Below are 72,089 nucleotides of genomic sequence, written 5' to 3' on the forward strand. Positions count from 1 at the left end.
AACAACCTTCCTTAAATCTAGGGAATCAGTTAGCCACTGCTTCTAGAAGTTGTTGAGCTGGTCATTGTGTGCACAAGGTTGTTGCTGCTTGTTTTGCTTTGCTGAATACCAACAAATTTTCTATATATTTCGTACATGTAGTTATACCATGATATGTTCCTGAATCTTATGAGCATAACATAAAAATTAAAAAAAATTAACGGTAGTTTATTGGGTGAAGTTTATCATAATATTGACTAGTTTAGCAAAATGTCTGCTAATTCTACGAAATGAAAAGATGGATTGATGGTGACGAGATCTTTTTAGCAAATGAGAGATCGTAAAAGATCTTGTCTTTCAAATGCATTAATAAGACACTTTTAGAACAGATCCCTATAGCTAGTTTAATAGCTGATCCGTGATCCAATCTCATTTATTTGCTTATCACTTCCTAGATTGAATGGATCTATGAGTAGGATTTAGGAAGCGTAGGTTATTACTCTCTCCGTTTCAAAATTATAGTCATGTTTAATTAAAAACACGGTTTTTAAGAAAAATGGAATAGTGTATGGAAAGTATAGGGGAAAACGGAAAAGTGTATAGGAAAGCGGAAAAATATATGGGAAAGTGAAAAAGTGTAAAAAGTGAAATATAACAATCCGTGGACTATAGACCGTGGTGCACATAGAGCATGGTGCACCAAAAGAACATATGTGCATAAGCAAAAGAACATGACACTACGGCAAAAGAACATGCGATATAATATTTCACTTTTTTGTTATAAAAATAATATTATTATTTTACTATTTATTAAAAACCTAAATAAAAAAAATATACTCATATTCTTTTCTCGTAACCAGATGTTCTTTCAATTACATACTAGTGTTCTTAAGGTGCACCATGCTCAATGTGCACCATGACCCACCTTCTAAATTGCGGAAATATAGTATAGGTGAAAGTAGGAAAGTAGGATATAATGTAAGGAAAAGTGAGAAGAGTAATGTCCAAATAAAAAAATAATGCTATAAATTTCGACGCCCGAAATAAAAAACAAAACTATAATTTTAGGACGGAGAAAATACTTATTAACTATAGTATGTGCCGCAGTGCGCCGGCTATGATGTCTTCTTGCTAACAACATTGTAAAATAAATCTCCTTATACTCTTTGCCTCCCTCATTCAACAAACAAATGTTTAACCGTATGGAGTATGAAGTACGGAGTAACTTGGCAAAGTATTACTATGTTGGGATCTTGTTATATAGCGATTAGCGCAAATTGGATGGTACAGGCGTGTGCACGTAGCTCTAGGTGCACCGGGATCAAAACGACCAACATTAAATATAAAACGCGCGTTTTTATTAAATTCCCAGAAAAAAGAACAATGCCCTTGAACAAAAGAACAATTCCCCTAAACAAAAGAACATTAAAGGCTCTGTTCTTTTCAGCTATGTTTATCGCGTTTTTATTTGATTCGTTGTTATTTTTGCGATGTATATTCTTCTGGGTTTTATATTTTGAATTCAAACTATGAAGAGGGGAGAGAAAGTGTGAACTAGATTTTCTTAAATGGGTTTTAGAGAGAGAAAGTAATGAAAATCCCCAAAAATTCATTGATTTTTCTGCTTCAACATCAAATTAAATTGATTTTTCTTCTTCAAACCTGAATTCTGCAGCTGGTAATCTGATTTTGGGAGGTAATTTTTCAATTTTGTAATAATAAATGGTATGTTTTGATGATTTTGATTTTGTAATAATTGTGTTTTTGATGATTTTGACTATGTTGATGATTTTGATTGTGTAATAATCGTGTTTTGATGAATTTGATGATTTTAATGAATCAAATTATGTAATAACACGCTGATTTTGTTGAAATCGTTGATTTTGAAGATTTTGATTACGTAATTACGATTTTTTTCCCAGAAAAGAACATTTTAACCTATTAAAGGAACATATGTTCGTATTAAAAGAACAGTTTCATTATGCTCGTATTAAAAGAACAGTTTCATTATAGTAGAAAAATAGACCATTTGCGTTTCATAATTTGTTCTTTTATTTTACTGTGTTCTTCTTTTTTATTATTTTCAATTTTATTTGCGTTTCATAACTTGTTCTTTTTATTTTATTGTGTTATTTTTCTTGTTACTTTTTATTTATCCTTTGTTTCTTTGATTGCGTTATTTTTCTTGTTTTTATACATGTTAACCTATTATTTTTTTCAGATATTAAGAATAATGTGCTTGATAATTCATAACAGAATGATGAAAATGATGATTCCGAATCATATGTTATTGTGGGACAAAGTACTTGACTTGTTCCTTTTAGTCTCTATATTTGTTCTTTTAGTCTTTTCATTTGTTCTTTTTATAATACTCTGTTAAAATAACAAAATAAAAACACGTGCACAGTTCTCATTATGCACTCTTTAACAATTTTTCCTTTCTCCTTCTTTGTTCTTCAATTATTTGATTCTACTTCCTATTTGTTCATTTTCTATTTTTCAGCAACTATATATATAATAATTGTACTTATGAGTCATAACCATTAGTCATTTTATAAATACATTTTAGAGAGAGAAAGAGAAGATGATTTATATTCTCTCAACATAAGAGAGATTTTTTGAAAGAGAAAGAGTTAGATGGTGAGTGATAGAGTAAAAAAAACATTTTCTCCTTATTCTCTCTCTAAAATTCCTTCTGAATGTTTCTTCTTTGTTGAAAATGAGTGAATTAAGAAAAAATACTAGTTCAATTTGGTTAGTTTTCGAAGCAAGAGAATCTCTGGAGAGCGTGATATTTTCCGAGGATTGAGATCAGTTTTTTAAGATTTATTAAAAGATATTGATGTTCCTGATACATGTTGATCAAATGATTAAGGTACGTTTCCTTGTTCTTTCCTCTAATGTTCTTTTTCAAGTTGTTATGTTCTTTTCACAACTTTACTTTTACTGTGTCATCAACATAGTTTGTTCTTTTAAATCAACATAGTTTGTTCTTTTATATCAACGTACATAGATTGTTAAAAAAGAACATATAATGGTTTGAAAAGAACAAATAACACTTAAAAAAGAACATAGTCCGATTTGTGGTAAAAGAACAAAAAATACTTTAAAAAAAAATATAGATTTAGTTTTAAGTGCATCAAAAAATCTTCGTTTCGTCTTTTTAATTAGAACATAAAATCGTTTGAATAGAACAAATAACACTTAATAAAAGAACATAGTTCTGATGCGTGGGATAAGAACAAAAATACATTTAAATAAAAATATAGATCTAGTTTTAAGTGCATCAAAATATCGTCGTTTTCGTCTTTTTAATTAGAACACTAAGTGGTTTGAAAAGAACAAATACAACTAATAAAAGAACATAGATTTGTTGTTCTTTTCGTCCCTTTCATTCTGTTCTTTTGTTTGATAAGGAAAAAGAAAATGTTGTTCTTTTCCATGTGTTTTGTTCTTTTTTCTTCTGTTTTGTAAAAAAGTTGTTGTTCTTTTTTTAATTATTTTGTGTTCTTTTTAACTTATTTATGTTTTTTAATATTTAATAACATTATCGATAATTTTTTTTTTTTCTGTTGTATTTTTCACACGATGTTCTTTTTGAAAAATAATTGTTCTTTTTATAGTTTATCAGGAGAGAGAATATGTTATTTTCATTTTTGTATATTTTCTTTAGTTTTTTAGCATTAGTGTTCTTTTCAGGTTTTAGTTAATGTTCTTTTCGTTTACTTTATTATGTTCTTTCTGTTTAGTTTGTTATGCTCTTTTTCGTTTTCTTTTAATGTTTTTGCGTTTTGGTGCAGGTGCACGTAGATCTACGTGCAGGCCCCTGCACCATCCGCGCGTTGAGCAATTAGATGTTACATTTAGTTGTTTAATGCGTAAGGTGACTATTAATGACATTGATATAAAAATGATGTACTAGTAGATTAATAAAGATTGTAATTTTAGACAATACCATGACAAAGTTGTCATTTTACACTCATTTCTTCAATTATCTAATGCAAAAACTTCATGTATTGAGTTTTTTTTTTTTTTATTTTAAATTAGCTATTTCATCTCAAAACTCTCTGATAAACCTCTCATAACCAAACACTCTCATTAGCTTTTAAAAAAAGGCAAACCACTAATTTACTTCAAAGAAGCTTTTTTTCCCACTACAAACCTCTCATAATCAAACATAACTCAATGTGTCAATACAAATTGAATTATTTAATAAAAAATGCTATTTTCGTATCACTTTGATTTTTATTCGGATGGTGAGTCGTTATTTAAATTTCAATTGCATGTTGGCATTGGGTGAGCCCACTGCATTAGTTAGTTTGATTTAAGCCCGACCACAGCAGTTTGGGTCTGCCATATCTTAATTGCCCGTTTAACTAAGGAGAAACAGCAAAAGGAGAAATGTCAAAACATATGTTTGTTACCAGGAATATGAGGTCATTTTTAATGCAGTTTCAGAGGTTCGCGCCCCACACGTTTATTTATAAGTACGGCCCCACTAGGCCCAAACTATAGGCCTTTTAAAGATCAACGTTGGAATGGTGGTAAAAGAAGTGATTTCCTTCTAAAGCTCTTTCAACATTTTTAAAAAAAAAATTATAATTAAATATAGGTAAGTTATCCTCCAACAACCTCCGTTCTCTTTTAGTTGCAATATTTTTATTCCGAGACGTTTCTTTTTAGTTATAACCTTTCTATTTTTGACAACTTTACCCACTTGACTTTACTAAACTACCATTATCCATATTAACTCACATTTCCTCTTAATTATATACTACCTCTGTTCCTAAATGATCTTTACGGTTACTATTTGCACGGTAATTAAGGAATTTTGGTGAACATGTGATGGTGGGGTAACAAATGGAAAATGAGTGGCTATAAATTGTCCAACAATGTGAGTGGGTGGAAACTAATATTAAAGTATTGTGAGTGGGTAAGTTATGGTGGGCCAATTAAGAGTAAAAATGGAATAAAGTAGGAGTGTAAAGAACTTTCAGGAACGGACTAAAACGGAAAGCGTAAAGAACTTTTAGGAACGGAGGTAGTATGTAATTTACTACCTATTAACTTGCATTGCAAAAATTGGATTGAACACTAAAAGTTGTATCAAAATCAAACAAAGAAGTATTATCAATTACTCCGTAGAAACCAAAATAAGACAGTTATACTTCAACAACCAATTATGAATTTCAATAGTTGAAAAAGGTTTTCGATAGAATTTTGAAAATTTTGTGAACCACATCCTTTAATTTACCTGTTATTCGAGCCAAGTATCTACTATTCGAGCTAGACTTGATAAGAAATTACCGAGCTCGAGCTCGAGCCGAGCTTTCATTTCCCCTATTCGAGCTTGGCTCGTTTAAGTTTTTTATTGTTCGAGTTTAGATCACGAGTACCTCGTCTAAAGTCAAGCTTAACTATATCAATATAAATGAGCTTTTCGCAAATGAGCTTTGATAAACGAACAAGATCTAATTTAAATGAACATATTAATAACGCAGTGTACAGTTTATAATATTCTACGTAGAAGGAAATTAAAGGGAAAAAAATAGAAAATATACAGTTTATTTAATTAGACAAAATTTTTAATTTTTTTTAAAAAAAGCAAAGGACGCATCAGGAGATGACAAGTGTCATTTCTGGATCGTCTTTTAGTACATGGTTATAGAGTAACATCCGTACTCACAATGTATTATTATTTATTAACGGTAGACTAACATTAGAAGTCTATTCGATCATCAATATTGTTTAAATTAATTAAAAATTTATATTAATACTAGAATAAAATAAAATTGTAAACGAAACAATAATATTGATTCATCTTTCTTCAAACAATATATTATGCATGTAGTTACATTAATTACAATTGAATTGTTCATTTTTATCTTAGTTTTCTAAAGAAAGTAATATAATTTTTTTAAAAGTAGAAATATAAAAAATCTTACGGCATGAAAAAATTGCACCAAGAAGTAATACTTGTCATTCTTAGTATATGTTTTAGTATCATATAATAGAATAGATAATTAAGCATACAAAGCATGTTTATAGAGCTAGTATTTATTAATTGGACATAATAATTATTGAGGTCCATTAATGACGTGAGAAGCTAGTTTGCTTTTGCGATCATGCATCCTTTAAAGTCTCTTTCTAGTTCATTTTTTTGTTATATAAAAATCGAAAAAGAAAATTGTCTCTTTCTAGTTTGTGCTTTTCCTTTCATGTAACAACAAAAATTAATGCTCTATTTAGTCGTTATACTTAAAACGAAGTCTTGTATTGCTTCATTTTGGCCCAATGATATTTGAACTCAGAGTTTGAATTTCAAATGTATCATAAAAACAAAACCATTAACATTATACCATTACCGTTATTCAATTTGAACTTTAAAATCGTAATAAAATCTAGCTTAAATGAAATCTCCGCCTTAGAAAGAATTGGAAAAATAACCATCGCAAAGTTGAAATTGGACCATGCGTTATATTGTTCAACAAATACGTAGTAACGTACTAGCCAAGAAATTATGTGAAACACGAATCGATGTTATTCTTCTGCTAAATTGTCCAAATTTCCAAAATTATATGATCCTTTAAAAATAAGTATTGTACATGTATATGAAAAAGTCTTTTATATTCCGTTTCTTATGAGCTTAATTGAGGGCTTTTTTTAGAATCATAAGTTCATAACCTGACAAATTGACAATTGAGAATTTCAAAATATATCTCATACGAAGTTGTACATTGTTGAGGATGCTATAAGTGATAACATGCCAGATGATGCAATGATTGCAATAATGCAAATTATCATTACAAATGATACAAAAACACTATATACTTGTATATAACTGAATAGCTGGCAAACATTTGATCAAGTCCAACTTGATAAAGTTCAGCATTGGATGCTTTCAATTTCTTCCCCAAAGGAAGATAGAGGGCACTCAAATAATTTAAAATTGACCTTTGACACCAAATTTAAATTCATTAAAAAAAAGTAGAGATTTTTCTAAGGGAGGTAACTGTATTTTCTTTAGTTGCGACAATATTTAGTTGTGTCAATCTTACGTGTCGGAGTTTAATTGGTACACATGTGAGCCACGTATGCTATTCGTCATCATAATATTTTTACTATCAATGCAATGTTTTTACTATGAAAATATGTAAATAAGGTAGTCGATATAAAAAAGGAAACAAATTAGAATATTAAGATTTTTCTATTTTTTTGTAACATATTTAATAGGTTATATAAGTTAAATATTTTAGTTTCCAATTTAAATTATGACACATAAACATGACATGTCCTCATTGTGACACTGCTTAAAGGTCGCATGTTGCGACCAATATCATTTTCTTTCATTAGAATCGGTTGGTTTAAAACTTTTCAATCATATACCTAAATGGTTAAGCTACGTCAAAAGTTCAACTAAAAACATTTAAAAAACAGTGGTGTGACTCATGTATATTAGTTACACAACACTAGTATTATTTAAAAGTAGTACGTGTTGATTTTTGACCACTTCAACTCATGTTAAATAATAAATACAGTTAAATAAACATATGTAGTTATGTGGTGTGTCCCAGACTTCCGGTCCATCAAAAAATGCATGAAATTGAAATTGCTAGGGTTAATGAGAGTGATACACGGTGGTAGATTGTTGATTTCCATAAATTAACCACTACATTGAATTAAAATTAAGAGTTTGTATTGTAGTCAACGTAGCCCAACCCACATGCTGACTTCCAAACTTGCACAAAATTTGTTAGGTCTCCAATTACCTACGACTTCCTACTTCCTACTTCCTACTTCCCAAGTACAAGTACTAATTAATATTCTATTAAATTAAGTGCTAATAACAATGTCCGTGTTTTGAAAGACACCGAAAATCCACCCCACTTGCTAATATCACGCGATTATAATATGTCATTTATATTCAATTAGGGATTTAATATGAAATTTACATAATAGTACTGAAATTTTAGAAGAGGTTAGAATTAAAAATACACTATTAACATTTTACGCTCAGGAGTGTCGAGCCCCCTCAGGCCATTACTAAAAGATACCCAACTCACAGTAACACTACAACCTAGCTAAATAAAGATATACAACCAAAATCATAGATAAATAAATAAAAGGTGAAAGTTAATTTGCGTTCAAATTAACTACAAAGTTTTTTTTGAAGTAGCCACAAAAGCGTGCAATGATCTAAATAAATTCTCTCATAATTCAAGAAAATTTATGCAACTATAGTAATTATTTAAATATGATCAATGTAATATTTTCCTAGCTCATCAAAAAGAGCAAAAAAAATTCTTGAAAAGGACTCGTCTGTCCATGCACGAGCAACAGTACGTAGGGTAATTGTATTTGTAGGTTCCATTTGTATTCTTCATTTTTTCTGGTATTATCTTCCCATCAATATATTCGTAACGAAAAAGGTATCGTCCTTTTATATTAGAAGTCTCTTGAAAAAGGTTCAAAATTTTGAAATAACGTGTACGTTCACTACTGTTCTTTTTTCTGGACTTTCAATAATTCAATTAAATTGAATAACAAATCTCGAATGGACCATTTTGTAGTAGTGTAGTAGACAACAATATTTAAGGAAGGGTCCATACAAAAAGCGAATTATTATTGAAATATAATTCACAATTTGTCATTTCAGGAGTCGCATGTTTGAAATTAAATTTTGAATTGAAAAATTTTAGCAAATTATTATGGATCAATGCATGGACATGTTTGAAATTAAATTTAGAATACAACAAAATTAAGTTAGATAACTACTTTTCACTTTTAAGTAAAAAAAAAAATCTATACCATATTATCTCCGGTTTAAAATGATCTTTACACTTTCCATTTTAGTTTCTTTCATGATATTTTTTACACTTTTCTTTTTTCTATTTTTTGACATGAAAATTTACTACATTACCTTACTTACCCAACAATATTTACGGAGTATAATTTTTCACTCACTCTTTCTTACTTTATTCATTTTTTTACACCAACCCACTTTTTAACACATTTCTCTTACGTTATCCAAATTTTATTATATTCAACCAACCTTTTCATTTTCATCTTAATACTTTGTGCAAATAGTAACCGTACGTAAAGATCTTCATGAAACACATGTAGTATATTAAAAGGCGTCTTTAAACTAGTTTTACGATCCACGTGGTGTTATCCTTTCTTCAAGGAATCAAGGGTCTCGTCCCATGTCATTCACACACATTGCAAAAAATGACGCATATAAATTTTTAGCTCCTGTTAACCATTAAATTATGTCACATTAATTAGGGGTAAGCACAACCGGGTACCCTGTCAAATTTTCAGGAATCGGAACCGGAACCTGTTGCAACAGGTTCCTGAAAATGGGAATCGGAACCGAAACCTGTTGTAATAGGTTCCTGAAAATGGGAACCGGAACCGAAACCTGTTGTAATAGGTTCCTGAAAATGAGAACCGGAACAGGAACCTGTTCCAACAATTTTCGATTCAGGGTACCCTGTCATAGTAAAAATTTAAATAAATTATTGTCAATTTATTTAGAAAAAATCTACTTTATGGTTTGGGCTTTAATCGTTTTATAGCTTGGGCTTAAATTGTAATTTTATATTTATATTTTTCAAAAATTAGCTTGGATTGTTTTATATTTTAGGCATAGGAAGCATTTTTATAAGGCTCGAACCCTTATTTTGGGAAATTCATATTAGAATTATATTGTATACAGGGTACCCAACAGGGTACCCGTTCCGAAAAAGTGAGAAACGGAACCGGAACCTGTTGCAACAGGTTCCCAATTTTGTTACCCGAAACCGGAACCTACACCGCTGCACGACATGTTCCGGTTCTGGAAACACAGGTTCCTAACAGGTTCCGATTCCGATTTAGGGTACCTGACTTTTTGCTCACCCCTAATATTAATTACACGTTATCCTTTACAAAACAAAATTAAAAGGAAAATATAAAATCTATACCACATGGTAAAACTACACTTAATAAAAATCTGAACTACGTATCAGTAATGACACATATCATTTTCTGGTGCAAAAATTGTCATCCAATTTTTTTCCCTAAAAAATTTTACTTATCTTTTTTATTTGCGGTTTATATATGGAAAAGTTATTTGTTTAAATATTTAATAAATAATATATGTCACGGTCCATAATAATTTGCTAAAAATAATTTTTGGTAATATTTTAATCAAATCATTATATTAATAAGTGTAAATATATTTAATCAATATTTTGGTCAAATCATCCTATTAATGTATCAAATATTCAACGCGTCTCATGTGTGACCAGCCACACCGTCAACTTGATGGTGTGACGTGCGCGTAACTTCCTCACACACAGCTACTATGTATAAGGTTATTGACGGGTGTTACTTGACTTTCTATGCCGGTGTTATTTATACATTGTATTTGTTGTTATTTTTCTTGTTTTATTGTAGTTTATTCAATTTCATGTTAAAGCACTACAAGAATTTGTATCTTTAACGACAACCTAATTACGACGGGTCAAAAATCGCATCGCAAAAGCCTTTTGCGACGGGGCTAACAACCAAACAAAGACGGGAACAACCGTCGCAAATGTCTTTTACGACGGGTTTTTCCATTAACGACAGCCCCCTTTTATGCCGGTGTTATTTATACATTGTATATGCTGTTACTCCCTCCGTCCTATAATTATAGTCTCGTTTGACTAAAAGCACGGACTTTAAGAAAAATGGAATATAGTACATGAAAAAGTGGAATAAAGTACAAATGATGATTGAGTTGTATGGAAAAGTGGAATAAAGTACATGTTAAAGAGAATATAGTACATAGGAAAGTGGAATATAGTACATGGGTGAGGTTTTCAATACATTTTTAATTAATATAGTACATGAGAAAGTGAGGACCTTATTAGCCAAAATTAGAAACATGACTATAATTTTGAGACACCTGATTTAGAAAACAGGACAATAATTTTGGGACGGAGGGAGTACTTTTCTTGTTTTATTGTAGTTTATTCAATTTCATGTGAAAGATCACTACAAGAATTTGTATCTTTAACGACAACCTAATTACGACGGGTCAAAAATCCCGTCGCAAAAGGCTTTTGCGACGAGGCTAACAACAAAACAAAGACGGGAATAATCGTCACAAATGTCTTTTACGACGGGTTAACGAAGGGATTTTCTATTAACGACGACCCCCTTTTATGACGGGTTCGCGACAGGAAATCCCGTCATTAATCGACGATTATTGGCCTTTCGCGACGGAATTTCCCGTCGTTAATAGTACAATTTCCTGTAATGTATATATATATATATATATATATATATATATATATATATATATATATATATATATATATATATATATATATATAGGGTGAGGTTCCTGTGAGAACTGTCTTAGGGTGAGAAATACTCTTATGGTGAGAACCTTTGTGCATATTATTCGAACAATATGTGCGTAGTTTTCGAACTATGTGTGCATATTTTGTAAGATAAATTTTCATAAAAAAAAATATGTGAATATAAATTTTAATTTCCTGGAACACTTAAAAATGTTACGCACATTATATTTGAGACAAATAATATGCACATATAGCTCAAAAAATATACAAATATAGTTCAAAAAATATGCATATTTAGTTCTAAAAATATGCATATATAGTTCAAAACATATGCATATTCAGTTTAAACTCTTAATCCAATCAGCATTATGATCAACAACCGAGCCTCAAGCTTCAAACAAAGTTCTCTACTGTAAACAATTTGCATTTACTAATAAACTAAACCGATCACTAATATGCACATAAAAACCCATCATCTTCTTTTATCTCTCTTCCCTCTCTTATCTCTCATAACGAATTTTTTATTTTTTTTGCTAAGCTCATAACGAATTTGTAGTTGCCTAAATTGATTCAACTCCCAGTATTGATTTAATTATTATATTAGTCGCTAATCGATACCGGCGAAGAAACTAAGAATCGCATACCCCGGGCAATTATGAGGTTTGATCGCTTGGAGAATTAATTAGCAGGTAATTACGAGTTTTAATTGTTTGGTGTTCTGATTGCAAACATACCCCAAGCAATCACATGTGATTTTGGATTCGGTGAGTTCAAGATTTTCAGGAAATACGATCGAGACTGCAACCTCGATTCAGAGGGTCGGATAAAGAGGATAAAAAGGAATTTTTTTTAATTCTATAAACACTCGTGAAGTGGATAAAAATATTAACGATCTAAGATATAAATAATAAACGGTCAAGATTATAGTTCTCACCATAAGAGAGGTTCTCACCTTAAGATGGTATATATATATATATATATATATATATATATATATATATATATATATATATATATATATATATATATATGCGCGCAACGAGGAATCTTATGTACGTTGTTAGGGAGAATATAAACACATAAATATGGTCTTAGTTACTTAGATATTTTTAAAGTTGTCTAACTTATAGATAAAAACAAAACGAAGCACATGGAATATTTACTCACTATGCGAAAAGGATATATAAATTCACTTTCATATAAAAACATCCAAAAATGACTTTGATCTCTTAGCGTAAAATCAAACCTCCATGAAAATTCATTTGGCATAGAAATTGGGCGATCCACCAATTTTAATTAATTATATTAGGTTAAATATTATTTTACTTTTAACTTTATTATGCTTTTACAATCACTACCCACCAATTGACCATGCCCCTATACTTGCTCTCGAAAATGACATTTCATGCTTCCTAATTTAAACTTTTAGGTTATGGCCAATTTACCAAATTCCAATCTAATTTTGTTATTATCTTTTCAAAGTAATTAAGTGAATATTACAAATTGAATGGACCACATTGATATAAATAGTTTGATGTATAAGTTGTTCTTCCATTTTTAGGTCTGACAAATGTCAGGGATAATTCATTTTTAATGGCACTCACTATTATTTGACCTAATCGATTTATTCCAAAATATTCCAACTTGAAGTTACTCCTCATTGTAAGAGCTATAACCACCCAAACACTACAATGTAGGTTGGACTTTCATCCAATTTAACCAAACTTGTATAGCTGTACAACGGAAGAATGTGCAACGAGTAACTGTTAGATAAATAGTCTTCATTTAGTTGTTGTGGGAGTTTTCTCCCTCATGGAAAAAATATGATCTTTTTAGTGTCTTTAAATATACCCATGTAGCTAGATTTGAATCTCATCAGCAATATAGCAGGAGCTAATATTATCGTAAGGACAAAGATTAACTCGTCCGATCCTAATCTAGTTTATGTATTTTCGTTTTCATAATTAAAAGTATAGTTTTTAACAGTAACGTATACAAGTACATACTCACTAAACTTATATCACACCAATCATCATTCTTTCTAGCTCTTTAGTTATTTATGTGTGTGTCAATACCTAATATGGTGTTGTGTCAATTCATAGAACTAGATTGTTCATAGTGGTTCAAGAAATATTGTGAAAAAGTATATCAATCATATCTATTTGTACGTATACAAAAAGATGCGATAATTGTGTAATAATACTCGTAGTTTTGTTTGACACCATCTCATTAGTTAGCAAAGAATGTCAATGTCACACGAAGTACATTAAAAATTATGCAGAGTGATGGAGTTTCTTCAACTACTTATAATACGTGATGGAATTTATAATATAGGACTAGGGAGTACTTTGTATAATGTATGACCAAATTTAGGACTGAACAAGATAATTATATTTTCTATTATTTATCGGCAACTTTTGTGTAAGACCGCCTTACCGGAAAGACCACTTTGGTTGCTTAACTAATTGGTTCAATTTCTTAACTAAGTGGTTACATTGCTTAACTAATTAATTCATTTGCTTAACTAATTGATTTCAATGCTTAACTAATTAGTTCAAGTGCTTAACTAATTGGTTCCATTGCTTAACTTATATGATACCAAAGTGGTTTTTTGTTTAAGACCGCCTTATAGAAAAGTTTGTAATTATTTATATATCTAGTTTGATTTTACCCATTTCTTATTTCTTACATCAACCATACCCTGTGTCACTTTTTTTTTTTTTTTGGGTTCTACTACGAGGAGTTCCCACCGCCTTCGGCGAGTGGACTAATCTCCCGCGGGAGTTTGCATGGGTACCTCGATGGGCAACATCCCTCCCAGTTGAGATTTTTTCCATTCCCAAGGCTCGAACCCGAAACCTTGGTTAAGGAGCAAGAGACCCTTAACCACTCATGTCAACCTCAATTGGTATACCCTATGTCACTTTGTGGTAGTATAGTTAATGATGATGGTTGAAAATAGTAAAAAGCCACCAAAGAAAAAAGGTGGGAGGTAATTACCCACTAATCAAGCTTAGTCTTCCCATCAAAATTGTCGCTTTTTTGCCCTTATAATCAAACTGTGCTACAATACTACGGAGTAAATTATTAATGGCCCACGTACTACAAGTAACAAGTCCCACAAATTCAATGACATAAAACAAATCAAATCAAAATTGAATTCAAAATCTCCCTTCTCAACTCCAAACTGAGAAATCCCTAAGAAACGTTCTATTCTTTTCATTTTATCTTACTTCTTCTGAATTTATCTTGTTTAAATTTAACTGGACTTATTAAAAATTATTTTAGTTGTAAATTGTAATTAGGTACTCCATTTGTTTCTTTTTGTTTGTTATGTATTCCTCTTTTAGGGTGTTTCACAATGTTTGTTACATGAGAGAATATTTCCTTTTATATTTATTATACTATCATTTTTTGTGCCAACTTTTAATTTTAATTGGTCCAATTTTTTCAACTCATTAAATTTCTTTACAATTTCCCAAGTATGTTAAGTTAGCAATCTTTGTGATTTTCCATTATTGGTTCATTTTGATAAATAAAACAATCTTATTGGTTGTTGAATTGATTAGTAGATTGAGGTTTTACTTAAGTTTATTTTTTTAATAAAAAAATAAGAGAATCTTTATTATACGTTAATAAACGTGCAAAAGTCCAAGTAACAAACAAAAAGAAACGGAGGGAGTAACTATCATTTTTCCTAAACTTATCTTATCTGAATTTCTCAACTTAACTGAACTTGTCTAAATTTATTTTTTCCGAAGTGAATGAAAATAAGGCAAGCAGAACAGACCTTAAGTACATAATACTCCTTACAAGTCATTGATATCGAGTACACAAGTTATTAATGCAAAAACCATAACGTTTAGATATATATGCTACCCTTAAGATCACGCCAAACCAGTATTCCGTAGTAAATATAATTCTCAAATTTTCATTTCATTCATTTCACAATACTTGGACAATTTTAACTTAAATTAAATGACCCAAACAAATCAATCAAATTGAATTCAAAAGCTCACTTCAAGTCCAAAGTGATACTCTTTAAGTACATATTAATTCAAATCACAAAACTATGACGTTTAAATATATGCTGTCCTTAAGATCGCAAATAACTGGCATGTTAAATATATTTCGTAATTCTCAAAATTTATACTATGTAGTTCGTATTCCTCCGTATCAACACAATTATGCATCATTTTAATTTTATGTTTGCCAATACATGACAATATTACGTTAACTATCGGTATAATTATTGTATGATTATCTTTCACAAGGGCAATTTAAATAATAATTGGGGAAGAAGAATTCGAACCTAAAACTTACTATTAGGGATGGAATGGGTGGGATTTAGTTCGGGTGGAGCATCACCCGCATCCATCACCCGCATTACTCATCACCCACATTCCGTCCATTCATCACCCGCGGGTGAACCAGGTGGATCGGGTGATATTCGGGTGAAAATGGTAAACCATTAAAAAATCACCACCTAATAATATGCATAATAATTAACCAAAAGAGAAAAAATTATATACCTACATTCATCTCCGAAACATATAATTATTTCTTATTACGCATAACTTATAACTATAAAAAAACAAGCATTAACTTTAATAAGTAATAGATTTATGAACACATTTTATGTTTAAATATAAATATAAATAATATATTTAAAATAAACGGATGACGGATTGGGTGGTAAACGGGTGATGGATAAAAAAACATCAACCGGATCCGACCCGCATCCATCACCCGCTTCACCCATCAACCGCTTTTCATCCATTTAATTCGAATTTTCATCCGTTTAATTGTAACGGGTGACCAGGTTCATGGATCATCCCCTGGATATTTTCATCCTTACTTATTATACACAGACCCTCGGTCTAAACGAGTAGACTAAGACTTCATGTATATATTATCCCACATAAATAAAAGCACTAAAAAAAGGGCAGCTATCACCTTTTACACAACACCCATGTTTGAAAATACGTTACACACTTCCCCTCTTCAATTTTTTCTCCCTATCATTCCATATGTTCCCACTACATCTTCTTCCTCCAAACTCCACCCCTAAAAAAACCAACAGAAAAATAACCAAGCCGAACCCACTGAACCCATACTAGATCCGCCACCGGCCTTCGAAAACCCAGAAATGGTTAAAACTTTCAAACAAAACATTCCCCTTCTCCTCACTTTCTTCTTCTTGTTAAACTCATTTCAACCCATTTTAGGAGATACAGAGTTAAGAGCTTTAATGGACATAAAAGCATCTTTAGACCCAGATAACAAAATCTTAAAAACATGGCAAAATGATGGTGACCCTTGTAGTGGTTCATTCGTCGGAGTTGCTTGTAATGAACACCGGAAAGTTGCTAATATTTCATTGCAAGGAAGAGGACTCACCGGAAAAATGTCTCCGGCGATCGGAGATTTGAAGTGTTTATCAGGTCTTTACTTACATTTTAATTCTATCTCTGGTGAGATTCCGAGGGAAGTTGGTAAACTTACTGAGCTCACTGATCTTTACCTTAATGTCAATAATTTTACTGGGATTGTTCCTCCTCAAATCAGTCACATGACTAATCTTCAAGGTTAGTGATTTTTTAATTATTTTAATTTTTTGTCTTAAAATTAATTAGTGGGTAATGTTAAATTGTTGCTGACCATGTCAAAGTTAAACAATTTCGTTTTTTAATTTTATTTTTACTAGTTTTCATTTCATGCTATGCAGGGATTTTTTTTAAATTAATTTTTTGTTACATTGTCTCTGTAACACATACTTCTTATAAAATTTCAAAAAACAGAAGATCATGCATTTACTATGTGTCAAAATTGATTTTGAATGTGAAACAAATAAAACTAGTTGGATGAGAAAAGGCATGGAATTATAGCATTTGAGTAGAAAAGGAAATGACAGGTAAAGAGAGAACTAAACATTTGTTTTACAGTATTACTCCCTTCCTCTCTTTTTGTTCTTTACGTTTTTCTTTTTGGGTGTTTTAAAATGTTATTTACATTTCCTTTTATATTATTACATAAATGCTTTAATATTCTATCAAAATTTATGTCCAATGATTATTTTAACCAATTAAATTCATTGGGTTATTTAATCTCTCAGGCTTTTCGATTGAGACATTAAATTTTTCTCATTTTCCCAATATCAAAATTTTGATAAGAGTGAAAACATTATAAATAAACATAATTTGTCTTGTTTAAATAAAATAAAAAAAATAGAGGAATCTCAATGCACATTAATTAGTCGTTAAAACACGTACAAAATACCAAATGTAAAGAATAAAAAGAGACGGAGGGAGTAGTATAGATGTATAAATTCAGGCGGGTAATTGAAATATTTTTACGGACGAAATACACTGACTTTGAGATGACAGAGGTGAAATTAATGGTTTTAATTTGAAATGTTAGGGAATTTTTGCAACTTGGCATTGATAATGAATGTTTTGTCTGTAATACTACTGTTATCTAGAAGTGGAGTTATTTTAAAAGTTGAATATTTAGTTGTTGGTGGGTTTCAATAATTGAAGGCCACCGAGATCTTGCTTATGTGGTCAAGAGAAAATAGAGGTCACCTCTAGCTACGTGCTACATCACTAAGATATTGTACGTCTTAGGTGCACCTAGATATTTTATCGTGTGCTAATTAAGATTAATGCCGTATTATTATCTTTGTCAGGCTGAATATGTATTATTGAATTGTTAAAATCGACATGAGACTTTATGTGTAAATTCATTAACTATTACCTCAAGTTATGTATTTGTGTTAAACAAGCCTTAATAATCAATTAAGAACTAGGTTTATCTTCAAACAAACGCGGTAAAATGATGGAAATTTGATCAAGTTATGACGCAGTCGGAAAAGCAAGCGCTAATCTTTAGAACGAACGAACAGATTTACGAGCGATAAATCTGTAAAAACTCCGGAATCCACCTGAAAAGAGTTAAACTCTCAAAATTTTATTATCAAAAGAATAGTTGATTTCTAATGACGAAAATAAAGCGTTTAAATTGTTAACACAAAACCCTAATACGAAACGGAATTAAAAACAAAAGTCGGAAATAATTAAAAAGCAGTTTTCGAGCCCCAAAACGAACTCGTGGGCCCGTTTCCTTTCCAAAAACATATTCTATTAAGCAATTGGACACCGGAGGTCCGACTAGTAGAAATCATTTCAGCAATTTTCGACGATTTGCTTATTTATCGAATCGTGCAGCCATCCTTCCTACGTCAAGTTACATTCAAACATTAGTCTCAAATGTAGGTTGTTTCTGGTACATTATGCAAGAGGTTCAGTGTTTTAGTCGAATATAGTTGGTTTCGTGTACATATCTGCAATTAGTGTTGGGTGTTTAAGACTAATTATGTATGGTGTGTTTTAAAGAACGATTAGTAAGCTTATCCTGATATATACTTGACCAAATTGCAGTGCTAGACCTATGCTGTAACCGGTTGACAGGCAACATTCCTACACAACTAGACTCCTTGAGCAAGCTTGGTTCTCTGTCTTTGCAGCATAATCAATTAAACGGTTCTATTCCTCCAAGTTTGGGCAGTTTGGATATGTTAAAGAGACTTGACTTAAGCTATAATTATCTTTCTGGACCGATTCCTGTAACCATAGCCAACATCCAAACGCTTCAAATTCTGGATGTTCGGAACAATTCTTTCTCAGGAGCTATTCCCACCTGTAAGTCTCTCATCTATCATCTTATTATAGACCCTGATAGAGTATAAAACTAATCTTGTGGCTTCAACCATCAGCTTAACCTTTTGGTTGAGTTGGTCCTCTGACAGACCCTAACTGATATATTACATGGCGAAGTAGATTTAACTTCTTTCTTTTTGAACAAAAATTGTAGCATTGAAGAGATTGGACAAGGGGTTACTATATGGAAACAATACAAAGTTATGTGGATCAGGATTCCTTGCATTGAGAGCTTGCACTACCTTTGACAACACGAATGTAGATTTCGACACACCTCGTCCATTTGGTTCATTCTTCAAAAACCACACGGAAACAAACCATGATGAACCCAGGAACGCGAGTCTCCAAACTAACAATAGTAGCTCTACTACTGCATACTCCAAATCCACGAAATTCCCTCAAATAGTCGTTGTTGTTGGGGTGATCACAGCTTCAGTAATACTAGCAGCTGTAGCATTTCTGACGTTTTTCAGATACAGACGGCATAAACAGAAGATTGGCACGATGATTGAACCCTGTGAGAGTCGGTTCAGCACTGACCATGCAGTTGATCTGCACAGCAAGAACGCCTCACCGCTAGTCAGCCTAGCGTACTCCACAGGGTGGGACCCACTAGCGGATGGTTTAAACAGCGGAGACCTCTCCCAAGAGGCTCTTCAGAACTTCAGGTATAACTTGGAGGAAGTTGAATCTGCAACACAGTACTTTTCAGAAGCGAATTTGTTAGGAAGAGGGAACTTCTCAACTGTTTACAAAGGGGTTTTGAGAGACGGGTCTGTTGTAGCCATTAAAAGTATTAGTGTAAATAGCTGCCAATCTGAAGAAGCAGAGTTTGTGAAGGGGTTGAACTTGCTTGTTTCACTCAGACATGAAAATCTTGTCAGTTTGAGAGGATACTGTTGTTCAAGAGGTCGAGGAGAGTGTTTTTTCATCTATGATTTCGCGCCTAAAGGAAACCTCTTAAAGTATCTTGATGTCAGTGAGGGAAGTGATCATGTTCTTGAATGGTCTGTTAGAGTTAGCATCATCAAAGGCATCGCTAAAGGTAAATATCACGTCATAAAATTAGTTTCATACACGGATATTTACCACCTTTTAAGTTTCATGTTTTTGTATTTACCACCTTTTAAGTTTCATGTTTTTGTATTTACCACCTTATAAAATGCAATTTCACCGTATTTACCACCTTAATTTTATGAAATGTTTTAAATTCACCACCTTTTAACGGTTTTCATCCCACTTTCAGTCCATGTGAATGTTATTTAACTAACTTCTTTAATTAAAAACCTAATGAAAGAGAAGAAAAATTTAAAAGTTGGTTAAAATGGAGCTCACATGGACGAAAAATCGGATGAAATTCGTTAAAACCGGTGAATACGCCATAAAATTAAGCTGGTAAACATGAAATTATATTTTAAAAGGTGGTAAATACAAAAAGCTGAAACTTAAAAGGCGATGAATATGAAAAACTCCTTACACAGCTAGGTATCAGCTTTACCAATTGCCAAATACACCATTTTCATCTGAAAAATTACAAACTTCAACCCTGTATTACTTTCTTTGCGTGTATGTCTACTGATGTTGTTGGTTTTCCATGTACAGGTCTGTGGTATTTGCATGAAAAAACTGAAAGTAAACCATCAGTGGTTCACCAAAATATATCAGCAGAGAAGATAGTATTAGACAACCAGTATAACCCATTGATCTTGGATTCAGGGTTACGTAAGATACTAGCCGATGACACCATCTTCTCAGCTCTCAAAATGAGCGCGGCCATGGGATACCTAGCCCCGGAGTATATAACCACTGGTCGATTCACAGAGAAGAGTGATGTGTATGCATTTGGAGTGATAGTTCTACATGTTATTTCCGGAAATCAACAACGAACAAGTGTGATGAGATCAGCTGCTGAGTTTTCCAAATTGGAGGATTTTGTCGACCAGAACCTCAATGGGAAATTCTCCATGACAGAAGCCGCGAAGTTGGTGAGACTCGGGTTGAGTTGTACACATGAACTCCCAGATGAAAGACCCAACATGGAGTCTGTTGTTCAAGAGCTGAATAAACGCAATAGTGGTTCTTGAAGGGGAATAGATGAAAGTAATAGCTGAGAATCTAATGAGTGATTTAATTCGAGTTTTAACATTTTTTGTCAGGAGGTCATAACTTAATGTTGGGAGTGTAAAGATATGTAAATTAGGCTATTATATAGGGTTTTAAAATGATTTTTTCTTTGATTGTTTCTGTAATAATGTGAATCTGCTCTAACCAGAAATCTAAGAACAATCCAAAAGCTTAACAATAGTGAACCAGGAGCAAAAATGTGATCACAAAGAAGGTGCAAATTTGAAACTGCAGTTAAAAGGGAAGGCAAAATGTCTTGTTTAGTGGCAAAGATAACAAATGAGGACTACATTTTTATATATCCTCCAACAACAAGGACTACATTTTGTTAGCCTAAGTTCTATCTATTCTCCCTATGGTATCAGTAATCTTTTAAGTAAAACAAAAAACAGCCTCTTTATTTCGACCAACACCAGCTTAGCTAAGCCTTGTAGGAGGAAGCTGCGTAACTGTTTACAGAAAAGGAATCCACGACACTTGGAAAAAAGTCGATGAACACCAGAAAACTCAAGCAGTATCATCAAGAAACCACTCAGCGGGCCACCAGTTGGGTCTAACAGCAACCACCTTCACATCCTCATTTCCTTGTATAGCAAGAGCATTAGGCCCTTTGAAGGCTTCCTCCAAACGAAGAAGACCAAGTCCACGAGACCCGAGTGCGGTAGTCACAGCCCCAACCTTCTTGCCTGATGATCCATCTACCACTACTGACCCAGGAGCGACTTTCTGCTCTACTTCTGGTAAAAAAAGAAAGAGAATGTGGATATTCAAAGCATACAGAGAAAAATAGAGCAAGAGAAAGTATTGTAAAAGTAACTAGGTTAACCTTTCCCATTATCATCAACAAACTTCAAAGGAAGTACACGTTTTCGGATGACACCTCGATGGTGTGTTCGAGCAACTAATTCTTGCCCCACATAACACCCCTTGTCAAAACTTATTGCATTTAAACCTGCAAGGTTGAATTCTAGAGGAATAGCCTCACCTGCAATATACAAAGAGAATGTTTATTTTGCTGTTTCTTTGTTGTGCAACGGAATGGAATTTCAGCTCAGCAAAAGCTACAAGAGATCGATTTCAAGTCTACCAGTAACTCATGGTTAGTAAGGGGAATTAAAAAGGAAATAAAGTTTCCAAGTACATGCTGCAAAGCCAAATGAAGTTGGAAAGGCAAAAGAAAAACTTATGAAGAATTGAAGATATGGTAAAGAACAGACCTTTCGGGATCTCATTTGGACCTTCTGCAACCCCTTTCTCTAATCTCCATAGTTGATAATTTTCTTCAGCAGCTTCTTTGTCTGCCTCAACCAACGGAGCTGCAACAACCAATGAACAACTTCAAACTCAATTCTTCCCTATACTGCTCTAATACTGATAGCATAGCACTACAAAGGAATAGCTCCTGCTACTAAATAAACTCACGCGGACTCCCGGAGGGAAATATTCCTCTAAAGCCAAGACAATCCAACCTAGGATCCTTGAACCACTGCCACCCACATTCACCCCCTTGTGAAGATGACATAGATGAGCTATCAATACTCCCACCATAACCAACACCAGCAACCTCTGGTTCTTCAACAGACAAAGATTTTTCAGACAACTCCCCACCATAACGCTGCCAACAACAGAATTTATCTCCCATGTGGTCAATGTCAACCTTAGACCTCAACCGGTATCTACATGATTACGGCAACACAAAATATCAGACTAAAGAAGAAAGTTCTAAACCAAAGGCAGCAACATCTAATTACCTAAATAAAAAGCTGATCCCCAGACCCAATCCACATGACACTACATAGAATTTCGTTATGACAATAATCCTGTGGTCTTGTTTCTTCTGAGTAGAAGCAGTAATTTGAAAATTTAGTACTAGACCACACTAATTCTTTGGTCAATGCCTAAGACATAGCTCTTGCCCTGATACAAGCTGCAGGATGCATAAGCAAAACGATTAAGCTACTACACAAGTTTTAGACATCAATTACTAAAGCTCTATCACCTCTGTTAGATATAAACATCAGTTAAGGTTAACAAATAAGCTAACAGTGCTAAAATTCCGTTGTAATACTCTTCATGTCATTGCAGTTACTAAATTACTTGTGCTCCACTACCAGCCACTCAGAATATATTGTTAGCAGTTGTGGAATCAAATCTATCTCAGGGACCTTTCTATTTTAACTGCTTCCCTGGTTACCCGATTTCTTCACGTGATTGTGATGCCTTCACCTTAAGTGTTGTGACGAATGGGGTACCTTTGGCGTTGACATACAGAGTAGTGTGTCACCTAGCAAGGTGTGGAAATCAAGATTCGGGAAATCCAAGGAGAAACAACTTATTTTTAACCCATGGCCATTATCGGGACTCAAAGAACTACTAAATGGGACGACGTGCAATTTCAAGAGTCGTGGACTCAATATAAACCATACTTAAGGAAAAGAGTGGGATAATGGAAGAGTTCTCAGTATTGGTCTGAAGCTCCAAGGTATAATGCACTAAGATATAGAAGTAGGTGATTGTTTTAACTCTTTTAAGTTTGAATTCAGTTTCTGTAGCCTGTACTATTTTCAGTAGTCAGTTCTTGATGTACATAAGATATCGATGTTATTTTTCTTGGAAGGATTCTGAAAAAACAAAAAGCATTAGTTGCTGGAATTAGTGTGTTGGTCAATTTGTGTTTGAGCATATATCTCAAAGGATATGTATTTTAATAACAGTATGGACCTGAAGTTGATTGCATTACTTAGTATCATCATTATCATCATTATCATTACCCCATTGCCTCAAAAAGGCTCCCGCAAGAAGCGGGGTAAGGGGGGTCGGACGTACGCAACCTTACCCCTGCAATTGCAGAGAGGTTGTTTCCAATTGACCCAAAAGAGATAACGGGACAACGGGACGACCATCTTCTACTTCATGGAAAGGAAGCGAAGAGGTATTAAGAGCCATTTTGATTTAGTCCATTTCATCCCACAGCCAAAAGAACAAATGAATCTTTGGCTCCATCGAAAATGGACATATTGCATTACTTAGTATAAACTTATAAATAGATTTGCATTGTCTAGTACTCTTAGACTCTTTTATACTTAGTATAAACTTATAAATAGATTTGCATTGTCTAGTACTCTTACACTCTTTTACAAGAAAAGTTGATACAAGAAATTTGGCAGAATCTTTTTACTATACATCCAGAATCTCCAATTCTCTGTTTTCTAGATGATTTTACAGAAGTAGTTGACATCTTTGTAGCGCACTACCGCTAAACAAAAACATAGAAGCCAATGGTAAGAACCATAGCAGCTGTTATCTCCTGCCGGTTATTCAAGAGTCATTATGAGGCTCGTGACACCCTTGCAGATTAGCAATGCTTGTGAGTGTAGAGACCAACATATCTGATATTGCTTAATTTTCTTTTTTTCCATCTGTACTCTACCTAACTCGGCTAACTGTATGAATTAGAAAGTTGATAACCCCTACTAAATGCTATTTCGTTACAAACCCTAATCCTAAATGTCGTGACTAGTGGTCTAGACTCTAGAGGGATGCCTTTGGCATTGACAATTTCACATACAGAGTAGTTTTTCGGGAAATGGTGGATGAAGGGAGCTGGCCTTTTGAGACAAAACTTATTTTCAACAAGCTACTTAGATTTGTGTTTTTGAGCATGTATCTCAAAGGATTTGTGTTTTTGAATATTAGTATAGAATAGTCAAAGGAATTGTGTTTTTGGTTGTTAGTATAGAATTGAATTTGATTGTATCCTTGAGTAGATTGGTATTCTTACTTTCTCATAAGGAAATTCGTAGTAAAATGGTTGAGAAACAGGACAAGCACCCGAAAAAAGAAAAACCAGTACGTAGCAATGCTTTGACAAACATATCAAAAAAAATATATGCATAATAAACTATCCCTTCCCCTTTGTACCAATGCTTTTAAATTGCAAAAGCGACATTAAATGTGCCAAAAAAAATGAATTTTTTTTGTGTTTGGTAAATGTTGTTGATGTTGGGTTTGCTGTTGATGAGAGAGAAAAGATAAAATAGTATATTTTATTAGGTTGAGTTCAAACTCTTAATTCGATGTTGCTATACATGCTCTTATGTTAGATGCAATATGGTTTTCAAGGTAATACGTTTCTGATCCAAGCAAGAAACAACACCTTAGGTTACTTACCGAACACAATCAACTAAATAAGTTACGCACAAAGTGTCTGGAGTACATTATTCGTAAATGATTTTTACTCAGTATTATTTTGTACGAAGTAGTTGGTACTTAGTAGTTAGTACTCATCGTAAATGATTAGTGGAACTCTGGTATCAACATCTAGTTCTATGCACATACTTTTTTCTCCAAAAACAAATTGCATGACCTCATTAGCATCCAGCAAGGTGGCGTTCTCTAAGACTTAGCGGAGTGACGTGAGAAGTCTACATTAATGCAATTGTATGCAAAGGGGAGACTTTAGGAAGACCTATGATAAGGACTTCAGAAATGAGAAGGTATATCTACAATGATAGAGAAAGAAGATAGATGGACACATTTTTTTTCTTTCTAAAAGACAACCAATGAAAGAATGCAAGGACAATGATTAAAAGCTAAAGTATCTTTTAATTAATTAATTACAGCGTAGTTGGAAAGAAAAAAATTATGTACTAGCAGGAAAAATCTGGAGTGTCAAAACCCCTGTTTCTCCATTATAAATATTCTGATCATTACTTAGGCAAACCATAGGAAAGGAACGAGATTTCTACAAAGATTGTGTGTCTTGGTCAATATTCTACTCTTAAATCTCTTGAAATTCTTGTCAGCAGTAACTGCCAGTAAGTACAAATAGGTAAGTATTGCTTCTGTTCGAATTCAGTTGTCACGACTGAAACAAATTTATAGTATAATGTTTTATGTTGTTCAGGGAAAATCGACGAGTACTAAGCTTGCTAGTGAAGAGGATGGCAGCTTTCAAATCAAAACGAACTTGGAAGGTTGGAATACCCTAAGATTCCTGTTGATGAAGTTTACAGTAGTATTCATAATAGCATTATGACGAATTCTGAGATTCTTTCTGGTCTAAAGCTAAAGAAATATTAAGGATTTTTCCAAGCTATTCTGTAAAAGATTTTGCACAAAACCCTGACACTGAAAGCAAATGACCAGAATATATCCCTTAAGTTACTAAAAGGTTTTAACAAGCTTAGAAACAATGAATATGTGCATGGTCTGGTCCAAATAGCTATTAAGCCAATGATGAACAATGGGTTAGGAGCTCCAGCTCCAGTAATAGTGTGCCTTAAATATGCTAGGATGCTTATGTTTGATATATCTTTGTTATCAGTTGTGGAATCAGATCTATCTCAGGGTCCTTGCTACTTTAACTCCTGCCCAAGTTATTCAATTCCTTGGAAAAAACGTGAATTCCTTACCTTAAATATTTTGACAAGTTGAGTGCCTTTGACATTGACATACAAGGTCGTGTGCAAGGTATCGACGGATGCGGCCTTAGATATAAGGGAGTCAGTTAGGGGAGAAACAACTTATTTTCAACCCATGGCCTGAAAGCATCACTAAATGGGATGAGGTGCAATTTCCAGAGTTGTGGACTCGTGCGTAAACTAAAGGCTGAAGAAAAATATTGGGAGATGGCCATGTCATATCAAGGTTTCAATCAGCTAGAGAAACAGATGATTGTGTAGTGATGAATTCTTCACTATTAACCTTAACCTTTAGGGTATGTTGCATTGAAAGGGTGTTGTTTCAAGTTTAATTTCAGTTTCTGTACTGTTTTAAGGAGCCAGGCCTTAGTAAGGTCAAGATAGTGATGTAAATCTCATGTTCGAGAACTGTGAAGGATGCATTAGTAGTTGGAAATTTGGAATTGGTGTGTTTGTCCAATTGCAGCCCCTTTAATTTGTATTTTTGAGCATGTATCTCAAAGAATTCGAAATTTTGAGTTTAATATAGAACAGAGATTGATTGCATTTTTAGTATAATGGTAATTCCAGTGTCAGTGAAAATTCAAACCAGTAGCACAGAGATGCCTCAAAGAGAAACAGGGTATGCATCCGGAAAATATCAGTAAAAACTATAACAAATTATCTATTGTAGTTAATACGGAGTGCTTAGTGCAGTGATCTCTCACACCACGAATTCATTTCAGATAAGCTTGTTTCTACATTGGCTAACTACTGGTTACGGTCTTACGACGTACAGACTTACAGTAAGAAAACTCACAAAGGGAAGTGTTTTTCTTCAACTCTCTATTCAGTCTTCATTTCAGTCTTTTATCATGCTATAGTTGGGAATTTTATTTTGAATCCTTGGTTAATATGCTAAATTTGATCAATTTTATGATGGACAGCCATTTCACGAAGCCGCTCTTCCAAAAAGCTCTAACTAGCTTTTTAAAATTAGACTTTTTGACTCAAACCTGTCTTGCAGTCTCTCTTAACCGAACACTTCCATTAGAGGTTTGGACTTGTGCAACCTCTCTTTGCCTTAAATCTTTCTTTTGCCCCAAACCTCTTTCAGATCAACACCCCAAAGACTTTAGGTAAACTCGACTACTGAATTTTCGGTGTTCATTACGGAGTAGTTCACATGTATAGGGAATCTGATGATAAGGGGAAAGGCCAAAGCCAGTCAAACAAAACAACAAGGCTTTTGCTCTTTTTTCCATCTAGCTCAAGTGCTCAACAAGGTAAGAACTAAGAAATAAACGAATGCTCAGATGAGCATCTTGCACAGTAACATTTTCTGGCATGTACGTAACAGAGTCTACCTCCTTTGCCTTGCCTCACTCACTTTAGAAAAGACTACACAATAAGGCCTAAATAGCACTAGACTTGAGAGTTTAGTTGAGAGACTAGAAGAAGAGCATGATTACAAAGCCTGGAAAATAACATACAGGTTTCAGAGAATCTAGTCTTTTTTCTGAAACCTTAATCAATGACATAAAGTAAAGGACAGTAATTCAGATTTCAGAGAACCTTTACAGTGTAGTTGGAGCAGAAAGTCTGGGGAGGAATCTCAACATATAATTGTTATAAATGTTCTTAAGTTACCATGGCATAAGCACTGACTGAGGGTTTTTACCAGACCCTTCCTTGTGAATTTTCTACTCTTTGATTTCTCAAAAATTCTTGCCAACAACTTTCTATTCCCTTCCACCCCCCCCCCCCCCCCCCCCCTATTTTAGCATGTATTTATGGAGTATAGTATAATTTTGTGTGATCGTTAAATTTCAGGGAACACCAATGGCTTCTAAACTTGCTAAAGAAGAAGAAGGCAGCTCCAACACTAAAAAAAGGCTCGATGATTGGAAATTTCCTAAGATCCCCGTCAATCAAGAGTACAAGAAAAAAATGTTTAGGATTTTTTCCAGCTATGCTGTCAAAGATTTTGAAGACACTATCACACTGAATGGCAATGAGAAGAATGTATCAGTTAAGATAAATTACTTGTGCTCCACTAAGATTGTACTCTTCATCTTCAGCGTCTTAAGAATACCCACCTCCTAAAAAGTCAGTATCCTACTAGGCACTACCATAACAGTCTAAATTCTTGAAGCAATGCACAACTTGCACTTACACAAATCTTCCCCTAAAAATGAGCATTTCTTAACCAAAATCTAATCTTCAGATACCAATCCTATTACTACAACATCTGAAAGTTTTGATGGGAATGTTATTACTCTTTCCATCCAAAATTATTTGCCACCAACGCCTTTTCAAAGTCTCCAAGACACAAACTTTGGACATTAATATTAAAATAAATCAATCTTATACAAACATCCACAGGATCAATTATCTCAACAACAACAAAAAAACACAAAACCTCTCGTAAGCATTTCATCAAACACCTTGTGAACAGCAACATAATTGAAAAAAGGCAATTTCTTTACCTCTTAAGGGTCTCAATTAGCTCATCCACCATCGACGCATCAACATCCGCGAACAACTCCATCTCATCAGGACTCGGGCCAGGGCCAGACCCGGTCCGGTCAAGTTTCGTGTCGAGCCGGGGTGGCCTGTACAGGAAAAAATCGTACAAAAACCGGCCTTGTGGGGTCAGCATCGCGGCGTAAACAGGCAAAGTTCCGACCGTCGGCATATTGGACGACGACAAATTCGACACTTTGTCATCAACCGGTTCACCGAACTGTCGGACATCGTTGGTGAGCATACCCTGCAGGAATTTCACAGAGTCTGGACCGGTGAACCGGATAATAGACCGGGAATTGAGCCGGGAGGAGAGGGGTCCCACATTCTGGAGATGGGTCCGCTGGGTGGAGAAGAATCTGAGGGCTTGATGAGTGAAAATGGAGAATTTGTGGCGGGGCATTTTGGTACTTCAGTGGTTGTTGTTGTTGTTGGTTGTTGATGCGAAAGAGGAGTGAGATGACGGGATCGGTTCGGGGTGGAGGAGGAGGAAGACGAAGGAGGTGAGGTGGGAGGAATTTATGACACGTGGGAGTTTGGTGGATTTTGGGGTTTAGACTTCAGACACGTTCGGTGAGAAGAAAGAAGAAGGTTGATAGACAATAAGATTTTTTTTTTAGCGAATGAGCCATAAAAAAAGGTTGATGGATAATAAGTTTTTTTTTTTTTTTTTTTTTTTGCGAGAATGAGACATGAGAATGGGGATGAGAATCGATCTCAGGATCACCTGAAATCGGGATGGAAGCTCTAAGCCTCTAACCAACTGATATATCCATCACTCTCACAGAAGATGAGTTAGGCGTTCGACGAATCACTCAGTTGAGACTTGAGGTATTGCTTGTGCGATAGAATTGGAGGGAAATGTGAACGCTATAAGCTCGACTTGAGCCCTTAATTAGTTAGTGAATGCAGCTTGTATTTTCTCATAATTTGAACACATAAATTGTTAGAATATATGAACGCTTGACCTCTTATTCTTTGCCAATTGAGTATTGTAATTCGTTAGATGATTACTCCAAAATTGTTAAAATAGTCTATTTGTATCGTGTCAATATCGTGCAAGTTTGATTTTTAGTTGGTCATTACTCTGTATTCTATAGTCTAGATAGAGTGCTTCATATAGAATTGTGTTTTGTCTAGAGAATATAATTACATACTTCCTCTGTTTTCGCAAAGGATGCATCATTTCTATTTGCACGCATGCCAACACGCTTCTTTGAACATTAATATCTCTAAATGCGTATAAGTAAAAATTATAAAAAGTTGATATTTGGAATCCTTGCATTAATACGAATTTAACAAGATCTCACACTTGACTATGTTTTTTCTTACACAACAGTGAAAAAATAATTGTCAAAGTTGATTGATGAATAGTCCGCAAATGAGAAACGATGCATCTATTGTGGAACAGAGGAAGTATGTTTTTATGTAAAAAGTGGGAGGTCGTTGTTTAAGGTCATGGAATGGCGAGAGTAGACATATCATTTCTTTTTAAGATATGCTTCGAAATATATAAAAGTGTCGTCTCTTCTTTTTTTTTGGGAAATTCTCTACGGTAGCATTATACTTTTGCAAATTCTCATTGGTAACAAAATTTTTAACACTTTCTCTAAAATAGCATTAATAATATATAATCTCTCTAAAATAGCATTATTTTAATAATTTTAACCTAATTAACTAAAATAATATTGACCATGGTTAAGCTCTTATACCATTGACATAGCAGACAATTAGATTGCCGTGAATTATAAGTTAATGCTTTCCATTAACTGAATAATTTTTCAAACAAACGTACATATCTGTCATTCCTCTTTTGCCCGAACAAATACAATTGGTCAATTGGTCTATAAATTACCATGCTTAGGAAAAATCATAGATCACGTGTAATTAGTTCAGCAAAATGCTTTTGCGCATAAACTAACTTCAGGTATGCTATTTGTGTTGGAGAAGACTCAGTCAAGAGTAGTTAACAATATTTATCTTGTATATTATTATGTGCATTATCTCTTAGCATAGTTATCTTTTGTTAACAACCTACGTACTTATCCTTTCAGTTGTTGTATACTTAGCAACTACTCATAATAGGCTGTATATATACTCATTACGTTTAATGGTAAATTATCAAGCTTTCCCACTCATCTCTCCTTCTCTATATGGTATCTGAGCCACGATTTTTTTTTAAACTCAATCTCTTCCAAACTCCCCTACCATGTCTCATGCAGGCAGTAGCACCATCCCCAACTCCAATGAACCAACCAAGCCACTCATTGTGGTAAATGTTCATTCTGTCTAACAACTCACCCCCTCAAACTATCTCACATGGAAATGTCAAGTTGAAGCTCTACTCATTGGGTATGACCTGTACCAATATATTGACGGAACTCACCCTCCTCCACCTCCTACCATTACCAAGGAGGACAAACTTGTACCAAACCCGGAGTACAACACTTGGATCCGTCAAGACAAATTACTCTTTGGAGCTCTTGCCGGAACTCTTTCACCAAATCTTGGCCCTCTTATCACCCGTGCAACAACCTCTAAGATGGCATGGGACATTCTTTCTAAGACTTATGCATCACCGTCTCGTGGTCATGTCAAGCAACTCAAAGCCCAACTTCGGTATGTCTCTAAGGGCAACCTCTCTATTTCTGAATTTATGCAGAAAGTCAAAAGAATTGTTGATGAATTGGCTCTCTTGGGTGAACCTCAAAACCATGAAGATGTGACTGATAGAATTCTTGAAGGACTTGACTCAACCTATCAATCCGTCATTGATGGCGTACATGCTCGTGACACTCCAATCTCATTTGAGGAACTTCATGAAAAGCTCATAAATAAGGAGTTGCAAAACCAAACCCAAGAAACCACTGTCACCACCACTTTATCATTTCCGGCTACCGCTCACCCTACCAACACCCATTACTATAAATCAAATAACCGTACCTACAATAATCCCAAGCATACTGACTCTCAGTCTCCCTCCCTTACTCCCCCAAAGCATTTCAAACCTTTTCAAGGTAAATGTTAGTGGTGTAATGTTCAAGGTCATGTGATATCATATTGCCCAACCTTTAGGGAACTTCATCCTTCTATTCGCATCCCATCTCGTAACAACCGCACCGATGCTACACCACAAGCTCTTACTGCTCAAGCCACCGCTCAACCTCGCACCCCTGCTTGGCTCCTAGATAGTGGGGCTAGCCACCATGTGACCTCTGATCTTGAGAACTTATCTTTCCATTCACCGTATGACGGTACCGACGAGATAGTCATTGGTGATGGAACTGGGCTGCCTATTTCCCATACTGGTTCTACTCTACTCTCTTCCTCCTCTCATAAATCCTTTAAATTATCAAATGTCTTGTGTGTTCCTTCTATGCATAAAAATATTATTTCTATCCATCAATTTTGCCTTGACAATGACGTAACAATTGAATTCTCATCATCTTCTTTCTATGTCAAGGATCTTAGCTCGGGGAAAACCCTTCTCAAAGGACCAACTAAGGACGGAGTTTATGAATGGCCCAAGTTTTCTTCTCTTCCACCTAGAGTATTCACCACTGCCAAGAAGGTTGATTGGCATCACCGTTTAGGACATCCTTCCACCACTATTTTGAAGCAATTATTATCTAGTTTAGCAGTTTCTCATTCTCATGATTCTCATTGTAACTATTGTTTAGTTAATAAAAGCCATAAACTCCCATTTGGATTATCTACGCTTACTACTTATTCTCCCCTTGAAGTTATTTATAGTGATGTGTGGTCCTCCCCTGTGTATTCTTATAATAACTTCAAATATTATGTAGTATTTGTGGATCATTATACAAAATATATTTGGCTTTATCCAATCAAAAATAAGTCTGACACAGCCACAATCTTCCCTCGTTTCAAAGCTCTTGTGGAAAAACACTTTAAACGACCTATCCTTACTCTTTATTCAGATAATGGGGGTGAGTATGAGAAACTAGACCCATTCCTTGCCCAATCTGGCATTGCTCACTTCACTTCGCCGCCCCACACACCCGAACATAACGGGTATGCGGAGCGTCGACATAAGCATATTGTCGAAACAAGTCTAGCCTTACTCACCCATGCTTCAATGCCTCTCACTTATTGGCCTCATGCTGTTCTCACAGCGGTTTATCTCATAAAGCGTATGCCAACTCCTACACTCAACAATCAAACTCCATTTCACAAACTCTTTGGTGACACACCTAAGTACGACAATCTCCATAACTTTGGTTGTCTCTGTTATCCTTGGCTACGACCATATGCTAAACACAAACTAGCTCCTCGCTCTCTTGCTTGTGTATTTGTTGGTTACTCACCCACTCAACATGCCTACTTATGTCTTGATCCCACATCCAATCGACTTTACTCCTCTCGACATGTAAGGTTTGTTGAAGACACTTATCCATTTTCTAACTATCCCAACGCTTCCGCTCCTACGCCCCAAACTATCCTTGATAAATGGTGCTCACTTTCTCTACCTGTTACTATACCCTCTCCTCATATTCCTCAATTGGACCAACCAGATACAATGCAACCTCAACTCACTATACCACCACCATTGTCCCCCACCATAATCCAAACGCCACCATCTCCCCCTCCTCCCCCACCTGCCCCATCTCACTCCTTCACTACACGAGCCAAGAATAACATATTCAAACCCATAAATAAACTAAACCTTTCTGCCCAACTTACCACAACTGTACCCACTACTGTGAAGCAAGCACTTGCTGACCCAAATTGGCATCAAGCCATGGAAACTCAATACAAGTCTCTCATTGATAACGGTACTTGGGAACTTGTACCTCCATCTCCCTCTCAAAATTTGGTGGGGTGTAAGTGGGTGTTTCGAATCAAGTACAAGAAAAATCGTACAATTGAACGGCTTAAGGCACGCTTGGTAGCTAAAGGGTTTCATCAAAGACCCGGACTTGACTATACTGAAACTTTTAGTCCGGTCATTAAGCCCTCAACGGTGCGCCTTATTCTCAGCCTTGCTGTCACTAATGGGTGGAACCTCCGACAATTAGACATAAATGATGCATTCCTTCAAGGTACTCTTACTGAAGACGTTTACATGGCCCAACCTCATGGCTTTGTTGATCAGAATTTTCCACACCATGTATGTCGCCTGCGTAAAGCCATTTATGGCCTCAAGCAAGCCCCCCGTGCATGGTATACCGAACTCCGTAATTATTTACTTGCCTCTGGTTTTACAAACTCAGTCATGGACACCTCTCTCTTCTTCACCAAAGGTAATCATGCCCCTATTTATGTCCTTGTATATGTTGATGACATTATTATTACAGGACCATGCCCAACTACCGTTTCAAGGTTTATCACCCACCTTGCCAACAGGTTCTCCCTTAAGGACCTTGGTGAGTTGGATTATTTTTTGGGTGTCGAAGTACAACCCTCCTCCCAAGGCTTGTTTCTTAGTCAAACCAAGTATATAACTGACTTACTTGAACGAGCATCTATGACTGACTGCAAACCAGTAAACTCCCCCTTAGATCTCAATGTCAAGCTCACCTTGGGAGCTGGAACGACTCTTCATAACCCTACAGATTACCGTACACTAGTCGGAGGCTTGCAATATCTGTCTCTCACTCGTCTGGACATTGCATTTGCTGTTAATAAGCTCTCACAATTTATGCATCATCCAACCACAGTCCATTGGCAAGCTCTAAAACGACTCCTCAGGTATCTAAAGGGTACAATTGACCTTGGTTTAAACCTCTATCGTGATTCCCCTCTCAACCTCCATGCATTTTCCGACGCGGATTGGGCGGGTGATCGTGATGACTTTGTTTCAACTGGAGCTTACATTGTCTATTTGGGTCGCAATCCAATCTCCTGGAGCTCCAAGAAGCAAAAATCAGTAGCAAGATCCTCTACCGAAGCCGAGTATCGCTCCATTGCTCAAACTGCAGCAGAAATAACCTACGTAAGTCACCTCATGCATGAACTTGGTGTGTCCCATTGTGATAAACCAGTTATCTACTGTGACAATATTGGAGCAACTCGACTTAGTGCTAATCCAGTCTTTCAATCACGGATGAAACATCTTGGAGTTGACTACCACTTCATTCGTGAAAAAGTTCAAGCTGGAGTTTTGCGAGTCATTACCGTGGCCAATGATGACCAACTGGCCGACGCTCTCACTAAGCCATTGGCTCGTACGCGCCTCCACATGCTAATTACCAAGATCGGACTTTCCCAACGGTCGTCCGTCTTGCGGGGACATGTTGGAGAAGACTCAGTCAAGAGTAGTTAACAATATTTATCTTGTATATTATTATGTGCATTATCTCTTAGCATAGTTATCTTTTGTTAACAACCTACGTACTTATCCTTTCAGTTGTTGTATACTTAGCAACTACTCATAATAGGCTGTATATATACTCATTACGTTTAATGGTAAATTATCAAGCTTTCCCACTCATCTCTCCTTCTCTATAATTTGTTCTCAAAAGTTCTGATTTTTTATTTATTTTAAAGACGAGAAGAATTTCGTAAATAAGAGAAATAACAGAGGATAAGGTGCTCTTTCAGAAATTAGTAAAAAAAAAAAGCATGCCGATCACTGTTTACACAAATGGGGAGGAATTAATAGGTAGTAATTCTTGATATTTAACCATGGTCAGTATTACTTTAGTTAATTAGATTGAAATTATTAAAATAATGCTATTTTAGAAAGATTATATATTATTAATGTTATTTTAGAGAAAGTGTTAAAAATTTTGTTACCAATGAGAATTTGTAAAAGTATAATGCTACCGTAGAGAATTTCCCTTTTTTTTTTGATGCAATAAGTGTCGTCTCTTTGTTCGTCTCAAGAGGATCGGCAACAAAGGATAGTATAAGGACCTCAAAACTCTCAAAGTTGCATCCCAATGCCCGTGTTTAGGATCTTGCATGAATTGAAATAAAATATGGACAGAATAAAGCCAAGTTAAAAAGGCCTAGCATATGAATTACTTCCTCCGTCTTTTAATACTCGCAACGTTTGGACTTTTAACTATTCATATAATCTACTTTGACTATTCGTAGTGTTTTTTGTATAAGATAAAACATAGTCATGTGGGATCTTGTTAGATTCGTCTCAATATGTATTTTCAAAATATCAACTTTTTATAATTTTTTCATAAAGAAAATTTAAGATACAAATGATCAAAGTTGTGCATTGGCATGCGTGAAACTAACAAACGTTGCGAGTATTAAAAGACGGAGGAAGTATGATATTGCTCAATTGGAAAATCTGCCGGTAGGACAGTTTGTTTAATTTTGGCAAATTTGCCAAATACAACCTAATAAAGTTCACTATTTGCCAATTACAACCTCAAATTTCTAATTTTGTCAATTACAACATCTATTTTAAATTACAACCCGAAACCATTTTCCGGCAAAAATCATCGGAAGATGATGTCATAACATTATTAAAAAAACATACGAAGTACATAATAGCTATATAAAAAAAATATTTTTTCAATTATTTTATGTTTTTTGTTTTAATTATTATTTATCTATTTAATTTTTTTATAGAAATTATGTAATTATTTTTTTTAATAACATTATGACATCATTTTCGGTGATTTTTGCCGAAAAATAACTTCGGGTTGTAATTTAAAATGGATGTATAAGTTTAAGGTTGTAATTGGCAAAAATAAAAATTTAAGGTTGTAATTGACAAATAGAAAACTTTATGAGGTTGTATTTGGCAAATTTTCCTTAAATTTTTGACACTAGATTGAGAAACCATGCATGCATTCGAGATTTCTTTGATTATTTAAAAAAGTTAAAAATAAAAGATATATAGGGATTAGAGAAGTGATAGCAATTGCACAACAATAATAATCAATTTGCAATGAATATGCACAGTTAACTAGCTAGCTTGAGCTACATCTATAAATGAATTTGCATTCTAGCTAAAATTTGCATAATTAACCAAATTAAAGTATTCAAAGAGCATATATACATGATACATTATCCAAATTTTAGAGTTTGATCGATCATGGTAGAGATCAAAGTAAAAAGGCACGAACCAGCACTAATTGTACCAGAAAACCCAACAAAAAATGAAACACTAGAATTATCAGACATAGATGATCAACAAGGCGTTCGAGTTCAAGGTGCAGTGATCATGTCTTTCAAAAGGAGGTCAAATTCAATAAAAGGAGAAGACGATCCAGCAAAAGTGATTAAAGAAGCTCTTGCCAAGACACTCCACTATTACTACCCTTTCGCCGGTAGGGTTAGAGAAACCGGCCATCACCGGAAGTTGGTCGTGGATTGCAACGGCGAAGGAGTGTTGTTTATTGAAGCAGATGCAAATGTCACTCTTAACGATATTCAGACTCAAATTATTCCACCATGTCCATTGTTGGATGACCTTCTTTTTGATGTTCCTGGTTCAACTGGGATCATAGATTGCCCTTTATTGTTATTTCAGGTACCTACCTAACTTAACTTTATTATGTTCTTCATGCATTTTTATACGCACTATTACCTTATTTTTCCCGTTCATTTTAATATGTTCTTCATGCATTTTTGTACGTACTATTCACCTTATTTTTTCAGTTCATGCATGCAGTTAATTAATCTCTATTTGATTTGAGTATTTGACAACACATTTCAATCAGCTACTTAAATGATAAGGGTTGAAATTCTAAGTGATCTCGAAATATTATATTTGTTTGGCAAAAAGTTTAAGTAATGTTTAAGATGTTGTAAAATAAATTTATGTACGTTGAAATGTTACTTTGAGTATGATTCTTAAGTACTTACCGTTCATAAATATATGTATTTTTTTAATGTAACATACTCCTTCCGTTCCGGAATACTCGACCCGGTTTGACCGGCACATAGTTTAAGAAACTTGAATTGACTTATTTAATTTAATAGGTAGTACGTAGTAGTTGATAGTGGGGTATTATTTTAATGTAGTTAGTGGGAGGTGGGTTAAGAGGTGGGGTTGGGAGAGAATAGGGATTGAATTTTTAATTATTTTTTGTATGGAGTAGGGGGTAGGTGGGTTAATAGGGGTGGAGTGAGAAATAATATAATATTGTTAGAATATTTCCATTTTTAGAAACATGTCAAGTATTAAGGGACGACCCGATAAGGAAAACAGGTCAAGTATTCCGGGACGGAGGGAGTACTTGTTACTTTTATATTTTTTTGAAAAAGGTTTAGCTAGTGTCTCAAACCAACTAATTAAAATTGAATTTACAATTGCGCGCAGGTGACTCGCTTGACGTGTGGTGGTCACATATTAGCAATACGATTCAACCATACGATGTGTGACATGTTAGGGTTCATGCAATTCCTGTACGCTATGGTCGAACTCTCAAGAGGTGCACATAAGCCTTCAGTCATGCCTGTTTGGCAAAGGGAGGTTCTATGTGCTAGGGATCCCCCTAAAGTGACTTATACACATCATGAGTATGAAAAGGTAAACGATAAACTTTTTTTTTTTATCCTCCAGAGGAGGTACGTGGTCCTAGCTAGATTCTAGACCTGAACAAAAAGCAGCCCGAGCACCATGTCGAGCTGGGCCGGACCAGGTCAATATCGGGTCAAATCTTTATCCAGAATCCGCTATTTCTGGCAAAAAATAGTGGGTTAATTTTCGGACCGAGCTAGTTTTTACTTCCCAAAACCTGCCCACATTTGTTTTTAAAATAGGGTCGGGCCAGAAAACCGGGCCTAACCATCTTCCCCCAAATACACCATTTTTGGTGAGGTTGGACCAGCGGTCCAAGTTTAAGATAATCAGGTCTACTAGATTGGATCTGAGCACATCTTTTATATCTTGGGCATATCTTTTAATATCTTGTCATACCTTAACAATAAGTTATATATTCTCAAATAGGGTGGAGATAAAAGTCATGAAGTAATGAACAAGGATGAAAGCAACATTATTGTCCCAGGAGGGTTCTTATTTGGACCAGAAGAAATCAAAGCAATACGTAATCATCTCCCCTCCCATCTTCAACACTCTTACTCCACCTTCGAGCTACTATGTGCTTGTGTATGGAAATGTCGTGTGAAAGCCCTACAACCCGACCCGGAGGATACGGTTCAAGTATCTATGACGGTTAGTGTCCGCGAAAACAACATCATTTTGTTGCCTTCTGGCTACTATGGAAACTCATTCGTTTCCCCTGCCATAACAACAAAAGCTAAGAATTTGATGATGAGTGAAAACTCATTGTTATATGCCCTAAAATTAGTTAAACAATCAAGAAATCGAGCAAACGAGGAGTACGTGAGATCGATGATGGATCTTATGGTTATGGAAGGAAGGCCAAAGTATAAGGATCATTTGAGTTGGATGGCTACTAATCTGACCCGGAAAGGACTTGAATTTGTTGATTTCGGGTGGGGAAAACCGGTTTATTCTGGAGTTCCTAGGGGAACTTCATTAGTTAGCACTTTTACAAGGTTTAAGAATGGTAAAGGACAAGATGTTATTGCTGTTGTTTTGTGTTTACCAAATGAGGTTTTGTTAAGGTTTCAAAATGAGTTGGGGAAATTTGTTGGAGATTTCTCACCATTAATTTCTCCTACATCCAAACTTTGATTTTGTACAACCTAAAGTGTATTTGACAAAGATTAATTAATGTTTCCTAGGTAGTAGCTAGGGCCTAGGGAGGTGGGTGGGTGCCTCGATCGTTACCTCCAACTTCTCTTACTTTATCTACCTAATTACCTAAAGATGCAAAAATAAGGTTTATGTTCTACCTCAATCCTACTCTATAGTAAATATCATTTGTATTCTAGACTATGATTTGTTACTTGAAAGAGGGATACATAGGACTCTTTGCACTTATATATAAAGGGTAAGAGGCAAGAGTTATATTCTTTCTATATAATGAGGGTGGTCCTACTTGTTAGTTACAAATGTATATTTGCTCATTTTATTTTGTATGGTACAATTAAAATTAAGATTAATTCATCGAATGTGAATTAGATCAATATCAATTCTTTCATAGTTATTGAGAGTTTATCATGCCAACATGTAATGTACTAATGTTTGTATATATTTACACAAGCATCACGTGTATATAGAACTTAGTATTTATATAAGTTAACATAATGAGTTTCGTGCATAAATTATACTTCATGTTTCTTATTTTTGAAATGTATGAGGATAACATTGAATGATACGTGTAATGTGTTGGATTGAAGAAAGAGAGTGTCACGTATAGAAATTAGGGGTGTGTATGGTCCGGTTTGGATGAGAAATTGGATCAGAACGGACCGGATTAATAGATTCCGGTCCGATCCTCGGTCCTTGAAAATATACAATTCCGGTTTTCCGGTACGGTCCGGTCAAAATTCGGAATTTTTCGGTCCGGACCGGTGACACGAAACATATAAATATTTTAGATAGAAAAGCCTAACTTGTAGCACACGTACATACACAAAAAAAAATTCGGATATTTTTTTATATGTCATTGGCCTTTATCCCCTTTAGATTAAGCTTATGATGGGATGATTTATGTCCATACTATTATACTATTACATATAAAAAATGATATAAATTTTTTTATAAATACATTGATGATTGATGATTAGAGCTAGTACTACGTACGAAGTATATAAATAATGTAGAAATTCTATATGATGCATCCTCTCCCTCATTTTTCTCCATTTTTTTTCTTTTATTGTGATATGCATTTGTAAGCACATATCAGATATGCAAAGATATTTCCTCCAAACAGATGTGCTTCTTTTAACTGAAATCTTAGAGAAGTTGTTAAATCAATTTGCAGTCAGTATCAACTAAGCCGGTCTAATCAATCCAAGTTATATCAGTGTCAGTTTGTAATATGGATCGGGCATGTAAAAGATAACATATAATATGACATAGATTTTTAGTGGATAAGTTAATAGTGTCTAAATCACGAGGTCAAGATTTGAATCGTGTATAAACTATATTTCATTTTCGTATTCTAATTTTTGAAATTTATGTAAATGACATGTGTTGAGTTGAAAAAGGAAAGTGTCACATAGCATGATATAAATCATATAATTTCTTATGAACACGTTTTAATAGATTAGTATGGACATATATCATTTTTTATATATAATAGTATAGACTGAATACTTTTGTTGTAAAATTGCAACATGGATACTTTTGTTGTAAAATTGCAACATGAATACTTGGCGATATAAGGAGGTGACTTGCAGTGAGAATTCGAAACATCAAGGCTTAGCTTATACTTCCTCCGTTTCTGAAAGTTCTTTACGCTTAGGAATATGTGTCTAAAATATGAAAATTTTGACTGTAAATTCTCACTATTATATACATCAAAACTTTACATGTAAGATCTTGTTAGATTGGTCTTGGTATGTGTTTTCACAATATCAACTTTTTATATTTTTTCCACATACGAAATTGGATATATTAGTAATTAAATATTGCATTGGAGTTCGTGCAAATAGTAACTGTAAAGAACTTTCTGAAACGGAGGTAGTATGAGTGATCTTTTGAGAATTCAACTCAAAAAATAATAATGTTGCAATTTGCAATGTATTCCAGTATTCCTCGTTGAATTATAGTATTGGATTTGAACGAAATTCAATTTCATATCTTAGGAAATTGATGATATATTTATGTTTGTAGATTAAATAGATTAGTGTGTTGCACATGGGAGACAATATGTTATTGCTGTTGTTTGTGTTTACCAAATGAGGTTTTGTTAAGGTTTCAAAATGAGTTGGGAAGAATTCTTTGGAGATGTCTCACCACTAATTTCTCCTAGATCCAAACTTTGATTTTGTACAGGCTAAAGTGTATTTGATTAAGATTAATGAATGTTTTCTAGGAGCTGAGGTAGGGATGGGGTAGCCTTGACACCCCATTAGTCCCCCTCAAAATGGAAAAATAAGGTTTTTGGTTCCGCCTCAATCCTAATTTATAAAGAGAAATATATACGCAAGACTCTATGCAATATATAAAGGATAAGAGGGCAAAAGTCATATTCTTTCTATATAAAGAAAGTCGTCCTACTTGTTATACTTAATTACAACTTACAAGTGTATACGTACTTGTTCATATTTATTTTGTGTTGTTTGCAAGGTTCAACTAAAAGTAAGATTAAGACATCGAATGTGAGTTAGATCTATAATTCTTTCATAGTTGGAGTTATTCAGAGTTTATCGTGCATGTGTTTATCATACCAACAAGTAATGTACTAATGTCTTGTATATATTTAAGCACTCATATATCCCATGCATATAGGAATGGTATTTATATAACCTAAGATAATGAGCTTCGTGAGAGAGCCTCGGCTCGTCCCCTAAGCATAGGTATCCATCCACTAATATTTTTTATTTTTTTTTGGTGCGAATGAGCCACAAGGGCGGGGATGGGAATCGATCCCAGAATCACCTGTAATCATGATGAAAGCTCTAACCAACTAAGTTATCCATCACTCTCTCCATCCACTAATATTGTATGATGATGGGTACTTACCATTTTCGGATGACGAGCTACATTAGATTGTTCTTAAACATTTGCCGAATATTTTCTTCCTTATCAAAAGAAAGGCAAGGGGGCTATGGGCCTATGGGCCTATTGGATAGCTTAGTGATATGGAGCTATGGATATCTTAATATGGATCTTGTATGGATATGAGGATATCTCCTTTGCAGATATGCAGCCTAGAAGCTGGAAAGTTGGGCTGGGCTTAAGTTTAAGCAAAATCCTCTTGTAGGACCACCCTAAATTAAAAGCTGGATCTTGGTGACCGGCAAAATGCAAAAGTTTAGACTTTTTTACTGGAAAAATTATAACTTCTAAATTTGAGATAAGTAATGTTAAAATTTAGTAACCAAAATTGATTTTGTTAAACTATTGATCAAAGTGATGTTTTGAAACTTTAGAATTAAGAGTTTGAAAGAAAGATTTTTAACAAATTCAAAGTGATATTCTTTATATTGTCAACAATTATCCATCAACATGATGTACTTGATCTTCAATTATTGGATATGAATTACAACTATGAGGTGTAACATTTCTATTACTTCTAATATTTTTGGCGTTTTGTACTTCAATATTGACCGATAATTTAAAACAGAAGTACTCCAAATATGATAGCTAAGTTTTTGGTGCGAATGAGCCACATGGGCAATATAAATTACAAATGGGGGCAGGGGGATTCGAACCTGAGACCTATCGTACACAGGCCCTCAGTCTTAACCACTGGGCCAAGACATCATTGGTAAATATGATAGCTAAGTAATACTACGTATATTTCATATAATCTTCATCATTCATACATATCTCCAAGGTTTTTCCGAAATAATTTCTCCGAGTACACATAGAAAAAATCGGTATCTCAACACAAAATTATATTTGTATATACTAATTAGTAACTATGTCACTCCAAATTAAAGTAAAACAAAACATTCATGTCATGAAAGATTCCCATAGCAATTGTGTTTCCAAATCAATCTTATGTTATCATTTCACTAGATCATTTTTACCAAAATCTCACTATTTTTTACAATAAATTAACGTTTTTTTCATGAAATGCCCCTGAGGTTTCACGAAATGCATCAAATACACCCGCGCGTTTCAAAATACATAATATACCCCTATTTAAACTTATTTGCACCAAATGCCCCTAGAATTAACGGAAGTCTAACTCCGTTAACATTAACTCTTAATTAATCTAACTAATCCTAATTAAACCATAATTAAATACCGATTAGTCTAATTAATCCTAATTAACACCTAATGAACCTTAATCAACTCTAACTCCCCTCTCTCCTCTAATTCTCCTCTATCCTCTCAATCTCACGCCTTTTTCTGGGTATTAAAATGGTGAACCCAACCACAATATTTCCTTCTTCAAACCATCTTCATCAAACATCAATTGCTAACTCATATAGATATGTACTTCATGATATATGTTGGTTACTTGAGTAGCTTGGGACGGTGACGAAATCGGGAGGTTCAGGAGCGAATTTTTTAGGATGTGGCGGCTGAGGGGTGGTTTCAGGCTTTAAGGGCGGAGGGGTGGTTTCAGGCTTTGAGGGCGGCGGAAGAGGAGAGACAGTGTTGAAAGCGGAGGTGGTGTTGATGGGTGATTGGACCTCCATTGCTGGTGGTGGTTGTATTTGTGCTTGCTGCTCTCGTGAATGGAAAGTCAAGTTGACAGACATTGATTTGGCTGCCCTTGATTCCAATCGCTGCTATTCTACTCTCCTATTTGCTGCTACTGCTGCTATATATCTCTTCCTGCAGAAGAACTCAACCCCAAGAACGAAAATAAGAAAACAAAATCGAAAAAGAAATTAAAATTTGAAGACGAAATTCATTCTAATCTATGAATTGTTTCTGATTCTCTAATCTAATTCTAACTACCCTGCGCTATTCTCTTTCCTAGCTGTTATTCTACCTCGCCCAATACAAATTAGAACTTCGTTCTAGAATTTGTTCTTCAGCATTTATGTTCTTCTTTTTGGTTCGAGGGAGCAGCTGCGATTAGAGGAGATAGAGAATAGCGCAGCAGGAATTGTTTTATGTTTTTCAGATTTTGATTTTTGTTGGTTTTCCTATTTTAGATTTTGCAGCTGGGTTCTTCGTGAGTATATAATAGCAGCAACAACAACAACAAAGGGCGAAAAACAGCAGAATTTGGGTAAATTAGAGAGAGATTAGAGCCACTAGAATTCCAATTTGTAGTTTAGATTTTCGATTTTAGGTATTAAACTCTCAAATTTTCATTATTCTCTTCTTCAACTTTTTGGGTTTTGTTCTTGAATTTTCAGATTTATTGTTCTTCAATTTTGGGCTTCAAATTCAATTGTATTTGTTAGCTAGAGTTAATTAGAGGCAATTAGAGGTTAATACTAACGGAGTTAACGGCCGTTAGTCATTAAAGATATTCAAGGGCATTTAGTGCATTTTTTTAAGAAATAGGGGTATATTATGTATTTTGAAACGCGCAGGTGTATTTGGTGCATTTCGTGAAACCTCAGGGGCATATCATGAAAAAACCGATAAATTAATTTTAAATTCCATAATCCTAACTCTTATAAAGCTTCATACTTTGATTACTATTCACCCAATAGTGCATTTACGTGCATGTCCCTCATTTCCTTCTTTGTTTTATGTTGTCTTATTCTTAACAATAGAGCATTTACGATTTCACCCTTCCATTGTGATACAAAATGTATTATTTTATTTGGGTATAATTTCCTATATATTATACCTTCGAACTATCAATTAAAACGCATATGGTTTCTATTTTCTGTTACATGTAAATCCAACATCTAACTTTTTTTTTTTTTTGAGGGGAATCCAACATCTAACTTTAACATATCATTTCTAACATTTACCATAAATTATAAGTTCCTAGCTTTTAAGTAACATTTTTACAAAAATAATTTTGTATGCATTGGGAGATCGTGCGATCCAACAACTAGTTCTATCAAAAGTTTGATGTAAATGTCAACATTTCTATGTTGTTTAGGTCATATAGAAACGACAAATATCTAACTTATTAAATTCAAAGAAATTACATCCAGCAAAATTTTGGCCATCACCCTTTTGAAATCACATAATTACTTTAATAATTAATTTTCTGTCAAAACTTAAATATATTCCAAGTGAACACAAAAGGACGTACCACAAAGGACAACGTACTACGAGTAGTACTATTTTTATATTACAATTTTAAAAAGATAAAATTTGATGTTTCCAATTGCTCTTATCGCTATGATAGCTTATAAGAGAACACGATGATAAGCTATCTAACCACTTGATCATTAAACAATTTTATTACAAAAAATAATTATAGAATAATTTAGATTTTAACCTTAGATTATGTCAAATGGCTAAGATTGCAACATGCTATACGACAACTAGCTCATATTGTTATAAGTTTATTTTCAGGTTTATTGACTTGGAAATGTTTATCCATGTTTTCTCGAGAATGTTTGAACTTTACTTATTTAAACCGGTTAAATTTAATTGACATGATTAAAACTTATTGGATGCGATAAGATCTAATTTATAAGAGATTAATAAACTAATTGAACATGATTGGAACTTTGTTTAGACTTAAATGCAACTTATTTGAACTTATTGAAATTGAAACATGTTATTTAATGTGATGAGAACAATCTCTTGGACTAGTTCGGTTAAAATAAGTTAAAACATTTAAATTCAACAGTTACTTTCAAACAAACTAAGTTCATACGATTATTCGATTAGCTAGCTCTAGATAAGTTAAAATAAGTTAAATATCACACATGTCATTAAATTTCTCTTAGTTGCTTAAATTATGTCTCATTTCATTAGGCTAGGTTCAATGGTTTCTTAGAGGTTTGTTTCCCCTCTTTTCCTCAACCCTTAGCTTGACATTCACTAATACTAGAACGACATTGACTTGGAGTCAATTATGTACACCTTTAATTTATTTAGGTACTATAATTTGCGCATGTTTGGAATTGCTTCATGCTTGAGTTCATTGCTATCCATTTGTTACTTACGGAATATGGAGTATTTATACTCCGTATTTCTTGTGTTTTGTTTAGATGGTTTGACTTTTTGTTCTTTAAGTTTTTGTTAGTTCAAGCTTTCAACTGACATTAAGGTTCGATTATAAGTGTCTTGCTCCCTAGCTCCTCGTACTTTTCTCAAACTTGAATCAAAGCTTGGGGCGAGTTTATCGATCAGACGCAACTACATACTCCCTTCATCCTTAAAAGATTGTCTCTTTTGATTCTTTACGGTCTTCAACGTACACACGACTTAAAACATAAATATATCCAATTTTACGGACGTAAAAATATAAAAAGTTAATATATTAACATTCCAAAAATTATAATTATAAATTGATCTATTCCAAACATTATGCTGACTTGGAAAGTTTTGATTGGGTTCAGTTTGCCCACCTGACTTTCTTCAACACTCATAGTCTTGAATCTTGAACGTAGTTTGAGAATTAAAACTGATTTCCAAACTCACTCAAGTTTTTATACAGTACTCCTTAACACTAGCTAGAGTCTTTATCAAGATTGTCATCAAGATCGACCAGGGATAAACTCACCATATATTAACCTTGTTGTGAGTTTGTGACATACTTTACCACAAATAATGGCTAAGATATATCAATTGCGCCATGTATTATCTATATTTATGTACGAATTAAGTATACAAGTTAAGTTTAGTACTCCCTCCTTCTCTTTATGTTCTTTACGTTTGGTATTTTACACAAGTTTTAAAGAATAATTAATGTGTATTGAGATTCCTCTATTATTTTATTTAAATAAAGCAAATTACGTTTATTTATAATGTTTTTAATTTTATCAAAATTTTGATATTGGAAAAATGAGAAAAATTTAATGACTCAGTGAGAAAGTGTGAGAGATTAAACGATCCAATGAATTCAATTGGTTAAAATAATCATTGAACACAAATTTTGATAGAATATTAAAGCATTTATGTAATAATATAAAAGGAAATATAAAAAATATTTTGACACATCCAAAAAGGAAAACGTAAAGAACAAAAAGAGACGGAGGACAATGCAGTACATAACTAAGCCGGAGAATACTTTCTTCAAGGTAGCATCATAATCTATAGCGTACGATCGAGTTGGTCCTTGTATTTGGCCAAACAAAAACGACTAAATCAACAATATAATGATAATACGTACATGTAGTAATTAAAGTAGTAATATACTTGCTCCGTTCGTTTTTAGATGACACAATTATTTAGACAAATTTGCCAATACATGACTTCAAACATTAATATCTTCAAATATGAATAAGAAAAAAAATTATACAAATTTGATTTAAAAAATATTTATTTTAGACGAAGCTAATAAGGCTCCACATGACTATGTTTTAGGAAGTCAAAATAACTTGTGTAAATAGTGTCCACAACTCAATTGTGTCATCTAATTAAAAACGGGAGAAGTATACCGAAAGGTAGACTATACTAATATACTTAAGGCGTTACAAATATGTATTCTACGCATGTTTAGAATGCTGGAGTTCTGAGCTATCCCTTTGTTATTGTTATATACGTAGTACATTGCCAAATTGGGAATTTAAGATAATAAATTACTACGTCATAGGGTTCTAATGGTTCTATCAACATTTGGTACGTACAATCAATGATGTCTTGGCCCAGTGGTTAAGACTGAGGGCCTGTGTATAATATAGGTCTCAGGTTCGAATCCCCCGTCCCCATTTGTAATATATATTGCTCTTGTAGCTCATTCGCACCAAAAAAAAAACATTTGGTACGTACATATATATGATTATATCATTATATGTATATATTTTCATAGTCGTTATTAGGTTAACGCCATAAAATAATCGTTGTTAGGTTCAATGTCATCAGCTCAGCCGCTTTAGATTCAATGTTATCTTAGAGGCTAGCTACTTGCATACTCCTTTGTTAGAATATGACTTGAATCAGTGTGTTCCTTGTGAATGACCTAGCACGGGGTCTCTAATATAAATCTCATTCAAATCATATAATAGCCGGCTCGTGAAATGCAAAACGTTGACAAGTTTGGCATTGAGTAATTCTTATCTATACTTGATAATATAGGATAGGATGCAGAAATTTTGGAGATAATTTAAGCAAAATAAAATTTTAAATAATAATATAAAAATTATTAATTATATTTAGTAAAATAATTTAAAATATTGGCCAGTTAGCTCACGCAGGCTTGCCCGACCAGGACCGTTTAATAGCGCGTATGGACAAGCAGTCAATCCCGCAATAAAGGGGCTTGGTTTTTCCAATCTAGGTTTGTTGGACAAAAAAGTAAGCTTAGCGCGGCCGCTATCCATCCAAGCCGGCAAATGATCACCTCGCCCTTGAATCAATAAATTAGTTAAATTTTCCGATAAAAATGTATTACTTTAATACTATGTATCATTTTAATTAACGTTTACAGTTTGGTTTAATAATTATGAGTTTTTTTTAATAGTAGGTAATAGGTTTCATGTTAACATGATGCCATAATGGGTCTCATAATACGGAGTGTGTGTGAATGCTGACATGATGGGTCTCATAATACGAAGTATATTAATACGAGGCATTTTTACACAAAAGTTACTCTTTCAATTTTTATAGTTGCAACATGCATGCTAGCTCGTTGTATTTACTAAATCCTCCATGGTATCTCAACTTCTCATTTAGCACTCGTCACTATACGTGACAGTTACGTTGTATTTACTAGACCAATTTAGGGATTTTATTTTTAAAACACACGAGAAAAGCAATGATGTGAAAAGGTTTCTTCTTCACTCCACTTTGGATAATCCTCCTATAAATTAGTGTTTTTCAATTGAAAAGGGTTTTTTTTAATAATTTGACGAGGAACGTTTCTTTTAGTCAAAATCAAATATGTTGACGATGGGAGCAAATGTTTTCATCCTATTCTATTTTGGTGTTTCTTGAATTCAACACCGGTGGTGATTGTGCAGTTTATATTTAAGTAACGGTTTTTACTCCCTCCGTCGTATAATCTATGCTCTTTTAACACTTTGTGTTCAAGGAAAAAGTGTAAGTTTTTTAAAATACGGAAGAATATTACTACCTCCGTTTCAGAAAGTTCTTTACGCTTTGGAAAATGTGTCCAAAGTATAAAAACTTTGACCGTAAATTCTCACCATTATATAAATTAAAACGTTACATGTAAGATCTTGTTAGATTAGTCTCGGGATGTATTTTCAGAATATTAAATTTTTATGATTTTTTCACATACGAAATTGGATATTTAGTAGTTAAATATTGGCTTGGAGTTCGTACAAATATTAACTGTAAAGATCTTTTTGAAACGGAGGTAGTAATTACGTAAATTGGAAGATGTTTTATTAATTACGTAAATTAGAAGATGTTTTCCCCTAAGTTTATTGGGTTAAAGTTTACATTAATTATAAGTGCACTGTCTTGTTTGAGTTGCTATTAGATAATGGTGGTGTGTGCGTTGGAAGCGTTATTGTTCATTTGTTTGTGTGTTTGTGTAAGCGCGCCTTTGTCCTACAAAGTGTTTCAAGCATAAGTTCTTGGGAGTGTTTGAGGATCCTTTGATTTGAGGGGGCTTTTTAGGTGTTTTGAAATTTGTCTCTTAAGGTGTTTTTTTATTTTTGATTTTCCCCTCTCTTTGTTCAATTAAATTTGACTAAAATTAACTTATTTGAACTTTGAGCTTATCTGAACTTATTTATTTAACTGAACAACATCAAATAAGTTATTTCAGCCAAATTCCGTTGAACTAAATAAAACTTTATTAAGACGAAACTAACAATATACTCCGTATTATACAATAACTTAAAATTAATATATTAATAGCTTAAAAGTTAACGTATGAGCTTTCGCTTTTTCTTCCATAAATAAAAGGTTTTGAACCGTTTTAATTAGGCAAAACTAACTTTTACTTTTCCCTAATCGAGTGATGGGGTCTACATACTACTACAAAGTCCATAATATGGTGGTGACTTTTTTGTCTTGTTAGTGTGAAGATCTTACGCCAGCAATGAGCTATATATATACCGGAGGAGTGGACTAAGGATGTTACTGAACTACTATTTCGCATAAGTATTTACAGTCAGTTTTGCAGTTTAGATTTATTGTAAGTGAGAAAAGATTATTCCCCTCAAATAGTGAATTTTTTTTAAGGGAGACCTTCACCTCCAAAAAACACCGAGTAAAATTAATTTGAGCTTATATGAGGTTAAACCTTTACCATTAGAGTATTAGACCAAACCTTCTTTCATTATATAAATCAAAATACCTAGCAAATCGATGATGATTTTATGATGTGTACGTACACCAAGCGAACCATAAAAAGCACTAAGTTTTGTTGGACTTTTTAACCACAATTTTATGTAATATGGGGTTCTTAATTATCATTTCTCTTTGACATTTACACCAACATAACTTTTGTTGTAGAACTAGACTTTTCTTAACTTCTTCCAATGGAACTTTAGAATTTTAGTTAATTGGAAGTGAAGTTATAATGGTAGTCAAATTCATCAACCTTTTCAAATCAATATGGAGTTACTTTCTTGTAAGTTATGACGACAACAATTACAATAGGTCATATAATAAACCGACAAATAATTAATTCGGTCTAATATGAATGGGGTACGGTCTACCACTCTAAACTATAGGGTACGCATTTTTAGTAAATGCGGATAGTCTTTTTAGTTATACATATTGTATGTTTTGGTATGTATCAATTCCTTGTCTATTCACGACTGATTGGATAGGCGTTAATAAACTAATGGTAGTGGTATAGTGGAGTCGAATTGTAGTGTAAGCATTGTCGTAAGAAAACACATGTATCAATTACGTGCATCGGAACGCTAGTTTTCATCTAGATATCACATTTTTTCAAAACAAAAATTATTACCATCTATCTATACTATATATTAAAAGCGTTTGTAATAAAGTTTGCGTGACACATAAAAACTACTCCGTATTAAACATGCACTACAAGAATTTGTATCTTTAACGACAACCTAATTACGACGGGTCAAAAATCCCGTCGCAAAAGCCTTTTGCGACGGGGCTAACAACCAAACAATGACGGGAATAACCGTCGCAAATGTCTTTTACGACGGGTTTACGACGAATTTACGACGGAATTTCTATTAACGACGACCCCCTTTTATGACGGGCTCGCGACAGGAAATCCCGTCGTTAATCAACGATTATTGGCCTTTCGCGACGGGATTTCCCGTCGTTAATAATACAATTTCTTATAGTGATGGTTTGTATAAGTTTTGAACCCCCGACCTTGAGTTTAAACAAAAAAACTTTTACTACTAGAATATGGCATGTTTCATTTTATTTTTGCAAAAAAAAAAAAACTAATTAAAGGTGAATATTATTAATGTAGTAACTCGGTCGGGCCCAAAAACTAATTCATTACTATTTGGAAGATGATATTTAGTGGGAATATGAAATTTATGAAGAAAAACAAGTTTGGGGATGAATTGTACTATCTTGCATAAACATTAGGAAATACTTCCTCCGTCTTTTAATACTCGCAACGTTTGTTAGTTTCACGCATGCCAATGCACAACTTTGATCATTTATATCTTAAATTCTCTTTATGCAAAAATTATAAAAAGTTGATGTTTTGAAAATACACATTGAGACGAATCTAACAAGATCCCACATGACTATGTTTTATCTTATATAAAAAGCACTAAGAATAGTCAAAGTAGATTATATGAATAGTGGCAAAAGTCCAAACGTTGCGAGTATTAAAAGACGGAGGAAGTATCTTATTGTAGGAAATGATACCGTAAAATCTGAAAATGATGATAAAATGTGGGCCGAATATTTGATGTATGTAAAGCTGTGACATGTTATAAAACACTGTCTTATAAGCAAAATTCGTCACGGCTATGGTGCAATCGGAAGTGGCGTTGCCCCCCAAGATTTAACACAACGTTCCTCCAAAATGTGCACTCAACTAAAGAGGAATTTGGAACTAATAAGAATGCTCAGAATTTAGATAAAGAGAAGAGAAAGAGAGTTTACTGATCCCCAAAACTGATTTATATAGGAACAAAATTTCGTTACCGAAAATCAGATTTTAATAATGTAATTAAAACCGAGAATCAGAATTCAAATGGGAGATTTAAACATTTGTAACTGAAAATCTGAAGTTTAACTTTGCAATTAAAACGGAAATGAGAATCAAGGAACCGTTTTCGTAAATCAAGTGACAGTTACGAAGTGGACTTTGTAACTGATATGTCTCATAAATGCTGGACTATCCGTTACAACTCGGCCCAAAAAGGTGGCCCCACCACACCGCACACGTGCCACGAACACGAACAGAACCAGCCGGACGTGGGAATGCCTCCTTCTAGTCCACTTCAAACATAATAAAGCTTGCTACTTTAAATAAACTAGAGAAAATATCATTTTCCCCTCAATGTTGGACAACCACATTAACTTTAAATAGTAGGCTTCAAAGTCATCCTTTTGATTTTCTACCAATGTGGAACAAGTCTTTTTTTACAAAATAGTGGAGTTTAAAACTAACTCTTTGCATTATATCCAACCCTTATTACTTTTCTTCTCAAACTACACTCACTAATGTATTAAATTTGTTTAACTTAAATAAAACGATACATCAATTTTTAGAAAAGATCATTAACTAAAAAGTACTCCATAGCTCTTTAATTATGACCTTCGTTTAAATTTATAACATTAATATATAAAATGTCTGGATCGTGCGAATCGCATGCATAAGCGATATTCTCTTTACTGTCATTTTATTACTCCCTCCGTCCTAAAATTATAGTCATGTTTGAATAAAAATACAGATTTTAAGAAAAGTGAAATATGTATAGTACGTAAAAAATTGAAATATAATACATTAATGATTAATTTATATGAGAAAATAGAATATAGTAAATGTAAAAAGTAATAAAATACATGTGGAAGCTAGAGTAATACAGTACATGAGAGGTTTTCAATCCATTTTTTTTCTTTTGCGAACCTAAATGAGGATAATGTGGGAAATATTTTTGTTCAAATAAGAAAATAAGACTATAATTATGAAACGACTGATTTAAAATACATGAATATAATTTTGGAACGGAGGAGTATAAAACACACGGTCAAGATTTTCTTAGTTTTGTACTTCCTTCTAGAAGGTGGGAAGGTGGTTATAATATATGATGATCATGATACAATGAAGCGTCATCCAAAAGACAAAGGACGTACGTAGGTACGTTGTGTTGGACGGCCCGTACATCTTCAATCTTGAATCTTGAGTGTTGGATCTTGATTATTGTATTTAACTCCCAACAACAAAGAAATGCAACTCGATCTCCATCCACCTGCAGATTCATTCCCACAAGGCCTCTAACATGTGACTTTGTGATCCTTGACTATGTTTTCTGATTTTCTACTCCCAACTTTCATTCAATTTTCTCACAGTTTTTTGTATGTGTGGGCCCCTTTCCCGCACCCCTTTTTTTTTTACCTCTATTTGGCCGGTTCTTACTCTAAACTCTATTAATCTCAATCACACACGTTAATCAAATAATAACATAAGCCCTTCAATTTATACACACAATATAATTATTTTAGAATAATATAACAAACAGTCGTAGATTAAGTACGTAGAAAACAAACTACAAAAACACACTAAAAGATACATATAAATGTGACAGACGGAGGTGTTGTCGGTGTACATTTATATATGACCGTAAAAGAGTCATCCCCGGCCAAAAGATAGCTCAAGTGGAGCCGTGGAGGATAACACATGATCCTATATATATATATATATATATATATATATATATATATATATATATATATATATATATATATATATAAATCCTACATTAGTCTTCTATACAACTTATGTGTGACTCACGTCTCATACCTAGTAATGTACAACCGTAAACAACACGTTTATGAACGCAAAACATCCCTAATAAACCGAACTTGGATATAATTTTGAGCTGATCGCTTAGAGCTCGGCACTCAAGCTTAAAGTCACCTAAGTTATCAGAACAAGACAGTACTCGGCTCGGCTACCTTACATCCCGACAAAAGGGAAGACACATTACAGTGAACACAGATGTCCCAAATTCCAAGCAAAATGATGATAATGAACCCTGAGGAAGTAGCAACGTCAATAAAACTTTGAATAGTGTGCTCAAAAAAACCATGTGCGAGCTTGATCACATATATTTCATTGGTGGAGTATATAATTAATTGGGGAAAGACATTACTCCTTGTATAAATCTGGATCGTACGTTGCTTACTTCTTCAACCTCGATCAGGCTCATCTTCAAACAATGCAACTACTAGATATTTATGAATAACTCCAATCCTACTTGACTAAATTAACAATAATATATACTCCCTTGCATGAAATGTACCGTGGAGTTGACCCTCAATTTTGTCAACAGCATATAATTAAGTACCCACGCATGTTTTACTCCGTATTACTCCATAATTAACATGTAAAACTTTGTTATTTCCCTTATATTCACTTATTTCAAGAAAAATAATTTTAAATGATAAATATTCAGGAAAAATAAGAGTTTACCAAGTAAAGTTTATTATTAAAATAAATTTTGATAAATTTAGAAAAGATAAGTGAAAATCAGGTGAATAGAAAGCACCTTAAGTAAAAATTTAATTGAAACCGGTTACTCTGTATAAGATAATGATGGTTTGTTAGATATAGATTTATACATTTGTCAAACTAAATTAAAACAATAATCGATCATTAACACGGTTGCTATACGCAACCTTCAATTACTTTGGCGCACCCCTGTAAAAAACCAGAAATACCCTTTTTAATTCTTTGGTTTCTGTATGAAATAGTTAACTATATTTTGTTCAATCTGTATGAAATAGTTAACTCTATTTTGTTCAATCTGTACGAAATAGTTAGTTCCACTATGTTCAATCTATACGAAATAGCTAATTCTGTTTTGTTCAATCTGTACAAAATGGAAGTGTATATTTCATATAAGTTACATGAAGTGACTCGAAAAAAACAGAAAAAAACGGATATTACCTCAATTCCAAGGTTTTCCAAGTCAAAAAAAATCGTCTATGTCAATCCAAATACGTATTCTAATTTTATCACGTACACGTTACACTAAAAAAATTCAAGTTTACGTGAACAAAAATAATAGGGGAAAAGGTTGAGAGAAAGCAATAAAAGTGGGTGTTAGGTTTTTTTTTCAGAATGAAACAAATGAAAGAAAAAAGGGTTACGTCAAGTAAAATCATGCTGCATTTAGCAATCCCCTATCATTAATTGTAGTACTCCGTATGTGAGAGACTCCTTTTTTCCCTAATGGTAATTAAATGTGATTCTGTAATCTGAAATAATTGAAGTATGTACTTCGTAGGTAAAATCAAGAACCTACAAATTAGGAGAATTAATCAATGTGAAATGAACTTCAATTGAAACATACAATGGTGTGACACTAGGCCACTCTCTATTACAAATAATATAAGAAATTCTCGAAGCCTTCAAATGAATTTTGGTATCTATTAATACTAGTTTAGAATTTGTAATGGTCTATAAAGACCTTAGTGTTATTACACTACAAGAATTTGTATCTTTAACGACAACCTAATTACGGCGGGGCAATCAACCAAACAAAGACGGGAACAACCGTCGCAAATGTCTTTTACGACGGATTAACGACGGGATTTTCCATTAACGACGGCCCCCTGTTATGACGGATTCGCGACAGAAAATCCCGTCATTAATCAACGATAAATGGCCTTTAACGACGGGATTTCCCGTCGTTAATGGTACAAAGTGTTAGTATGTAGTGTAGGTTTGTAAGACTCTATATTATGCAAGTTTGAGCTTATGTAAAAAAAAAACCAATAAATTTTGTTTTTGGAGAATTGACATTTTCCTATAATTGGTTAAGACTAAGGATATATGCACGATATGTCCAAAAAAAAACTAAAGCGGATGTGGGGTTATTTTTTACAGTAATCAAAACTAATTCATTAATGAAACAGTCAAACGGCATTTAAAGTAGATATTTTTCCCGACCCTTGTTATTCTTTACGTTTGGTATCATGCAAATGAATTAACAACTAATTAATATTGATAAAGATTCTTTTTTTATTTATCTAAACAATGTAAATTACGTTTATTGATAATATATTCACTTTTATCCAAAATATGATATTAGAAAAGTGTGAGAGATGTAACATTTCAATGGGAAAGTGTGAAAGGTTAGTGTACCAATGATTTTAATTAATTAAAATAATCATTTGCATGATTTGACAGAATAGAAAAGACATTTATAATACACTGTAAAAGAAAATAATTTAAATGTAAAGATTAAAATGGGACACTAGAACCAAAAACCTAAAGAATAAAAAGGAACAAAGGGAGTATATTTTAAGCATAAAATAATTACATTCAATTACGAAGGGAGTACTAAGTTTATCATCTCAAAGGTGGTAATAATGAACATTAATAACCACTTAATGACGTATAAATGTGTGTTTGGAGTTAAAGTCGCTACCCTTAATCAACATAGTCGTAAACTCGTAATTCATTACTACTCCGTATTATACTACTCCGTAGTACCTACCAAACGTGACAAGAGAGTGCAAAATGCAAGTTAAGATCGTCATCCTTCGCCTATATTCTGCACAACTTATTTATTTATTTATTTTTTATAATCAAATTAATTTATTGATAAAAAATCATACGACATCAATATACATATTTTAATCTAACAAATACATAAACAATTGAATCAATTAAAAACCTTCATTTCATGATAGCTACAAGCCTACGTCGTAGTAGCTTAATTAAGTTAAATGCTCAATAATAAATATTATGGAAGTAAATACTCCAGAAAGATGAGAATTTGTCCAAAGCTATAGAAACTAGCCGACCAGCAATAAATAAAAGTAAGTTGAATGGAAAAATGTCAAAAAGAAATTGGTATTATTTTTATTTTTTGGCAATAGATCGAGAAATTGAATATTGTCCTGAAAATTCCATAATATTCAAAGCTAATTCGATATTATTCATGCTCAGTCAGTTAAAATTAGTACGTTTACGTAGTACTACGTACAAACATTGGAAAGATATTTAGCATTAAGTTATTAGCATTATATGAAGTACTAATTTTGAAGACAATTATCAAAATATAAATTACAAAAATTCAATGGAAATCACTTCTTTTTCTTAATGGATAATTATTGTTCAATAAGACTCATGCTTATAATTCTAATACGTCACAATTGTTTACCTACTTAAAGATTAAGCAATGTATTTAGAATTAATGGATAACCTTAATATAGTACGGAGTATGTCGATAGATTTTAACTTTAACTTAGTTCAGAAAAATAAAAACAAAAATTAACTTCGGCTTTGCTAATGATTATATTTCCTTTGTTAAATTGTTTATTATGACTAGCATTTTCTGCTCCAGAATAAATCAATTAAAATTTGATCGGAAAACATGCTAGATAGACTTATTTCTTAGTCTAATTCATTTGATGATTTTATTATTTGAATCATTTTTCTCGAGCTTTACAAGGAGGAAACCTCATATACGTTTCTAAAGGGGTATTTTGTATTTAATCTATCCCATTGAGCCAAATCGTTGCAACTGATGGATGTTCGAAATAAAACAATTTTAGAAAAAATAAGTTAAACATTGGTAAGAAAGATTGGAAAATGTCCAAAGCTATAAAAACGAGCCGACCAGTAATAAATAAAATAAAGTTGGAAGTATTAAAAATGTCAACAAGAAATTAAATATTGACAAATATTTAAATAAAAAAAGGAGAATAGAAGAAAACATTGTTGGGCCGCGTCCGCCCATGGTAAAAGGAGCTTATCCTGTACTCCAATACTCCGTCTTCTTTCTTTCTTTCTTTCTTCGCAAATACTCCATCCGTATTTATTTAAGGAATACATTTGTCTTTTCGGACCGTATTTATTTAAAAGATATTTATCATTTTAGTAATTTATCAATCCCATCCTATCATTAAATAATCTATATAATATATCTTATGTCCCACCACCCTATTAAACAAATAATTTCAGAACTACATCTTACCACGACCCCTAAAATGACATGGTGCCACTTGTTTTACTTATTACTCCGTAAAATATTTACCCAACTCCACTTATTTATTATTTTATTTCATTCGATTCTTTCTTTTAATATCCGTATCCGATCAAGTGTATTCCGAGAAAGGTAGGGTAAAATCATACACGTTGGATTTGCGGCAGACATACACCCACACACACATCCCTTACAATTTGTCATTTGTCAACTCTCATTTTCTCTCTCCTCCTTTTTTTTCTCTTTAAAAGGGGGAACAGCTGCCCCCCTTAAAAGTCGGTTGCTTCTTCTCTTTTTTTCCCATTTTCACACTTTTTCCTTATTCATCAACTCTTTTTTACAACTCTCTTTCGCTCTCTATACTTTCTCTCTCTAAGTAAGCTCTTATCATCTACGACCACCAGCGAGAAACACCACAGATTTAAAGGGATATAATCGCCAACTACTTACTTGATCAACGTTACTCAACCAAGATTTATTTAAATATAGGAGTATCTTTTTGAAAGAACAAAAAGATTAAAATGAAGGTGGTTTGGTCTCCTGAAAATGCTTCTAAAGCTTACATCGACACCGTTAAATCTGTAAGTTTTTTTCTCCTTTTTTTTATATAATTCAATGGATTTTCTGAAGAAAAATAAACATAATTTTTGAGTTTTGTGTAAATTAAGTTCATTACTTATCTTACTCTATTTTCTTCAACAAAAAGTTTTCATTTGATCGTTATCGTTATGTGATGATGAGTATCCTTTTAACAAAACAAAAAATAAAAACACTTTTAAAAAGCTGGTTAAATGGGACAAGTAAATTTTTGATTAATATTTTTTTTACTCTATCGATTTTTGAAAACAACTACGGTTTTCTGGTCGAGTTTTTGAAAATGGCAAATACAGTATAAATTTTACGTTTTAGGTTTACAATTTCTATATTTTTTTTAAACTTATATTTGGTCTGACTAGTTGTTTTACAAGAAATTGGATGTACGGAGTAAAATTCTAACGATTTTTATTTTATTTTTTTGAAATGGCAGTGTGAATTATATCAAGAATCAGGAGTAGCAGAATTAATATCAGCGATGGCAGCAGGTTGGAATTCAAAGCTAATAGTAGAAACATGGTCACATGGTAATTTCACACCTCGAAGCATCGGCCTCGCAATCGCAGCTCGTCACACGAGTGGCCGACACGTGTGCGTAGTACCCGACGACCGTTCTCGCAACGATTACATGCAAGCCATGTCCTCCGCCGCAGCCGGCGTACCATTACCGGAGATTATCGTCGGAGAACCTGAAGAAGTGATGGCGGAAATCGACGGCGTTGACTTTTTAGTGGTGGATAGTCGACGGAGGGATTTTTCAAGGTTTTTGAGGTTAGCTAGGTTGAGTAGTCGAGGGGCAGTTTTGGTATGTAAAAATGCTGAGGTTAAAACGTCGTCGTTTGGGTTTAAGTGGAGAGGTGTTCTAGATGGAGGGAAGTATCGTGTAGTACGCACTGCTTTCTTACCTGTGGGTCCAGGGTTAGATATCGCACACGTGTCAACATCTAGTAGTTCTGTTGCATTAACAACGAAGAAGAAGCGTTGGATTCGACATGTCGACCAGATTTCTGGTGAGGAACACGTCATCAGAACCATCTGATGAGATATTTTTTTTGTTTCGACTTTAACTGAAAAAACCAATTTAGGGATGAAATGAATTTGTCTTTATTTCTTTTTTTCTTTTATTTTATTTTTATATTTTTGGTAGTGAAATAAGGGACTTTGTTGACTAAATAATAAATGTAAATATAAATGAGTTGGGGGTATCATATGAGACATTATCTATCCATGCAAAATGTTTCAGAAGTTGTAATATGGTCTAACTGATTAGGCCACAACTTTGTACAGACTAAATATGAGTGAATATGAAAGTTTTGTTCATATACTTAATGAGAAGTTATTTTCTTTTTCGTATTCGGTTTGTTCGGATCAGATACAATCATGTACTATCATACTATACAGGTATACTAATTTCATATATGTTCCAGAAAAGTTATCACCTTTAATTGAATAATTGGATCACTATGTTCTACTTTGTATACACAATCTCTCAGGGATTCAGAAATATCTGTTAAATGAAGATTGATGTGAGATTTATTTATATGATCGAGCTTCATTTTCGTATAATCATGTTATATTATTGCTTTGAGCTTAATATATGAGTTTGATTCTCCTTCATCCTAGAATAATTGATCTTGCTTTTCAAGTGAGGCAATCTGTACACGATCTCTCAAAAGGGTTACCTTATTGATACGTATTTCACCAAAGTTTGGGAATCCATTAGTCAATATTCTAAGTTTATTTGCTTAAATTAAAACTAGACAATAAATTTTTAGTTTTACTTTATTTTAAAGCCAACTAGCTTAGGATAAAAGAGAGCAAAAGCTGCACGTCAATGCTCAATGGGTTCGGCCAAATTAGGAAGTTTACTGAGAATATGTCAAAAGTATTACGCCATTTTTTAAAGGTAAATTACACATAATTTTTTTCTAAGGAAAATTACACATATTACACATAAATTAGGTTAAAGTAATACGCCATCTATTAGCATGGTACAAATGCGTATTACTTGCACTATGTACCGTGAAATTACGCATTGTCACTTACTCTTTTCATAGTTAAAAGATCGTCCCAATCATATTTTTCACTTTATTAATAAAGATGACATAATGCAAAAAAAAAAAAAAAGAGTGAGTTGGTAGTTTTATGTTTTTGCTAATATAAATAATAGAATGTGAGAGGAAACATGTGAAGATAGACCACATACATACTATAAAAGATATGAGAGGAACTCAAAGAAATGGATCGAAAAGAAAATTGGGGCATTCTTTTAGAATCGTAGATGTCAATTTCTATTGCTGACCGATAAAGAATATGAATAAATATTAGGAATTTTTGTCAGAAATGACCTTTTATAATCAAAAAATTGTGATAAATGACCTTTTAAAAAAAAAGTTGTGAGGTAGGACCTAAATCAGAATTTTTGTTGTGAATAGGGACCAAGAACCATTTTCCGGTAGTCAAACCATATTCTCCGGCGTTGACCAGCACGTGCGTGGCACGTGCCCCATAAAAACGCTCCAATGCCCCCTTGCATGCCTACCAAAAATCTAAAATTAAAAATCCCCTTTTCTCTCTCCTTCGTTGCTCTGTTCCTCCACATTACCTTCTCATAGCTTCTTCATTTTCTTCATCAATCCGTTGCATATTGCTCATGGAAAATAAAATTCATTGCTTCCCCTTGATTTTCGTTGCAATTCGTACCAGGTAAGAGTAAAATCCCTAATTGTTTTGGTCCAATTTCTCCAATTTCGTAACTTTCGAAATTAGGGTTCATAAGCTAAATTTATTTTCAGGCCGTAATTGGTTGGTTTTAGACCATACTAGAGGGTTGTTGGGCCCTTCGGAGGCGGCAACGACGGCAACTCGAGTGTTAATCCTCTTCAGGCTGGTGGTGTTGGTGGTTGCGTTTGTTTGAGTTACACGGTCTAGCAGGGTTGCAGATGGCTTTAGGCATTAGTGCAAGGTGGCCGGATTTTTTAGTTGAGTATGGGAGTTGAAGTATGGGAATGGGGTTTTTTGAATTTTGTTTAGGAAGTACCGAATTTTCTTTTTCCAGAAGTAAAGAGCAGGTAATGTCGAGGAAGAAGAAGCAACGAGGAGAGAGAAGAGAGTTTTTTTTAAGGTTTTCTATAGGTACTTAGGGGGGAAATAATTAATAAGTCGTTTTTATGGGGCACGTGCGACGCACGCGCTGGTCAACGCCGGAGAATGTGGTTTGACTACCGGAAAAGGGGTCTTGGTCCCTATTCACAACAAAAATTCTGATTAAGGTCCTACCTCACAACTTTTTTTTAAAAATATCCTTTGTCACAATTTTTTGATTTTAAAAGGTCATTTATGACAAAAATTCCTAAATATTATTCTAATAAGTACGTTTATGAATTATGATATACTTTTGCAAATATTCTTCATAGTACATCTATGAAAGATCAACAATGTATCACCTCTGTCATTATTTTGATGGACTATTCTACGAGGGGGTTTGGCTTATTGGCTAACAACCTAGCTAGTAAGCGTTTAGAACAAAGAATGAAACTAGTGTGGATGAAACTAGCGTCGATTTTTTTTTTTAATTGAAGTCGGCATCACTGAGTTGTGCAATTGGACTTCAACAAAGACGGAGAAGTTCCAGTTCATTCGATTGATCTGGTATTAGCGGAGAAAATAGTACGTTTTCAAACGCAACGTTCGTGAAACTGCCGTTACGATTGCGGGAGGGTGTTAAGGATAACATAGTTATCCAAGAGGATAGAATATCATATGAGATAGAGTTATGTTATATGATATAAGATAGAAGTCTATAGGACTTAGAAATCCTACGAAGTTTAGGACATCTGGTTTGTAATATGAATAGAGGCGTATGCCAACGAATAATATGAGACAATAAAATAATATATTCTTCATAGTTTAACAGTAAGTAATTAATAGATGATACTAAGGGTATACTCGTAATTGTACTATTGTACGATATTATTATTATTATTATTATATATATATATATATATATATGAGTCAGGACTAAGGAGCTTTATTCTCAATATCTCGTGTTTTATTATATTTTCTCAGGCTCGTATATAAGCATATTCTGAATATCCGAGTCTGGCATATTGGAGTAGCTTTTATAAATTTTATCAATATAATTATACTGCGTAGATAATTAGTATATCAGATTTAGAACTAAACTAGTATAATACCCGTGCGATGCACGATTTATAATCTAAATATAAATTTGTATGAAATCTGGTAGATAATTATCATCAAAATAAAGTTTATAGATATTCTCCAAATAAAAAAAAAAATTAATGATGGATAAATTTGTTATTGCTCATTCAATGTCTTATTTATTAAAAAAAATTAAGCAAATAAGAGTACATAGATAAAATTATTTTCATTCTCATTCACCACTTGTGTCAAACATAAGGTTATCTCACCCGCCCTTCACTTAGATATTAATACCCACTTAATACTCGCACAATTGCCCCGTCAACCTCATGATCGGATCACTTAACACCTATCTAGACCATTTAGTTTATTGAGTTAGAGATGACTTTGAGACGGGGCATGGTTTTCACACCCGCACCCGCCTACAATTCTCATTTTCATCCTCTCCATCTACGATATAGGAACGATACCCATCCCTCCCAGCCTCCATCTCGAGAGGTACAAAATAAAATCCATCCCCTGTTCATCACCCCCCTTCACATGTATCAACACCCACCCCTAGACTCGGCTTTTTTTTTGTAAGAGAGTTTTGAATTTTAAAACTCTAGTATATAAAGCCTTTGAAAATTCGTTTATATGATTAAAATTATTAAGTAAATAAACAAAAAAGTATAATATGTAAGTTAATAGTACATTTTTTTTATATTCATTATCAATCAGATGAATTAAGGATTAGCGACGCGGGTAGGTCCAATCTAAAATCCATCATGGCCCCTTCACCTGCGGTGGATAAATTTTTTAACTCCATCACCCAATAAACTTTCCTTCATCGCCACCCACTTGAGGCGGGCGGATGCACGGAGAGGTCTCCCAAAAAACCCGTCCCAATGACAATCTGACATCCCTCTATTCGATAAATAATCCAATTTTCTTTTCAACTAAATTTTAAATATATTGACATAAGTTTATTACGAAGTATCAAACTGATTGTATTAGTTATAATGTTGAAAAGTGACATACATAATTAGGATTTGGTGAGTGTTTTCAAATCCGATCAATTCAAACTCGCCCCATCACCAAGGTGGGTACATATATGTTATCCTTATACCCATCCTCCAAAAATCTCTTTTTATTAGTCAACATTAGTCAATCATCTACGTTTAACTTTGTTGTCAGACCAATATAAAATTCAAACTCGCCCCATCATCAAGTGTGATTCACCATTTACATATATAATTTTTTTTTTGCACGGAATTTTAAAGTGATATTGCAGTCATTTACATTAATATATAAAAAATATTTTGTTATTGCAAAGATATTAATAATCAAAAGTAATTCCAACAAACACCAAGTATAAAAAAAAGTTTGAAAGTAGGACAAATAACAAAATTGAATACATATTTTTTGCGAAAAAAAATACTATGTTATCAGATTAAAGTTGCACCTTCCTTCTAATTAAGTAGGAAACTACCACTTCAAACGTCTCATTCGCAATTCCTGCAACATCTACTACACTACTCATTATTCATTTCCAGTAAAATTACAATTATAAAATGGAAAAGAAGAAGTTCTTTAGCAATCTAATGATATCTGATTCCCAACATTGATAGTAAACTAATTCGTACTTCGTAATAATTGACAATAATCAAACTAACTTGAGTTACTTTAATGGCATCTAGGTTATTGTTGCATTTTTAGATGAATCAGTTTATTTTATTTTATTTTATTTTTTACTAAAAAGAGACAAATAAAAAATAACACATGACAACTTTTACATGTCTAGTAGGTTGTTTCCGATTTTGACACGTTAAAAGCAAATTACCCCTAAAGTTTGTATTATTAAAAAATAACTCATGGTTGGGATTAATAAAAGAAGACATGTCAAAGTTGGGATTATTACGTCGATTTCTCCAATAATAAACAATCAAATGAACGTTCGAACATATATGTACTTAGTATATGACACAATTTCTAAACGAAACTTGATAATACTTACAATTAATTATTATTTATGGTATAAGAGAGGCAAATCAGAGAGCAATATTTGTCATCTCTACATCATTTGTCACTTTTTTAGTATAGTACAGAGTATATAGATTTAAATTAAGAAATTTATTGACATGGGTAAATAAGTAATTCGTAGTATAATCGATTATTACCATAAGTAATTAGAAGATTTTAGGTAAAATATATATAAAGTATATTAATTATTTTATCATAGGTTAGTTACCAATATTTTAAAAGAGACAAATTAGAGCGATATTTTTCAGCTCCACATCATTTTGCCTCTCTTTAATATGACAGTTCTTATACAGATGCTTGTTAAAAGTCGACTAAAATATAAGTCAATTGTTTAGACTAAAATATTTGGAGGAGCTTTTTTAGGTAGAGAGGACTATGTGTTAGCTAGTTATGTTTTCTTGTTTACTACTTCTTCCTTTTTTTTTGCATCTAAAAATTTTTGGAATTACGTAGTAAAGTAGTATATAGATTAGATTACACAAGTTTTGCTCATATTTAAAGAAGTTACATAATTTTTTTAGAGTAGTAAAATATTATTATCAATTGCAGTGATAATTATTGAATTTAGTTGTTAAATATACTATGTACAAAATAGTACAATCAATTACGGTTATAATTATCTCGTTTAGTTGTTAAATATACTGCGTATAAAATAGTACAATCAATGCCTTTTTATAATGATCACATTTAGCTATTAAAATGTTATAGAGTACGTACTATTGTAATTTTTTATACACTCTTATTCATACTTGATTGATTTTCTAATGTATTTGTGTTCGAATTACGTAAGTACGAAATACAAATAAGTAGACTACTCTTGATTTGTTTCATAAAAATCATAAAATACTACGTATAATAGATTATTTTTTAATAAAAAGATAATCTTATACTCCCTCTGTCCCTTAATACTCGCACCGTTTTGACTTTTTGCACTATTCACATAATTCACTTTGACCCTATTTTATTTATAGTATATGAAAATAAATGTTAGTATATAATATATTGTTGGCTTCATCTTAATATATATTTTCAAAATATTAGTAATTTTATAAATTTTTATAATATGTAGTAAGAGATATTAGTGGTCAAAGTTGTGCATTGGCAAGCGTGTCCAGTCAAAACGATGCGAGTATTAAGGGACGGAGGGAGTATTGATTATATTTGTTACCAAATATAGAAAAGATACAGTATATAATTTGAAAATCTATTTCTTATGTATAGAATGAAATCTTTTTTTATTTAGCGCAAAAGAGAATCAAATATATTTTTGAGGTAAATGTTAACAAAATAATTATAAAATCAAGTATTTTATTTTATTTTTAATTTTTTTTATATCTACAAGAGAGGCCAATCAATGAGTGACATTTGTCATCACCATATTGATTTCCTCTCTTTTAGTATAATATATAGAAGATAGATAGAGAATAACGGAACTTATCCAGCAGCAGAAGAATTGTGCACCCTTTGTTTTGGAATTTTAAATATACGGTCCAGGATTTGATTTAGAATGGACAATCTAGCTAAGGCTACAACTTTTCTGCTTATTGATTTGCTACATCGGATATTTTCCTTTATTTAATAGAGACATTCTCGATCATACCAAAATTCTTGATAACTTCCTTTGAAAATATATTAATTTTAATGGATAATTTAACAATAGCTACAATAAAATGGTAGCCATTATAATACATTAAATCTTTGATCTTGTTGACTTCTCATTTAATAATTAACCATCAGAAAATATAACAAAACAAGAGATATTAAGAATAAAGCTCCTTAGATCATGTACATTGGTTGACTCTTTAAAAGAGCTATTGGAGGACTTTCCCCCTCTCTCTACCACTATCTCTGTACGACACACTCAAGAATTCATTCTTAAAAACACCCAACATTGGTTGGTTCCTCAAATGAGCTCTCCATTATCATTTTACCATTTGGTGGTCCACAATTAATTGTGTTTTTAACCAAAGTTATTATCCAATTTTCAAAGTTACTCCCCACTTTTCAACAAGAATCAACTATTGAAGGGCTCTTGGGCAAGAGCTACCTTGAAATAGCTCTCCATAAAGAGCTACTCAAGAGCTCCTCAAGATCCACTCAAGAGCCCCAATGTTGGCCAAGAGATAGTTCTTGTTGGAGAGCTACTTGGAGAGCTACTCCAAAAGCCCCAATGTACATGCTCTTAGTCTTTACATCAGTCTACCATGTCGTGTTTTGTCATATGGTATGTTACATTTAGGGTGTCATTACTTCAGTTAAAATCTCTTGAACTTATATGAACAAATTGTAACTTATTGGATATAATTGCAAGAGAATAAACTTATAGCTGGACATTCAAATCCAAGTTGGAACTTATTAGGCATAATTGACACTTATCTAAACTTAAGGATGGCACCCTCAACTTGCTCCAATCCGATCACGTATACTAATTACCCCGTCCATAAAACAAACAATAGCTGTTGAATAGTTCCCGATCAAAAGACGAACACCATGACGTACTCGCCTTGCTTGATTTCTGTCGAAACAGAAAAAATCTTCTTGTGGGTTACATTTTAAAAGTCGTTAATAAAAGTCCTATTACAACCAAAATAAGAAAAACTGAGTCCAAAGAAGAAAAATCAAGTGTTGAATATTGTTGCAGAAATAACTTTTAAACAGACACATATCCATTAACGACATTGACCTCCTTTTTACAGAGTCAACATATTGTGGACAGTGGAACAGTAACTCTCATTTTCTAAGACTTCTGCATTCTTTAATTCAACTTCTCACTTTTATTTCTTGGAGTTGCCTTCTCTTGCACGGCATTAGTTTATTAAGTTACTTGGAGTTTGAGTATTCTCGTTATACACGGCCAAGGAATGTCCAATACGCGTACAAATAAACATAAATGTTGGTTTTTTACCCACGATGGTAAACCATAACTTTTACTACACTACTACTCCGTAACTAATTATTCACCACTCCAATGAAATCTTGGCCTAATTGTCAATACTGAAGGCCAGATTACCACATGTCTCATGTTCGAATCTCCCGCTTCTATTTGTTTCGTATTATCCTTGTGATTCTGTTGACCCTAAAGTTTTGATGATGACAAAGCAAACTCCTGACAATTGGTTAAGTTATGTTGCATAATAGGTTCCGAGATCCTTAGAGGGATAATGCTAAGTTAAGGAGATCCTGAGTTGGATAAACTAAGCAACGTGAAATATAAGCAAGTAATTGATCCATGTCAGACACTACATTGAAGATATAATCATAAAGCAAGTTTACAAAGGCGAGATCCTTAGGCGGGTTCCTAAGGCGAGATCCTCATATATTATGTGGATCCTCGATGTTCCAGAGAAGGAACAAATTGGGAAGTCTTCGAGTGAAGCTTCTAAAGGTGCAACATGAAGACTACAACATATGAGTTTATGTTTAGGATTTATGTAAGTATTTAATATTGTTTATACGTAATTTGGAACGAAAGGAACCTAAGTATTTTGGTACGTTTTAAATTGAAATATATTAACTGTAATTATAAAAGAGTTTTAAGTTGGAAAATCTTTGTTAATAAATAAAATGAATTTAATTAATAAATGTAAACATAGGATTCTGTTTTCATTCTCCTTGTTTCTCAAGCAAAAGATTTTCCATGATCCTTAAAACTCTCCCACGTATTTCTGTTTAAACGTGCATTTAGTGTTTTGATTTGGTCTCCCTGTTTCTCTCCAACTATGCCCATGTTACTGAGCAGTAACTGTTAGTGGGTAGTTGAGGAGAACATGGGTACCCTACCTTAGGTAAAACTCTCCTATAAAAGGAGAAGAGTTTTGGCTTTTCAAAATACAACTGATTTCTACAAAATCTATCTTAAAGAGCTTAAACGTTTTAAAAGAATCAGTTGGCAAAATAGAGTGTTCCTTGAGTTCCTTATTATTATAAGCTTTATTACGTACTAGAATCTATCAATCATATTGTATTTTGGGTTTAAGGATTGAGTGATCCTTGAGTGACTTAGAGTTAAGTCAAAGAGAGAAAGAGCGACTAAGAGTTTAGTCAAAGAGAGAAACAGTGACTTAGAGTTAAGTCAAAGAGAAAAGGAGCGACTTAGAGTTAAGTCAGAGAGAGAAAGAGTAGCACAGTAATCGAAGGGGATTGCTGTGGGGAACTCGTGTTCGAGAGGAACTCGAGTTAAAGAGTGTATTTGTAATAGAGTTATTGCATTAATACAAAAGAGTAGTGAGGTTCTTCTTGATTAGGGTCAAGGAGGTTCCTCCATTTTATATCTTTCTTCGCTCATTATTCTCAGTCTCTTTATTGTTTAAATTCCGCAAGAAACTTACCCAAGTTCCCAAGAAACAATTCACCCCCCTCTTGTCAAGTGTTCCTACTGAACTATCAGATTCATTCGCAAAAAAAAAAAAAAAAAAAATCACAATATGTACGGAAGCTAGACCTGATAAAACTGCCCACCATATATGAGCGTGATGTAAATGTTGATTTCTATTTATAAAACTGCCCACCGTACATGAGTGTGATGTAAGATTGTAAGCGATATTTAATTGTAACTCTTAAAAAATACGGAGGGATTCCTAGTAGCTTAAAACACATGAACCATTAATTTAGATGTATCTTGTGCGCATAATTACAAATTTGGAAGTATCCGATACACATTACAATCGAAGTATCTTGTAAAGATTGCAAACATCACTCTTTATAAGATAAACAATCCAGATTAGTGTTCTTTATTCTTTTTTATTTGATAAATAATGTTCTTATTCTTTCTTCTTTTTACGATAAGCAATGTTCTTATTCTTAATAATTCACCGATATATGAGAGTTTGGGGTTGCGTCACACGACAGTGTACAAAAAGAGGGACTCAATAGCATATGCTTTTCATGTTTAGTAACATCACCGTTAATAAATCAATCAATATAGATAAAAATGGAGTATTCTTTGTTCTTTTCGAACAAAACCAAGTGATTAAGAAAGAGTGGTAGGTGCACCACCTCAGCCAATTAAATTTAAGATGTACAAATATTCCGGCAACTTAGATGTACAACAACACAACTATATTGAATTGTTATTCTGTAGTCAATATCACCAACTTGCTCAAAAGAATATTTAAGGAGCCGACATATACTGATACCGTTATTAAAGATAAGAAGAGAACGTACTGGAAATTTAGTCAAAAGATTGCCGAATTCGGTGGTATTTCTGTATGTTTCAATGCCATATTGTTCGATATATGGACAGTTGGATGTAACATGAGGAAACCCGTTAAAAGCCAAGCAACAACCTTACCTAACATATTCACAACAGACGAAAGTTTATCTTCTTAAAAGGCAACCCTTTTCTGTAACCGGAAACGGGTTGAAAGTGGACGTAAAGTTCGTGATCTCTGATTCACCATCTCGAAACAGTTGGGATCCCAGCTCACTGGTTTAGTCCCAACTACCTTTGTTTTGACGGAAGGCTTTCTTTTGCGATAGCTCTTTTTTGCCCTGCAGTCGTTTCTGCTCTGACTTGGCAGACCTTGAACCATAGACAAGCAAAATTGAAGTTAGTGCCCCATGATAAAGAGAGACCATATCACAGAAGTTATCAAAGTGTGCAAAGAATGCAAGTTGGTGAGAATATTGACGGTTGAGAGTTCAAAATGAGAATAATGAAAGGATTCATACAACTGGGCTATTTTCTTCTTTTGCTCTTCTGTGGGAGCTGGTGGGACATACGAAGCAGCATCAATAATTGCCTGGATTCAGTTAGTGAAAACAAGCACAATGATAAGGTTTAATTAAACAAATATATCTTCTGAGCAAATCGAAAACAAAGCATTTGATAATGAAGCCAAGGCACTATAGGCAAATACTCTGTACAATTTCAGCATCAACTATTCAATTGATAGCCGCTAATTTAATGTGTATATGAATGAGGAAAAAAAATATTTCATACTCGGTATGAGTTTATCTTAGCTTCCTCAATCCAACTTGGAAGTACTTCACAATGTGTCCTTCGGCACGAACATTACAACAGCATAGGAAAGGGAAAAACTAGCTTAAAATTTTATCGAGAATAAAGGGGTTATGCGAATTTAAGTACCTGTAGTTTTGATAGGGCGTCTTCAATGTTACCCCTGACAGTAAGAACAACAATTAAATTATATACTCTTAGTTACATACGGAATGAATAAAAAAGCCTATGTAGCAAGAACTTCACTGTTGTGTCCGAGTCTTTGTGGAAGAAATAACTATCTCTCCTTCTTTGTTGATCCGATTCTTCTCCTGCTTAGCCAGAACCCAGACGCACAATATGAGACTCGTAAAGAAGGTAACTGTTCTAGTCAAGGGATGAATAACAGTTACACCATAGGGATGAATATGAACAGTTAGAAATCTATGGCAAAATTAAGGGCACAAATGGATTGGGTCATTCCTTTGATCTCTGCAATCGACAGAAGAAGCACCGTGACTTTATCAAACTGAGTGGATACCCTATGAATGCTGTAGGACAGTTGACCTTAGGAACAGGGCAGCTCAAAACAACCCTGTCAATGCTGTAGGACAGTTGAGTTTATATTGGAAAATAAGCTTTTACACAGCAGAAAACAGGGCCTAAACACTATGTG

At 33.6% G+C, this 72,089-nt stretch overlaps 5 protein-coding genes across 5 annotated transcripts in view; 3 read left to right on the forward strand and 2 right to left on the reverse strand.

The window, feature by feature from the left end:
- The first annotated feature begins 16,252 nt into the window (after nt 1-16,252).
- Nucleotides 16,253-21,334, forward strand: LOC110797760 (leucine-rich repeat receptor protein kinase EMS1). The gene is made up of 4 exons (XM_022002877.2): nt 16,253-16,900; nt 18,752-19,012; nt 19,185-20,075; nt 20,633-21,334. The coding sequence occupies exons 1-4, from the start codon at nt 16,462-16,464 to the stop codon at nt 21,112-21,114; spliced, it is 2,073 nt and encodes a 690-aa protein (XP_021858569.2). The 5' UTR covers nt 16,253-16,461; the 3' UTR covers nt 21,115-21,334.
- A 20-nt stretch (nt 21,335-21,354) lies between these two features.
- LOC110797763 (putative transferase At4g12130, mitochondrial) lies at nt 21,355-29,681 on the reverse strand. The gene is made up of 5 exons (XM_022002878.2): nt 29,046-29,681; nt 22,577-22,830; nt 22,372-22,470; nt 21,981-22,139; nt 21,355-21,891 (listed from the first exon to the last, which is right to left on the reverse strand). Exons 1-5 carry the CDS (start codon nt 29,483-29,485, stop codon nt 21,662-21,664), a joined length of 1,182 nt encoding a protein of 393 aa, XP_021858570.2. The 5' UTR covers nt 29,486-29,681; the 3' UTR covers nt 21,355-21,661.
- A 7,407-nt stretch (nt 29,682-37,088) lies between these two features.
- LOC110797747 (alcohol acyl transferase 1 allele RGb-like) lies at nt 37,089-40,012 on the forward strand. Its single transcript, XM_022002861.2, has 3 exons — nt 37,089-37,543; nt 38,336-38,545; nt 38,966-40,012. Exons 1-3 carry the CDS (start codon nt 37,106-37,108, stop codon nt 39,674-39,676), a joined length of 1,359 nt encoding a protein of 452 aa, XP_021858553.2. The 5' UTR covers nt 37,089-37,105; the 3' UTR covers nt 39,677-40,012.
- Nucleotides 40,013-58,971: 18,959 nt separating this feature from the next.
- LOC110797753 (uncharacterized) lies at nt 58,972-60,642 on the forward strand. Its single transcript, XM_022002867.2, has 2 exons — nt 58,972-59,276; nt 59,723-60,642. Exons 1-2 carry the CDS (start codon nt 59,217-59,219, stop codon nt 60,326-60,328), a joined length of 666 nt encoding a protein of 221 aa, XP_021858559.1. The 5' UTR covers nt 58,972-59,216; the 3' UTR covers nt 60,329-60,642.
- A 10,002-nt stretch (nt 60,643-70,644) lies between these two features.
- Nucleotides 70,645-72,089, reverse strand: part of LOC110797759 (uncharacterized) — a 6,244-nt gene continuing 4,799 nt past the window's right edge. Inside the window, exons 4-7 of the mRNA XM_022002876.2 lie at nt 71,681-71,745; nt 71,564-71,597; nt 71,146-71,216; nt 70,645-70,996 (exon numbers count right to left, since the gene is read on the reverse strand). Coding sequence (XP_021858568.2) covers nt 70,906-70,996; nt 71,146-71,216; nt 71,564-71,597; nt 71,681-71,745 — 261 coding nt within the window. The 3' untranslated portion in view covers nt 70,645-70,905. The remainder of the gene's footprint in view (nt 70,997-71,145; nt 71,217-71,563; nt 71,598-71,680; nt 71,746-72,089) is intronic.

Source organism: Spinacia oleracea, chromosome 6 (genome assembly GCF_020520425.1).
Source record: "Spinacia oleracea cultivar Varoflay chromosome 6, BTI_SOV_V1, whole genome shotgun sequence".
Lineage (NCBI taxonomy): Eukaryota > Viridiplantae > Streptophyta > Magnoliopsida > Caryophyllales > Amaranthaceae > Spinacia > Spinacia oleracea.

Excerpts from the sequence above, each read along its gene's own strand:
- LOC110797760 (XM_022002877.2), top strand. The coding sequence starts at position 16,462 with ATGGTTAAAACTTTCAAACAAAACATTCCCCTTCTCCTCACTTTCTTC. Across the intron at positions 16,901-18,751 it reads TCACATGACTAATCTTCAAG|TGCTAGACCTATGCTGTAAC; the intron begins GTTAGTGATTTT and ends ACCAAATTGCAG. Across the intron at positions 20,076-20,632 it reads CATCAAAGGCATCGCTAAAG|GTCTGTGGTATTTGCATGAA; the intron begins GTAAATATCACG and ends TTCCATGTACAG.
- LOC110797747 (XM_022002861.2), top strand. The coding sequence starts at position 37,106 with ATGGTAGAGATCAAAGTAAAAAGGCACGAACCAGCACTAATTGTACCA. Across the intron at positions 37,544-38,335 it reads GCCCTTTATTGTTATTTCAG|GTGACTCGCTTGACGTGTGG; the intron begins GTACCTACCTAA and ends AATTGCGCGCAG. Across the intron at positions 38,546-38,965 it reads CACATCATGAGTATGAAAAG|GGTGGAGATAAAAGTCATGA; the intron begins GTAAACGATAAA and ends ATTCTCAAATAG.
- LOC110797753 (XM_022002867.2), top strand. The coding sequence starts at position 59,217 with ATGAAGGTGGTTTGGTCTCCTGAAAATGCTTCTAAAGCTTACATCGAC. Across the intron at positions 59,277-59,722 it reads ACATCGACACCGTTAAATCT|TGTGAATTATATCAAGAATC; the intron begins GTAAGTTTTTTT and ends TTGAAATGGCAG.
- LOC110797763 (XM_022002878.2), bottom strand. The coding sequence starts at position 29,485 with ATGCCCCGCCACAAATTCTCCATTTTCACTCATCAAGCCCTCAGATTC. Across the intron at positions 22,831-29,045 it reads CTAATTGAGACCCTTAAGAG|ATACCGGTTGAGGTCTAAGG; the intron begins GTAAAGAAATTG and ends GTAATCATGTAG. Across the intron at positions 22,140-22,371 it reads TCCAAATGAGATCCCGAAAG|GTGAGGCTATTCCTCTAGAA; the intron begins GTCTGTTCTTTA and ends TGTATATTGCAG.